The sequence below is a fragment of the Mustela putorius genome, unplaced genomic scaffold, assembly GCF_011764305.1.
Source record: "Mustela putorius furo isolate JIRA1106 unplaced genomic scaffold, ASM1176430v1.1 tig00003834_pilon_pilon_pilon, whole genome shotgun sequence".
Classification (NCBI taxonomy): Eukaryota; Metazoa; Chordata; class Mammalia; order Carnivora; family Mustelidae; genus Mustela; species Mustela putorius.
The window spans coordinates 106,775,692-106,826,550 of NW_025421987.1; the positions used below are offsets into that span (position 1 = coordinate 106,775,692).

General features: G+C 51.1%; 1 protein-coding gene across 1 annotated transcript; it reads left to right on the plus strand.

Annotated features, from left to right (window-relative positions):
* Positions 1-645: 645 nt before the first annotated feature.
* Positions 646-47,270, plus strand: KY (kyphoscoliosis peptidase). The gene is made up of 11 exons (XM_004762463.3): positions 646-1,388; positions 4,585-4,647; positions 7,827-7,889; positions 18,304-18,378; positions 20,124-20,186; positions 23,057-23,139; positions 27,158-27,266; positions 28,767-28,884; positions 37,198-37,386; positions 38,583-38,773; positions 42,808-47,270. The coding sequence occupies exons 1-11, from the start codon at positions 1,253-1,255 to the stop codon at positions 43,701-43,703; spliced, it is 1,986 nt and encodes a 661-aa protein (XP_004762520.1). The 5' UTR covers positions 646-1,252; the 3' UTR covers positions 43,704-47,270.
* The last annotated feature ends 3,589 nt before the right edge of the window (positions 47,271-50,859 follow it).

The following is a 50,859-nucleotide window of genomic DNA, read 5'->3' on the forward strand; positions in this document are numbered from 1 at the left end:
CTTGAACCACAGCTACCATTGGGAGAGCACTTACTCTGCGCCAAGCAGCATAAGTACACTTCATTCTCACAACAGTCCTATGAGAGCCTGTATTTAATGCCCACAAGAGGGGTGGGGACATGGGGGGAAATGGCTTGTCCACGGTCCCATGGGCATCCAGTGGCAGAGCTAGAGCTGCAATCTAGCACAATACAGTCTGCCTCCAAGGGGGAGGTAGGAGCCCTCAGGGACCACGCTGCCACTCAGGGTCATTAACCTCCAGTGGGATGGGCCCCAGGGCAAAGGCTTCCGTGTGCACGGCATTTATTAATGGTGGAAACTTAAGTTAGGGGACTGGCCCCGGCTGGGTGGGCTCACTGTGCCAAGGGCTACCAGGCAGATGCGGCTGTAAACACTCCTGAGACTCGGAGCCAAAGGCCCTGCTGCTGCTGGCCGGCCTGGCCAGGCCCCACTAAAAATAGATGGGCTCTCGGGTCCAGCTCCCTGAGCACAGCAGGCAGGCTGCTCCCTGCCCCAGCCTCCTCCTCGCCCCTCCCCCCTGCCCCACCAAGCGTGAGCCGGGCTTCTAGAAGGAACAGAGATGTTAAAACTTCCACCACAGGCCAGAAAGAACTGCTAAGTTGATGCCCAATGGTCACGTTCCAAGTCCTGGTGCAGCCGTAATCGCAGAGGTCCAGACCCCAACACCCTACTCATCTCCCTCCTACAGAGGAGGCCGTCGACCTCCAAAACCCACACAGGCAAGAAGGGGGACCACCCCGTGCTCTTTTTTCCTTTTCCAGAACAGACTCGCACTGTTGACAGCGTTGTGTGGTGTCAGTGTTTGCAGCCCCTTCCGCAGGCGCCCCGGGAATCCCTGGAGCCCGCGGGGGACGAGGCAGCGCGGGGCCAGCCCCGGGGAACAGCGCCGGAGGCCGGGACGAGCGCTCCAAGTGCACCGGGCGGGAGGCTCTCTGGAGCTGGCGGCTGTGGCGCCCGCGGCCCGGGTGCAAGTCAGGGCTCGGCTGGGGACTTCTTTTCAAAGGTGACTTAGAGCGGCTTCGTTAGGGTAGCGCCCTCCCGGGCGGGCCCTAATGGCGTGTTTGGCAGAGTCAGCGAAACGCGGCGCCCAGCGGCTCGGCGGCGGCGGGGGAGCGCCCTCTCCCGCGCCCTCGCCGTCTCCCGCGCCAGCTAGCGGCGCGCACGGGGCCATTTGCAGAGCAGGCAGCGTCGAGAGCGGCCGCGGCGCCACGGCGGGGAGCGAGGCGGCACCATGGAGCTGAAGAAGGACAGCAACGCCGTGTCCATCGACATGCTGCTGATCGTGCACTCGGAGAAGCGGCGCGCCGCGCAGGGCACGCACTCGGACCGGCAGGCGGACCCGGGCGCGCTTCCGCAGCGCAGAGGAGGTAACGCGCGCCGGGCCCGGGCCCCCGGCCCCCAGCACCTCGGCCTCTTCGCCCTGGGGCCCGCCCGCCGGGGGGGCGCCTCAGGCACCCCCGAATGAGGTCAGCGAGACCGACCCTCTCCCGGTCGCTGCCTGCGCCTCTGCGCCCTGGCACCGGCGTCCCGTGGCAACGCGCAGCCCCGTGATTGCTCCGAGGTTGACTCCCTGCGTGAGCTGGTCGGTGCTTCCGTCAGCCCCCTGGGGAGCCACCTTCCTCCCAGCCACTCTCTGATGGGTGCACAGCAGGGTTAGAAGATGCCTTGGAGGAAGGGGGCCAGAGCCTCGGGCCTGACCCCTGTGTGGCCGAGACCTGCTCCTCACATGGCACATTGCGGAGCACAGGGGACCCAGGGAAGTCTGTGTGCTGAATTAGACTTTTTGACACGGAGCTTGCTTGGTGTCCTTGCACAACTCCTGGCCTCAGTTTCCCCTATCTTGGCCTCCCACAGTAGAAGTCTTAAAGGGTGATGTAAAAGGCACACAGGCTTGGGTCAGGCCAGCTAAAATCTGCTTTCTTCCACTCTCACGGATCTATTAATTTTACTCTTCCTACAGACTTTCGGAGGAAAGTCTGAGGAAGGGTAGACTGGAAAAATAAAGTGACTGTTTATAGAGAAGTTGTGGAAAGCAGCACTCACTGTAATCTCCAAAGAGGACACACTGAAGAGAATACAGATGGGGAAATCACAGATGTTAGATAAGCCCCTCAGAAGTTAGGGAATCAGTTTTAGGTGTAGGAGGAAGCCCTCCCAACCCTTCTGGGGGGCTGGTGTGAGGTTTGTGCTAGGCTGACCATGGGCCAGTGCTTTGGGAGTGATGTTTAATAACCCATGGGGTAGAATGACTTCTGCCTCCTGCCTGCCCTCCAGCACCAGAGCTCCTCCGAGTCTGCCTCTGGCTCTTCTGTCTGCAAAGGCCCTGTGTGCACTGAACCCCCACCTTCTACCTGCCCCACAGAAGCAGTGGTGCTGTGATTGGTTTGCCCCCCACCAGTCACACAGGCTGGAGCTGCCCCATAGTTCCTGGTGACCTCTTGGGGAAAGAAATAGATTCTGGAGGGCTGTGCATGTTATCAGGTACTCCAGTCTCTGGAGGGATTTGGGGCCAGTTGTTTGGGTTACTTGGTTCTTTGATTCTCAGAGCTGCTCCTAGGAGAGGTGGAAATGGCCCACCCGGGTATTTGTAATGAGGAAATTGGTAAGTCCACCTGCTCCTTGATTGAAAAGAAGCTGCCTCTCCTCCAGACACTGTGGTTGAGAAGGCCTCCCCCAGTGTGTGGCAAGGCCAGAGGGCCCCCAAGAGGCCCAGCTCCTGGTCAGCCTATGAGCCCCCTCCTCCCTTCCCCCCTCTGATTGCATCTCTCCTAAAGGTTCCAACACTAGAAAGAGAGGACGAGGAACACAGAGAAGCCCCAGAAATGGCAGGGATCAGGACTGTTCCCTGAGGCCTCCCACCCCTAGCACACACCCTACAGGACGCCAGACCAATACATTTCACACTCATGGCCACAATGCAAGGCAAGAAGATCCTGCTTGCCAAGGGTCTGTTATTTCTGCTGTTTGTCTCCAAAATTTTCCTGAAGGAGGTTTCTCCCAGACACTAGACAAGCAGAGAGACTGGTGTCACTTATTTACAATCAGCCTGTACCGAAGCAGAGGGAGAGTGTCCAGCCTCCAAGTCTGCTGGGCAGTGTTGATGTCCAAGAGACCCCTGGCTAAGCCGGCCTATGGGCCCACACAGCTGAAGGCAGGGAAACACTGAATTAAATTAGCATGTTCCGAGGCCTCCTGTTGGGGCACAAGATCCAAAATGTCCCCACACTTCTTCCAGGCATCTCCTCCTATCTCCCCTCCAGCCCAGGTCCTTGGCTCTGTGAAGGAGGACCTGAGCTCCATAATTGTCACAATGCAGAGGACTAAGTAAAGATGTGATCGGGTGGCTTTCTGCTGTGTCCTTGTGGCAGAAAGAGTCAGAAGGACAAGGAGGCTAAAAGAGTGTGTGCCCGGTGGCCAACAGATGCTCTCTGCTCTTTCCTCTACGGCCCTTCCATTCTCCTTTACACAGTGTTTCTCAAAAGCATGCCTGGACACCCTCACCTCCTAACCTGTGCCCTGGAGGAGGTGGCCTAAAGCCACCTCCACCCAGTTTAAAAGTGCCCCATAGTCAGGTTTCATTCCCCCAAGTTGGTGTGATGTGTGCATTCCACTCCACACAGGTGTCAGCAAGGGTTCCGAGCTGTAAGCCCGGATCCTAGCTGCAGAGAGCACTGGAGAAAAAAATAGCATTGGGAAGGGACTGGGGGACTTGCAGGGGTTGCAAGGGCTAGAAACCCGGGCTGGAGGCCGAGCTTCCTGGAACAGCACCATCAGCTGCCCAGCTGAGCTGGTCTGTTGAGGAAACCTCAGTTGCCACCAAAGGACCCTAGGGACTCCTTCCTCATCAGGAGCTTGATCTTACCGCAGCTGCTCCCATTGCCAGAACGTACACCATTTCTGTGCCAGGAACTCGACCTCGTAGCTGCCACTTCGAGCCATGACCAGAGAGAGAGAGCGAGAGAAAGCGAGAGAGAGCGAGCGCTTCTCTCTTGCATCATCAGGTCCTAAGGTGGAAGCAGACACAGGTCCCTCAGAGTGGCTGTGCCTGGGCCACACTTGTCCATGGTGCATAGGTCCATAGCTTGTCCATAGCTGCAAGGGAGGCTGGGAGACTATCATCCAGGGAGAATTTTCACAGTTTTCCAACAATCACTTGAGTTTCCTATAAGGATAGACCCTCTTTGCCCACCCTCTACCTTACATCATAGCTCTAAAAGCGGGAGATTCCTTGCATAGGGAAATAGGTAGGCAAAATGAATGATGAACATTTTCCACAATGTGCCTCCATATTCATGCAGCAGAGATATGGAGTGAAAAATGGGCATCTGTACTGTGGAAATTCTCCCCGAATGATCCTGACAATCACCTTTGAAAACTGCTATTCTAATATTTTCCTTTAATGTTTTAAAGTGTGTCTCATTTGTGGCAGCCTCTCCCGGATGCCGACAGAGCTGGATTCCTCCAGCCCCACCTCAGCCCAGATGCATTAGCAGCTGGCCCATCACTTGCTGGCCTGGGTCTTCCCACCATGGAGACCCTCAAGCCAGACCCTATATTCCACAGGATTCCAGGGCGTCAGAAACGGAATCCGGAGATGGCAGAGATTCGAAGGAAATGACGTGCAAGGTAACTCTCTTTTCATCTTATTTTTTATGTCTCTGTAATTCAACACATTGAAAAATGATGGAAGCATTCAATTTCACTGGCTGTAGATATCTAATCAATCAGAAAGTGGCTGCTCGTGATTCAGCCATGCCTCTGGGGCCACTGTGACCCCAGAAAGTTTTCCCTGGCATTGCATCCCCCAAATTTTGAGTGCGTTCCCCCTGGAAGTGGGGTTGCTCACATCAGGTCCGGTATCTACCCTTTGAAATTTTTTTCAGAAAGGGGGTGGCCTGTTTGGGGACATTATTACTCCAGGCCTAGGGAGATGGGTGCTGTATTCCTGTCTGGCTGGGGACCCAGAATATAGTAAGATCTGAGAGAAGTCCATTTCCAAAGCCTCCTTTCTCTGGTGCCAGCTGTCTGTCACCCTGCAGGCCCAGGACAGCTCTGGGAATGCCATCCATGGACTGACCCTACTAGGTATTTTTCTGTACCCTTCAGAGATTCATAAGCCCACCTTCCAAGAACAAACATCAGCGAAACTGCACTGTGGGCACATGAGAATTCTAACAAGAGTCATATCTCCACTCCTGGGGCCCCACTAGGGGTCACATTCAGATCTGGACTCATCAAATGCTGGCGTGAAGAATCCTCTGCAGGTGGAGAATCGGGCCCCCAGCTGAATGAGACCAAACAGCTATGCTCTGCCCTCCTGACAGTAACAAAAGGGAAGGATGAAATTCTAAAAGTAAATGCGTTCATTCATTCCCTCATCAAAGGTCTGAAGTGTTTCCTTCATGCCAGGCAGGATTCTAGGTGTTGGAATAAAAACAGTCAAGACCCCCTGCCTTCGTGGGCCCATGTTAATGATTATAATCGTAATGCTTTTCACTGCCATAGAATCCCAGCTCCCTGGAGGTTAAGAGCTTTCCTGTGTTCCCCGCCCTATGCACGAAGACAGATCATACTTGAGACATGCTCCTGCCCTGGGGACCAGCCCTTGGAGTCCTGGCTCATGGGCATACATGGTGGGATGGCTTCCTGACCATTGTTTCAGGGCCATAAGACAATAGATGCACCTGCTCTACCTGGACCAAAGCAGATGCCAAAGTTAGAAAACTAGACTGCAGGCTCATTAGAATTCTGAGAATCAGACCACCAGCAACCTGTCCACAAAATGCACAGCAGGCAATGCAAATATGCACGCTTGGCCAGCGTACAAGCGGGTGAGTGGAAAAGTGGGTTGAGGTGGGAGGGAAGAAACACAGCCATCTTCATTTGTTATAGCTTTCTTACCTTGAGTTGTCGGAAATTCATCTTAAGGCTTCTCAGCCATGTTATTACATGAGGAGACGATTGAAATAAAGTGAATTTATCCTACTTTTACCATCTTTAAGGCCCCTGATTTGAGGGAAGGTTAGTGGGAAAATACAACAAAATAAAGAGGATTACGGGGCACCTGGCTGGCTTAGTAGGTGGAGTGTGCGGCTCTTGTGGGCTTGAGCCCCATGTTGGGTGCAGAGATTACTTTAAAAAAATAAAAATATTTTTTAAAAATAATTTTTTAAAAAAATGAGGAGTGTGAAAGTAGTTCTTGCCAAACCACCAGAGAAAACTGAGATTTTCAGGTAAGTGGAGGCCTGGAGAGAGGCTCTGCAGAGCCTAGAAAAGATAAGGGTTGCATCACTCCACCAGTATAGGTATTTTAAAGTAAAATTTTATGCATGTTTTCAAGTTGCACATGTGCATGCAGAAACTAGAATCACAGCTTCTCTCTCTCTGTGTTTTCTGATGGTGAGACTCTGCGTACATACTTCCTTCACTGGCGTCCAAGGCACCCAGCCCTGGAAACGGGATGGCTTTCATCTGCAAAGGAGGCAGCTGATGGCTTGTGCTGGTGGAGTGTGCACAAATGTGGCCGAACATGGGGCAGATCCAAAAAGGCACATGTTCCCCTTCTCACTGCCCTGTGTGCTCCTTGAGCCGGGGTGTTGGCAGGGTGGGGGGAGCCTGGACTGCTCCAAACTTTTCCGAGCAGCAGGTGTTCGGGCCCAGCCAACCCCACTAGTTTGCCCGGCAACGGGCTTCCCCTGCTGTGATTGGCTACTTTCCTTGGTCCTGGCCGAAGTCTGCCTAGCAGCATGGGGACCGACACCCCATAGCCACAGGGAAACCAGTTGTGCAGCCCTGACTATAAATACCCACAGCAGCTATGCCAGCCAATCGTCCTCCTTGAGGATTCCCTTCCTGGATCCTGTTTCCTTCATCTGCCAGCCCAGCAGGAGATGTAGCCAGCTGTGGCTGAAGGAGGCAGCCTCGCTGTCCTCGCTTGAGTCTGGCCTAGAGCTCCAGACAGACATCATCGTGGATTGGCACACTCAGTGCTCCTAGCCCTTGGCCAGCCCACCGACCTCAGCCCTCAGGGTGAGGGTCCTGGCTGGGCCTGCTCATAGGAGAAGACTAGAGTAGGCAGGTTCTCCAGGGCAAGACCCTGCCAGGGGGATCAAAGATCCAGCCCAGCTCAGTGACCTGCCTATCCACCTTGACCACCTTCTGCCTGGGCCCAGGTGTGGGAAGCCCTGAGTGGCAGATCTGGTTGGGTGCACAAAGGAAGATGTCTGAATGGAACCTGCTGAGACCAGCGCCCCAAAGGCAGGCTATTTCCAGACCCAGGCCCTACCCTTAGCGACCACTTCCAGTGGCAGGCTGGACACTTTTTGCAGACCAGTGGGAGGCCAGGGAGAAGGTGGCAGGCCAGGGTGGTCACTGTGGAGGAAGGCCCTGCTGCCACAACCCTGGTCCTTCCCCAGCCCCTCCCCTGATACCTGCAGCAGACTCAGCAAGACCAGGCCGCCACAGCAGCTGGTAAGGGAAAGATGTAGGAAAAGGCGTTGCTTCATAAGAGAGGCAGGTAAGCCTGTGGGTTCCCCCTTCATGGCCTGTGGTAGGAATGGGGCCTTTCTCACAGCAGCCTGATCCCACTAGGCTCTGAGGACAGCTCAATGTTCCAAAGACATAAAGATCCCTAGTGCGGGATCCCTAGAACATTTGCACAGTGGGGGCCCTGAGAATGTCCGTGAAACTGACCCATACTGCAGGTCACCCCAACTCCTAAACAGGAGTAGAAGGCAAACTGTCCCCATTCTGTTCAGAGGGAGGCATTGTCCCAGTGGTCACTGCGGATCTGTCTTGCTTCACAGGAAGCCTGGCGGAGAAGCAGCATCCACAGCAGACCCAGGTCATCACTTCCTACGACAACCAAGGTAAGGATTCACCATGCCCCGTGGCCTCTCCTCCAGCCCCCATCTGTCTGTCTCTGCTCTCCAGGCCAGAACCACGGCAAGGGAAGAGGCAAACTTTCTTCTCTGCCCTATGGATGCTGGAGCACCCTCTCCATCTCCCTCTCCTTCTCCCCGCATCCCATGGGAAGCAGTGAGAGGCTGCGGGATGACATGCAAGAGAGTGATCAAGTCCTTGGGCCACAGAACCCACAGCTGTCCTCAGGGCCCTTGCTGTCATCACCAGAGCTAACATTTATGAGTGCTAACCATGTGCCAGGCACCCTGGTGGTCCATTTACATAATTATCCTCCTGCAAATGAACTTCACACTCATGTGATCCGTACTGTCAGCTGGCCTCGATTTATAGATGAGTAGTAAACTGAGGCTTGGAAAGGTTGTCATATGTCCAAGAGCACAGAGCCAGAAAGCATCAGAGTGGGGGGCCACCTGACCCCTACCTCCCCATGGCCACCCCCAAGACCTATGCTGTTAACCCTCGCACAGCAATGCTTTGACAGAGCTTCTGGAAAGCGGCCTTCCCCCTGCCTGCTCACTGTCCAAGCCTTCCCTCCTCCTGAGTCACTGCGGTTCCCTGGCCTCTTCTTCCAAGACGCAGCCTTCCAGGGCCTTCCACCCAGGGATGAATTTAACTCAGCAAAGGGAAGTGAGAGGGCCCTTCCTTGAGAATCCTCACTTCACAGGGATGGGTTCTGGGGGACTCTGTGGGGCTCAGACAAGGGTGTCACCATGCTGACTCTGCAGTTGACTAGATCTGGGAACACAGGGTATGGGGCCACAGGTTATGGGGCCAGGGGGGAGTGGACATGGGGTGGGGGGATGAGGCGGCAGGGGTAGAGACAGGAGGACTCTACAGCTACAGCTGGAGGGGAGACCAGGTTAATTAGAGACAACCGCCCCCTCACTAACCCCACTCCGCCCCTACCCACATAATAACCTCCCACCTTGGTTTCCTGCTCCGTTTTAAAGACTGAGGGCCTGGTACCTGAGAGCTCTCTTAGACTCAGCCCTAAACTTGCACCCCTGCTGTTCTCAGTGCTGATGCCCTGACTTGTAAGGAAATGATCTGACCATGTCCAGGGGGCAGTGGTAAAGTAGGAGTCCCGGGAGGACTCAGAGTCTCTCGGGGAATTGCCCTCAGAAACAGACTAATCCAGCATCCCCATAGACAGGCCCTAGCAGGCAGTGAGGAAAGGCCTGTCAAGATGGATTAGCAGCAGGAGGCCAAGTTTCCTTGCAACCAGGGCCACTATATCTCTTGGCAGATGGCTCCAGAACAGGCACCACTCAGCGGGCCCCCTGCCTTCCCCCTGAGCACACCACCCAGACAAACCTAAGCCCCCTGCCTCTCCGAAACGGACCAGCAGCACACACCTCACCACAAATCAAAAAGAACCAACACCTCATGAACATGAAAGTGGATTTACCACTACATCACTCATCTTGCTTAGTTCTGGCTACAGTCCCCGTTGGGGTCATGGTGTTATCCCTGCTTGTGCACAGGAAAGCCGAGCCAGGGGATGCTGTGGTCCCTGAGCCTGGTGCACCTGCCAGGCCTCCACAGGGCACTGCCCCCACCGTGTCCCAGGAAGATGGGCATGGGAAGGGGCCCACAAGTCCCCAGAGCCTCACCTGGCACACCACACCCTCGCGCTCATGCTCTCAACTTGAAGGCCACTCACGTTCCCCCTACTAGCACTCGAGGCTTCCAGAGAGCAGAAAGAATGGCAGGCTTGGTGTCCTAGGTGCAGAGCAGAGCCTTGTAGGTTGGAATAAGATGGGCCCAGTGGGGTCCTGTGAGAGCCTGAGCCCCAGTGAGGGAAAGGCTGCGCCTCTCTGGGGAGGAACTGGAGTCCAGAACAAAATGGACAAGGGTTCCTGCCCCTCCCTGCTGAGGGAGACAGACAGCCTTCAGAAGTAAAGTGCAGGGTGTTGAATGAGGCTGAAGGAAGGAACAGAGGCGGGAGGAGGATGGGGGGAGAGTGAGCTCCCTGGGGTGTGTGTTGGTTTCCTATGGCTACTGTAAAATTATCACAAGCTTGGTGGCTGAACGCAGATATTCTCTTCAAGGGCTCTGGAGACCTTTTGGAGGCTCCAGAGGAAAATCCGTTCCTTGATTCCTCCAGCTTCCAGAGGCTGCTGGCCCTTCTTGACTTGTAGCTGATCACTCCATTGTCTGTGACCACTGTCACATTGCCTATTCTCCACATAAGTAGCTCAATCTCCTGACTCCGTTTTATAAGAATCCTTGGGATTACACTGAGCCCACCAGATAATCCAGAATGATCTTCCTCTCTCCAGATCCTTAACTTAGGCACATCTCACAGTCCCCTCTGGTGGGTGAGGTAACATTCACAGGTCCCCAGAATGAGGGCCTGGATGTCTTTAAGGGCTATCACACAGCCTGCCATGTGAGGACAATGTAAAACAGAGTCATTGAGGGAGGCCACCCTGAGAAGATGACATTTGCATAAGGGAGGAGATGAGGAGGCCAGTCTTATGGGCAACGGGGAAGAGCTTCTAGCAGGAGCACCAGGTATGAGAAACCTAATGCAGGGGGTGACAAACAGATCACTGGAATCTTGGAGTTTCGTGAGAGGGCTGAGAGGGCTGCCTCAGAAGATCGGTCTGTAATGGGTGGTTGGGTGGAATGACAGGAGCGTGATCCCCCGAGTCCCTGTGATTTCAGGCCCCAAAAGTGACTCCTGAGTTCCCTTTTGAGGTTTCTGTCCTGCCAGGTCCTGCACCCTTGTCCACACGCGGGCACTCTGGACCTTCATTGATGATGCAGGCACTAGGGTCACACTGCCTGCACTTCCAGACCTGGAAATTCCAGTGGGCTCTGCTCTGCAGAAGGAACGCTGAAGGGCTCTGACTTTTCAAGAGCCCAGTGAAAGCTGGAATGGGTTAGCAAGTTAGGGGCATGAGAGACGCCCTTTGTCATCCCCCCAAGCCTCACGGGTGCCCCCCCTCCCAGTGGTATCAGCACACTCTGCCGTCAGGGGGTCATCTGGTGATGAGAACTGCTGGTGGGCCTTTCCTGCTGCGTTGGCCGGAGGCTGGTGAGGAGTCTGCAGAGCTGGACTGCCCCTGCCACCCTCTGGTGTGCTGCTTCCGGGGTAGCAGGGGCACTTCTTCTTGGGTGTGGACTGCTGCTCCCTGGGCAGAAACCACAGCACGCCTCTGCCAAGCACCTACCCTGGAGCTCTTTTTCAGTGTCTCTGAATTACAGATGCTTTAGCTGAGGCTTCCTGACTCTCAACTCCTGCAGGGAAAGATTTCCAGGCAAAGAACCCGGTTATTAACTCAAGTTCCAGTTCTAAAAAGCATTATTGAGGCCCCTTCAGCCAAGGGTGGCAAGGATCTGACGTGAATCCCCCAGCCCGCGCCCCTGCCCCCAGCCACACACATACACACCCGCACATGTGTGCACACTCACACACACACTCATGTGCCCACAGTCCTCGCTAATTAATCGACACTCCAGGCAGCCACTTCCAGTCAGTCAGAGTTAATGAACAATGAGAAATCTGTTTGCCATCTCTGCATTAGATATTCTGAGCAAATTAGGCCTGGAGACAAACCCTCATTCAAACCTGCAGAGACCTGGGGAGAAGCTGCTGAGGGGGAGAATTCTCCTGACCAGGTACGAGGTAGACGCCAGGCGGTCGGCCATGGCCGTGCTGAGCCTTGCCAGCTGTGTCTCCATATCTCAGAGGAGAGGGAAAAGGAAACAAAGCTGGTGGCATCTGGGAAAGGGCCCCAGCAACCACTTGTCAAGGGGAGCAGGAGACACCTGTGAATGTACTGCTCCTAACACACCCAAGGCTGCAGCTTCGGAGATGTTGTTTGGGTGACAACTGGCAGAACCAGGGAGGGGCACCATGGGAGAGCTAGTCAGGTGACCTGGCGTCCCAGGAAGGGCCTCCTGTGGGTTTGGTAGGACCGTTAAGATTGGTGTCATGGTATCTGACTGTACTTGGGCTTTAGTCCTTACTTGAAATCTTGCTCCAAATGATGTTCCACTCTTTATCATCAGATGATTGGTCAAGTTAATTTTTGTCTTAAATTAAGAGTTTTATGTGATACAGGAATGTAGTAGTCTGCAAAATCTTACCATTTCACACCTTTAGGAAGCACAGAGCTCCTCAGTGACTCTTGCTCATGTAAGACAGCACACCCAGGCCCAGTTTCTGAGGCAGAGAAGTTCCCCCTCCAGCCACCCTGGCAAGGGTCCTCACATACCTGTGTGTGTGATAAGAGTGGGTATCACACTCCCACAGATCAGGGAGACCAGGGAACTTTGTTGTTTTCCTCAAAGAGATCTGACAAGCAATGCTGCTTTGGGGGAGAGTCAGGAAATGGGGCTCAGGAGAATAGTGGAAGTTGAGCCCCTATCCATGAGCAGGTAGAGAAGAGGAAGTGCAGGAAAGAGAGAAGGGATTGGAAATGGCTGGTTGGACCTTGCAGGCCACATCAGTGTATCAGAATATCTCAACAGCCACCCTCGGCCAGGGCTTTAACAGTCCCTTGTTTTTCAGCTCACTCCTTCTTTGACAAAGAAGCATGGCTGAATTGGGGGTGGTTAGAAGGGCCTAGATGTTAGATGTGAGATGTTTGGGGAAGGGGTTTATTATTGAGCCCTAAACCAAATTGTTCAGGTTTGCAGCTTCTTACAGCTTCTGGGTATTGTTCCAGTCCAGCATTTTCTGAATTGTGTTTCACAAAATAGTACTGGGTCATACCGACTTCTTCACTGCAGGACTTCTCAGAGCATTACATGCTGAGACCTGAGAAAAGGGGAGAGAGTGGGCAGGTTTTTTAAATCTGTTTCTTGTAAGGCATCTTGCAGCCAAGTACAGCTTGGCACTCACTTTGGAAAACACCTGAAAGTGTTTCCGATGGAAAAAGTGGAAAGGCAAAGGATGACAGGCCCATGCAGCATGAGAAGACACATGGGAAATGCTTGCTTTTGGCAATGGCACCCCGATCCTAGGACCAGAACCGAATTATGCTTTGAATTCTGAAATACTTAGAGTCTTAATTATAAAATCACACACTGATTTTCTTTCACAGTGAATGTGCTAGAAACTACACTCAAAGTGATGTTAACCTCTACAGAGTAACGCTATTTGGAAGGCCACATTGTATCTTACAAAATTATTTGAGATTTACCCTCTTTGGCATGTAGAGCAAGTTTATGAGCCACGCAAGAAAGTCAATATTGTTACTCTGTGAAAAATAATTGCAATACACTTAGCAGGGGACCTGTTAGTAAAAAGAACTCTTACAAAATTAATAAGAAAAAAATACATGAGTAGGAAAATAAGTAATTCACAAAAGAGGAATTTTAAATGGCAAATGAACATATGAAAAATACACTAAAAATTAAATACACAAAGATGAGATGTCATTATTCACTAATAAAAATTTCTGAGATTGATAAAAATCAAACACCAGTGAGTATATCAGTGACCTATTTTTCTATTACAGATCACCCCAAAACTCAGTAGCTTAAACCAGTAAGCATTTACCAGCTCACAAGGGCACAGGTTGGCCAGGCGTGCTTGCCTGAGACACACCCAGTTCACCGCAGGTCTTGGCCCGGTTTGCTCGTGTATTCGTGGTCAGCTGGTAAGTTGGCTGGAGACCAGGTAGGGTAGGGTGGCCTCACCTGAGATGCCTCTGCTCTGTTCCACGTGGCCTCTCCTCCTCCAGCAGGCCAGCCTGGGCTCATGCACATGGCATTTGTGGCTAGAATCCCAAGAATGAGGACAGAAGCTGCAAAATTTCTTGAGACCTAGGCTCAGAGCTTGCCCAGCATCACTTATATTAACATCACATGCTAACTAGCCAAACCACATCGTAAGGACAGACAGCTCACATTCAAGGGACAGAACGAAAGACCTCTCAGAAGTACAAAGTTTTGTGACCAGTTTTGCGATCAAATACAGCAAACACAGCGGGCATCCTCTCATGCTAAGGGTGTGGTCCTCAAATGATAAAATCATTCACCGGAAGTTTGCTAGTATATAACAAAAGTCTTAAAAATCTCTATAAGCTGTGATCCATATTTAAGAATTTATTCAAAGGAACTGATTTGAAAAGAGCGTAAAGAGATGTGTATCAGAATGTTCAGACATCGCTGATTATAAGAATAAAACATTGGGGAAAAGTTAACTATCCTACCAAAAGGGATGGCTTATGTGGATTATAAACCCTATGTAGAATAGAGTACTATGCAGCCCACTGAAAATGATGATGTAGGACTATATTCACTGACACGTGAAGAGCCAAGAAAAGAAAGCAAGTTATGAAGAACAAGTTTACTCTAACCCTGCTTTGGACTTTCACTCTTTATTTTATATCTTCCTGTATCATCCAGATTCTTATATCTTCCTGTATCATCTGCTCAGGCTTTTTTGTTCAGTAGGTATTTCTGTTTTTGTTGTTGTTTTAAATTACTAAATTCGAATTGTATATAGTTTAATGGGTTTTAATGCATGCATAACGCTTGCTCATGTTATCACCCCTACATTCAGAATACAGGGCACTTCTGTCACCCCAAAATTCCTTTGTGCAGAATCTCCGTAATTATATCCTCTTGCCTCTCCTAAGAGTTTCTTTGCATTATTGAGAAGTATTCCTTTATATGGACCTAGCACCGGGTGTTTACCCATTTACCCACCGAAGGACATTTAGGTTGTTTCCAGTTTGGGGTCACTGTGAATAGAGCTTCTGTAATGTTTCTGTCTAGGTTTCCATGTGAACGTAAGTGTTCATTTCTCTGGGATAAACGTTCAAGACTACAGTTGTTGGGTCATACGTTCAGTGTATGTTTTGTTTTATATGAAACTGCCAAACCATCTTCCAGAGTTGTTACTTTACAATCCCACCAGCAGTGTGTGAGATCTGATTTCTCCACAACTTTGTCAGTATGTTATCACTATTTCTTATTACTGCTCTTCTAATAGGTATGATATCTCATTGTGGTTTTAATTTGTTTTCCTAATGGCTAATCATGTTGAACATCTTTTCTTATGCTTATTTGCCATCTGTAATCCCTTCTTTGGTGAATATCTATTCTTTTACTCGTTTTCTAATTGGAATGTCTTTGCACTTCTGTGAAAAATCAATTTGCCATATTTGCATGGCTCTATTTCTTAACTGTGCTCTATTTATCTATATCTGTCCCTTTACCAATATCACACTGATGACTGTAGCTTTATAACACATCTTAAAATCAGCTGGCTGGAGTCCTCTAACTTTTTTTTTTTTTCCCAAAATCGGTTTGACAACTCAAGTTGCTCTATCTTTCCATCTATATTTTAGAATCACCTTGCCTCAATCTGAAATATATAAAATTCTTGGGGCGCCTGGGTGGCTCAGTGGGTTAAATATATATAAAATTCCTCCAGGGTGTTTGAATGAAGCTGCATTAAATTTATATAGATCAATTTAGGGAGAATTTCCAATTTAACAATATTGAGTTCTCAATTCATGAACATGGTATGTTCACCCACTTATTTATGTCTTCTTTAATTTTTTAATCATATTTTGTAGTTTTCAACATTCAGCTCCTGAACTTTTTTTTAGATTTACACTTAGGCATTTCAATTTTGGGGGGCTATAGTAAATATTAATTTTTTAACCAGTTCCCAATCATTTGTTGCAAATATAAATATATTCGATTTGGGGGTGCTGACCTTGTATCCTGTGACCATGCTAAACTTTATTAGTTCTAGGAAATTTCTTTGTAGATTACTTGATATTTCCTATGTAGATAGATGTGTCATATGTGAAAAAGGAGAGTTTTATTTTTTCCTTTCCAATCGATAAGGCTTTTATTGCTTTTTGTTTTGTTTCATTTCACTGGGTAGAACTTCCAGTGTAATATTTATTAAGAGCAGTAAGAGTGGACATCCATGCTTTGTTTCCATCTTCAGCGGAAGACATTCCATTTTTGACTATTAAATATGCTGTTAGCTATAGATTTTTCATAAATACCCTTTTTCAGTTTAAGGAAGTTCCCTCCAATTCCTAGTTTATTGAGAGATTTTACCAATATTAAATTTTGTCAAGCGCATTTTGTGCATCAATTGATATGATCACATGGTTTTTCTTCTTTGGCCTGCTAATATTATTAGGTGAATTACATTTATTGGTTCTCAAATATTGAACCAGGCTTGAATTGCCTAAATAAATCACACTTGATTGTGGTGTATTAGTCTTTTGCTATATTGCTGGATTTAATTTTCCAATATTTTTTGAGAATTTTTGTGTTCATAGGAAATACTGGTCTGAAAACACAAAGAAAAAGAAAACAAATATTGGGCTGTAGGGTTCCTTCCTTGTGCTGTCTTGGTCCGGTTTGGGCATCAGATTGATGATGGCCTCATGAAATGGGTAATGAATATTTGCTACTCTTCTGTTTTCTGAAAGATCTTATTTTAAAAATTGGTCTTATTTCTTTTTAAATATTTCTTAGAACTTGTCAGTGACTAGACCTGGCATTTGTTTGTTTCTGAAAGATTTTGAACTACAAGTAGTTTTTAAAATGGGTACAGGGATACTGAGGTTATCTACTCATTGGATGAGTTTTGGTAGTTTGTAACTTTCAAGGAATTGGTCCATTTCATCTAAGTTGTAGAGTTTATGTACATAGGGATGTTTGTAGTATTTCCTTATTATTCTTTTAATACATATGTGATCAGTAGGGGTCTCACATATTTCATTCCTGATCCTGGTGTCTTGATTCCTGATTCGTGTCTTACCTCCCTTTCTTTCTGCTCAATCTGGTTCTTATTTTGCTGATCTTTCCAAAGAACCAGCTTCTGGTTTCATTGATTATTATCTCAGTATTTCTGCATTTTTTTTCTACACCACACTATTTCTTGTCTCCTTCTGAAATTTCAATAACATGAATGTTAGACATTTAAGATTTATCCCAAGGTCCCTGAAGTTTTGTTCACTTTTTCTTGCTGTTGTTCATATTGGATAATTTCTATTGATCTTTCTTCAAATTCACTGACTCTTTCCTCTGTCATCTCCATATTACTACTTAGTATATCCAGATAATTTTTCAATCTATTATATTTTTTAGTTCTAAACTTTCTATTTGTTTCATCTTTATAATTTCTGTTATTTTGTTGATTCTTGGCGTCTTTCCATTTATTTCAAGACAATTTGCCATCACTTCTTAGAGCATGGTTACTATGGCTCTTTGAAAGTCTGTCTGATAATTCCAAAATCTATGTCATCCTGGACTTACCATCTGTTGATTATCTTTTCCTTTCAAGTACAGTTACTCCTGGTTCTACCCATGCTGGGTAATTTTGGACTGCAGCCTTTGCAATGCTATGCAGACCTGCCCTGCACATTAACTTCCCAGTGGCCACTCGAGGCATTGACCTGCCCCATCAGTTTAGTTCCCAAAGACTGTGGTATGATGCAGTATGATGCTTAGGATGAGATCCATATATCTTCAACACAGAGGTGACCAAAAGAGTTCATCCATACCTGCATAGATTTGCTTTCTTGAGCTCCCTCCCCTTCACAATTCACTTCCCAGTTCTCCAGCATGAAAGCTGGACCTTAGTTTCCCCACCCTGCCAGGTACTTCTCACAACTCTGTCTGCACCTAGAGACAATCAGTGGGGGACAGAGAGAGAGAGAGGAAAAAATTGAGTATTTGCCCTCACATTCTAGGGAATCATAACTTCTCTAGTGCCCTCCCTCAAAGACTCGGGTGCTTAAGGTTTTGTCTGACCAACAAAATCACTGCTACACTGCTACCAACAGACTTTGCTAGGGGCTGAGTGAGGAAATAACAGAAAAAAGGGTGGGGGTACAGCAAGGAATTTCCCCCACACTCTCTGACCCTTAGAGGTTTCCTTTCTTAATCCACAAGCTGAAAGAAAGGACTTCTCATGGAGCACTGCTTCTCTCTACCCTTTGTGTACTTCTGGATTTGGGGTTGCCTTTGAGTCCAGTCTAAGTAATATGACAGGGGAGGGGAATGGTGAGCTCACTGCAAATCTGGTGGTGCTTTAAATGCTAATCCTATTCCCCAGCTTGCCTTCTCCGATTTACCTTACAGAATCCGCAAATAGTCGCTCCATGCATTCTTTCCAACATTTATAGTCACATTCAGTGGAAAAGACAAGGTAGAATGTTCTTATTCCATCTTGCCTGGATCTGAAAACTGCTTGTATTTTGTTGGTTTTTTTTTTTTTTTAATTTTTAAACAAGAGTTATTTGTATATTCAGAAGAAAGTTTAAAACCAGTTGTGTTTTGTTGTTCAAACATCTGTCACGGGACATTGCACTCTTTCCTGGCAACATCCAGCTGAGAATATCACCTCCCGTTCCTTTGCAGGGACACAGCTGACTGTGGAGGTCCACCCTCGAGATGCCATGCCCCAGCTGCTCAAGAAGTTCTCCTTGGCTAAACGTACGTACGTACAGGGCTATGTGTGTGTGGAGGGCTGGCAGGGAGGAATCAAAGTCACTTAATGGGCCAGAGCCCAAACTAGGCCTCTTATGGGAGCAGGAGAAGAGTAATGTAGGTCTACACACTGGCAGGAGGCAGAGGCATGATGGGTTCATTCTGGGGCCTCTTTTCTCCATAAGTGATAGCCACTGTTCTTGAGTCTGTGCAGTTAGGTGTGGGTAACCCAAGGCATTTAGCTAAAGATGAATTTTATCACAAGAGTATTGTTTTTAGATGCCCTTTATTGTCTTCCCCAAAAGTGGCAGACCCAGTGGTAAAGATTTTATATTCATTAGCTTTTTAGTGCTTTGTTATAAACCAACATTATCCTCACCTTATAAGTCAGCAAAGTGAGGCCCAGGAAGGTAAAGTACCAGCTAGAAGTGGGTCAGAACCAGGTCTGCCTGAGACCTATACTCTTAGCCACATGCTTGGGTGCCTTTTGTGCAAGGTGCATAGACCCAGGCCCATGATGTCTATTCCAGATGTCTGGCCCTCTCCAGACATCTGTCTACCTTATGGCTAAAGAGGCCTAGGGAAATTCTGGCCAAGGAATGTCGACTCCAGAGCAGCCAGGGCTCAGGTTCTCTCTATGTCCATGCATGGGCAAGGCAGGGCCTTCTGGCTGCCTGCTCCTACAGCCATCGGAGGTCAGGGTCTCAGAAAGGCAGTCAGGTGTATAGCAGGCAGGCCCTGGAGTCAACTGGCTGGGCTCAGATCGCTGCTCTCACCTTGGACAAGTAGCTTAACTTTCCTTTTGGAATCAAATTCCTCATCTATGGAAGGAGGAAAATAATTCACCTTCCTTCATAGGACTGTTGTGAAGTTAAATGAGATAATCTAAAGCATAAGGCAGCCATGGGAAGTGCACAAGAAATGCTAGCTTCTTGTTGAACCCTCATCACTCTACCAAATAATGGAGATGGAAATAAAATATAGATGTAAGAAACACAAGGACCACTGTTTCTCTGTGCCTCTATTCATTTGCATCCTTCCGTTGTTGTATTTATAACCTTCGGTGGGTTTCAAGGGTATGTAAAACAGCCCACCTTGACACCCTACTCCCCACTTCCTCCTGGTTCCATTAGGGACCCACATCTTCCTGACCTGGTTTCAAAGCAGCAGCCCCTCTCCTGGAGGAGTCTAATAACCCTTGGCAACCATTCTGTGTGAAAGTCCAGGATTAATAGGATTTGGTTGCCTTGAGCCTTCCTTCCTGAGGAATCATTTAATGATTGCTTGACCTTTCTGGGTTTTAGCTCCATAGGAACTGCCTTTCCCTCGCCCCACATTTATTTCTTCCCGTGGTCAGCTCTTATCTGGCAATGAATGCACTGGTGATCTTAGCAACCCCAGATGCATTCCAAGATGGCAGGGGACTCTGGAGCAAGGCGGAGCTCCAGGATCCAGGCAGACTCACAAAGGAACACTAATTGTTGATGTCAGAGTAAATCCTGCCTTTGTTCACAGACCACTGTTCTCTCTCTTGTCATTCCTTCCTTGTTGCCAGTGCTTCCTCAACCACAGGAGGAAGTCCAGAGTTATTCCAGCAGTAATGGATGGTGGGTGATATGGGAGCAAGAAGGCGAGGGGAAGACAGTGAGAAGGAGGGGTCAGAAGCCAGGACCACCACCTAGACTATTGTCTGTGCTTGCATTTGGATTTCTCTTGAAGCGTCTCCACTTCTGACCTTTGGGATATTGCAGGTTTACAAAGTGATAAAAATGGAAACACAAGACCCCGGCAGCCTGGAACGAAAGATGCCCACGGTGAGTTGCAACACCTGCTCCAGGGCCATTCTGTGGGATGGTAAATTGGTTTAGCCTCGTAGGCCAATCTGTGTGAGAGTTGGGGGCCACCCCTGGGCTCAGGATGGGGATGAGAATCATGATTGATTAGCAATGTCTGCCATGGACACGGGCAGGGTAATGAGAAGCTCACACACCATGTGACCCCAAAGCTGAAGCATAAACCCCAATAACAAGGCAACCCATTACAGAAAACATATTAAAAACAGAATTCAGAACTGTGTTAACTTTAAATGGAATGCCAAGCATCTGTAAGGTAGGAGGCATGTGAATACGCAGAACAGGACAGAGGGTAAAACCCTGAATGGGATGATAGATGGCCTGCCTTCTAATTCTATTTTTGTCCCTCACTCACCTTCTGTGGGCCTCAGTTTTCCTCTCAGTAAACCAGATGACGTCTAAGGTTTGGTAGAGTTTGGCACTTCTTCCCATTGTTTTGCTTTAAAATTAGAATAATTCAGTTAATGCCACTGGTATTTTAAATGTATTTATGCAAAATCATATTTAGAGCTTATGTAATCTCTTCAGAAGGTAAATTTAATGAGGCATAAATCATTGTGGGTATTTTTAATGTTCAGATATTGTAAAATGGAACCAAGAAAGGGTAAAATTAGTAATAGGGTTTTGAGTCCTATTTTAGAAATGTCATCCTTCTTTTCAGTGGGGGCGGGGGAGACCTCATTTGCAGAGTTGTGCTGAGCAGAAATCTGTTAAATGTAAGTCCACTTCATATCCACTTAGGTCAGCCTGCTAGCCCTTGTCAGAGAGTGGCAGGACCTGGATTCTGTGGAAGGAGAAGGCACTGAGAGCCTGCCGCCGGTCCCTAACTCCTCCCTTGGAGGTGGCTGGACAAGGGCTGTGCTCACACCACACAGGATAGGGACTGACAGTGGTCTAAGTAATAAGAGACAAGAGATCCCAGCTCCAGAATCAGAGATGTGAGCCACAATGGTGCTGGGCCTCCAGGGAGCCCCAGGGTAAGAGTATACTGGGCAGAAGATTTGGGAAGGGTCCAGGAAATGTCTTGGCCCTTTTAGAAGGAATAGAAAAACACAGAAAGAAAATGCTGGACTGGTGAGTGACCACCACAGCCTCAGGGTCTGGGCAGCCTGCCACCCCCGCCAGCATGCTGTGCCCCCTCTCGGGAGAGGAACAGCCCTCAGATCCTGGTTGTGTCTGAGCCCGTGAGGTGGTGAGGACCCATTCAGAGGTTTGGGGTCAAAGAGACCAAACCCCTCTAGGGGCCACTGCAGATGTCAGCAAGAAACAAAAATGCAGTGCAAAGCAGCCTTGGGGAATGTACCAGAGCTGATGGGGTTGTAAGGAAGGAAGGCCCGTTGGGAAGTGCGGGCAGACCCACATGGCCTGCTCAGACAGCTGACTGGAGTTTGAGAGCTCCTCTGTGGCTGGAAGTTGGCCAGCACCCTAACCAGCTGCCACTGCCCCTCAGCTGATGCTGGCCCAGGAGGGTTGTGCAGGAGCTCCTTCCACTCCCTCACCCCCTGTCTTGGGCCTGTGGCACTAAGGCACGAGTCTCTCACAGACCTTGAGGGATGCACAGCCCCCTCAGCGGGCACCGAGGCTTTATACCTTCTCTCTTGTGTTTGCCCACAGGGGACTCCCAGCCCACACCCTCCCAGGGAGCAGAGTGCCACTAACCTTACAACGCAATCCACCATCTCCTTCACTCTCCCGGGGGCCCCACAGATGTGTGCTGCAGCCCAGTGGCTGAGTCCAACAGCCCCAGGGAGGGGGAGGACCTGAAGGTCAGGCCCCTGTGAGAACCAAGGCTTCATGCAGCCCCCAGAGGACGCTTTTCCCATGTTGCTCTGTGGTTTCCAAACTGGCTGCCATCCCCTGGGGGCCCAAGAGCACCCAGCCCAGAGTTGGGTTATCAGCGAGTTCTGGGATGAGTGTCCCTTTGGACCCATTGTCCTCACCTACACCCTGGCCTCCCACCCACCTTGCCTGCTTTGGTCGGCCTTTTGAATAAGGGAACCCTGAATAAGAGGGACCCTGCCAGAGCCCAGGCTCCCTGTCAGCCTGAGACAGGAGTTTGCTGCCCATCCATGGCTGGTCTGACCACTGGTCAGTTAGCCCTGCAGCAGCTGACTGGGGCTGTGCTGTGTCCTGGCTTACTATGAGAAAGGCGAGCACAGATGAGTGATTGTGGGGACCAGCCTCCCTCTGAAGCCTGCCCACAGCACTTGGGGTGCACGTCGTTAGCTCACACTTGGTTTTCCTGGGGTCCTCCAATCTCCAGCTAACTGTGGGTTTGGGAGGAAGCTTGTCTGAGTGCCAAACCCACAGAAGATTGCATGGCTTGGTGTTAGCACACCCTCCTTCGATACCCAGGGTGCCCTCCACCCTGGGCGCCGTGGCTATGGCACAGACCCTCCCTCCTTGAGCCCGCCAGGGACTGGCAGCATTCCTGGATGCTTCCCACAAAGCATACTTTCCTGAAACAGTTAGCAGGAAATCTGCAGAAAATTGTATGATGGAGAGAAGGGGTTCCATCATTAATATATCTGAACACTGCTGAGTTCATTGAGGGGAAACCAGTTTCTTTACTGCTGACTTCCCGAGGTCTGCAGATAGGCTTAGATCCCCTGTGAGTCTCCAGAAGAACTGGAGGAGTTGCCATTGTTCACAAGCCCATTTGACTAAAGAACTCTTCTAGGAGATCTAGTCCTTTGGGAGCAGTGTTTCAGGCTCTGGGAAGCATGCTGAAGGTCGGGCAATCCCAGCTCCTCAAAAAGACAGAAAGGCCTGGGCCAGGCCACCCTCGTCAGCAGGCCTCAGTAGCTGACCAAGCCTTCCTGCATTTGCAGCCTACCCCTGGGATCGGTCCAGCCTGAAATCCATGCCCCTGGACCTGCGGCAGTTTGAGAAACTGGACACCTATGCCTCACAGGTAAGGGAACAAACCCCTCTGTGTAAGGTGGCTTGGAGATTCCTGAGTCAGGATAATGAAGCCTTTCTTCGGGTCCCTTCTGAGTGCACCTGCAGTCCCTTGGTCAGATGGCCTAGAGTGCTTATTCACATCATACGGATGCGGAAAAGAAGGCCAAGGCACCAGACCCCTGCCCAGGACAGAAGCCCATTCCATCCCCCCAGTGCTGCCCACGGGGTCCTGACGTACCCCCCACCCAGGGTGCACACCCTGCAGGCATGTCTGATTGGAAGGGCCACAAAGCTGGGTCCATTGCCGAAGTTGAGTCATCGTAGGCTGGTCAGCAGGGAGGTCATCTATAGTCTAAAAAGACCACCCTGTGGTTGGCACTTAGTAGGTGCTCAGGAAGCTAGTTTGGTGAATTGATGAGTGGATGGATAGGGACCTGAATCCAGAGTCAGATTTGAGGCAGGACCATCAGCAGGGGGTGGTCCGCTGTCCCAGAAGGAGCAGGTGTGACGTGGATTAAGTGGGGAAAATGAGAGCAGAGAGGAGTGGAAAGCTCAGCCCTGAGCTGGAGGCAAAGGGAGGACTGCATCCCGGTGTGTGTGAGGGAGGTGGAAGGCAGGGGGCTCACAGGCTGCTGGACTGAGGGACGGAGGGAGGGTGGGAAAGCTCCTCACTAAGGGAGCAAGGGTCAGGGGTAACGAGTTTGTTTTGGGACAGTCGGCTTTAGTACCTGGGGAACAGCATGGGAAGTGACCACTGGGCAGCCCGTCTCCAAGCCCAGAACCCTCACCAGCCTGAAGAGATCTGGGCAGGAAACGCTGATCCAGGAACCAACAGATTGAGCTAAGAGCTGAAGCCATGGGTGGGTGTCATCCTGGGGAGGACAGGGCAGGAGGTCCAAAAGGGCCCTGAGCCACCTGAGACCAGGGCAAGACCAGGAAGGATCAATGTTCTCGAAGGTACAAGGAGAGCTCCCTGAGGTCAAGGATGGTCAATAGCATGAGCCGTTCTGTCTGGTCCAGTGAGGTCAGGATTGACTCATTTCCACTACTTCCTCATTGAAGCACTTCCCATTCCCAGAGGGAGTTGAGAGGAGCGTCAGATCCTCAGCCAGACTCAGCCAGGCTGAGGAACAAAGCAGGGGTGAAGGAGGAGGGAGTGAAGAGAAGACCCCACAGGAACCTGGCAGAGAAAGGGAGGTGAGATGTAGGTAGCCCTAAGAAGAAGATCTGGGGAGGGGGTGAAGACAGGAGGGGATAGGGCAGCCAGGACTGGAAGGGAGGAGGTAAGGACACAGGTGAGCAGGGGCACCGCCTGAGAAGAGCAAGGCCTGCAAAGACAAGAGGCCCAGACGGAAGGCTGACAGAGAGGCTGGCTGCACGGGAGGGAGGCTCACTGAGGGGAAATCCTGCCTGAGTCTTGTTGAGTCTGAGGCCAGGTTGTCTCAGAGGGAGAGAAGGGTGGTGTGTTGGGGTCTGAGGAGGCTGGGATGAGTTGTAATGGCCGCCAGAAGGGACAGGACAGGCTGCCGGCCAGGCTTGGAGAGCAGTGCTGGGAGCCCAGCTGAGGCCAGAGACCCGGCCACAAAGCAGTGGGTGTCCAGAGCCTGCCAGGCCCTGGTAGAGCCGGGAGGTAAGGACCAATGGCCCAGAAGCCAGGAGGTTAAGTCAGGAGTCACCCAGGCTGGAGAGTGGGCCCTGCGATGTGTCAGGCGCTGTCCTTGGCCCTGAGGGAGGCACAAAGACGAGAACTGTGGGGTTGGAGCTAGACATTGAACAAAAGGAGGCAGGCAGCAGCTGGGTAGGTGGGAGGCAGAAGCGGGGTCGAGTTCTCCTTATGGTCAGACAGTACATCTGGAGTGCTGAGGTGAGTGGTAGAAAGGATCCAGGAGCTCAGGGAGTACAGTAGGGTGGGGGCTGGCCGAGACGCAGGCAAGAATTAAGCACCCAGTTGCCCCAGCTTCTCTAGAAAGATTAAACGTAGTCAAGGCTGCCTTGCCTACAATCCCAGCCAATTTTCCTCCCGAGGGCCCCTGCAAGAAAACCTTATATGTTCTTTCTTTTAATTGTGGTAAAATACATATAATTTGAAATTTGCCACATTAACCATTTTTTGGTTTGAAACTCAGTGGCACCGACTGCCTTCACGTTATTGTACAACCATCACCCCAAACAAAAACTGTCACTCTCTGTTCTCCCTGGTAACCTCTGGATTACTCACTGTCTCTCTGAACATGTTTACTTACTCTAGATATTCCACCTAAGTGGAATCACCCAGTACCTGTTTTTTTGTGTCTGGTTTGTACAGCCTCACGTTTTCAAGGTTCATCCGTGTTGTAGCATGTGTGAGAACTTCATTGCTTTTCATGGATAAATAATATTTCATTGTAGAGATATACTTCATGTGTTTACCTGTCCATCTGTGACGGACACTTGCGTTGTTTCTGTCTTCTGTGTATTGTGAATGATGTTGCAATGGACATAGGTGAACAAATGTCTGTCTCGCTCTCTTCAGTTCTCTTGGGCATATACGTAGGAGTGGAATTACTGATCATATGATAATCCTGCTCAGCTGTTTGAGGAACCACCAAACTGTTTTCCACAACACCTGCACCATTTTACATTTCCACTCACAGGGCACTAGGATTCTAATTTCTCCATATCCTTACTATCTTTTTTACTATAGCCCTCCTAGTGGGTGTGAAGTGGCGTCCTGTGGTTTCGATTTACATTTCCCTAATGATGTGAGAAGCTTTTCATGGGCCGTTTATATATCTCTGGAGAAGTATATATTCAAATCCTTCATCCATTTTAAAACTGGGCTGTTTGTCTTTTTGAGTTGCGGGAGTTCTTTATATATTCTGGATATTAATCCCTTATCAGAAATGTGATTTGTGACTATTTTCTCCCATTCCATAAGTTGTCTCTTCACTTTCTCAGTCATGTTCTTTGATGCCCAGAAGTTTTTTATTGTTATGAAGCCCAATAAATATTTTTTCTTTTGTAACTTGTGCTTGTAGCATTCTTTCAAAGAATCTGTTGCCAAATCCAAGGTCATGGTTATTTATTCCTGTGTTTGCTTTAAAGAGTTTTATCATGTTTGTTCTTTTATTTAAGCCATTGATCCTTTTTGAGTTAACTTTTTAAAAAGATCTCTTTATTTATTTAGGGAGAGAAAGAAAGAATTACAAGCAGACTCCTTACTGAGCCCAGAGCCCGACACAGGGCTCAATCCCACAACCCTGAGATCATGACCTGAGCCAAAACCAAGAGTTGACTGTTTAACTGACTGAGTCACCCAGGCGCCCCAAGTTAATTTATGTATATGGTATGAGGTAGGGGTCCTACTTCATTCTTTTGTAGGTGGATATCCAGTTGTCTAGCACCATTTGTTAGAGACTGTTCTCTCCCCACTGAATAGACTTGTCATCCTTGACAAAAAAGTCAGTTAGTCATAGGGGTATAAGCTAATTTTTTGACTCTCAATTCTATTCCACTCACCTATATGATCCTTGTGTGAGTACCACATTATTTTGATTATTATAGTTTTATAGTGGGTTTTGAAATCCAGAAATGTGAGTCCTCCAACTTCATTCTTATTTTTTCAAAATTGTTTTGGCTATTCTGGGCCCCTTGCCATTTCATATGAATGGTTTTTCCATTTCTGAAAAAAAAAAAAAAAAGTTGTTGGAATTTTGTAGAGATTGTGTTAAGTCCATAGATCATTTTGGGTAGTACTGAATATGGGTAGGAGCTGCTACAGCTGCCCAATGTCCACCCACCTGGATGGCTCCAGGGTCTGCCAAGAAAGGGTGTGTGGCTCTAGGGCCAGTGACTCAGCTGGTCAGCTCTCCCTGATCTGTCCAGCCCCCCAACCAAAGGCTGCCCTCAGCCAAGCCCTTGTGCCTCTGGCCCTCTCCTCCTCCTTCTCTGCCTGGAGGAAAAGCAGCACCGGCTGCCAGTAGCAAGGCACTGGGGCTCCCACAGCCCTCATCCAGGCCCTGACATAGCCCACCCCTCCCATCCTCCAGGTGACGGTCAAGAGTGGCCTGGACGAGCTGGTGAGCGACCTGCTCCAAGAGGCCCACAGTGACCTGGAGAGGGTCCGCGTGATCTGGATCTGGATCTGCCACCACATAGGTAGGCCCACCTGTGGTGCTGCTGGCTCTAGGATTCCCTTGATGCCACTCCCTGAAGGACCCTGTTCCTAGAGGAGACCGTCTGGGATTCACTTGACTACAAGTGTGTATGGCGTGAGACGGACAGTAGAGGAGAAGAGTTCCCAGATGGCTAGGCTGAATTACCAAAGACTAACCAAGGAGGGTAAAACATGCCTTGTACTAACAGTCTCCATAAAGGGTCATGGGGTGGGGGATCCCCCGTGGCCATCTGCCCACAGCCAGTGACCAGAGTTAAGGCCTTTTACCCAGGGGCAGCATTCGCTCAGTCCTGGCTCCCTGGTAAACCTGCAGCACAGACCTGAGAACCCAGGACAGAAGGTCATTCCCAAGAAGGATAGGGAAGGTTCATTAAAACACCAGTGCCAGAAAGAGTGGGCTAGCCCCTCCCTCTCCCTGTTCCCACACCCACGACCTCAGCCCCATCTCCAGGCACTCAGAGCAACCTCAGGGGGCCTGGGCCTGGGCCTGGGCCTGTGCACCTGTCCCCAGCTCTGCACAGGACAGCCTTGAGAGTCTGGCCAGGTCAAGCCAGGCCCAACAGGGGTTGCTAGGGGGATGTTGGATGTTGGATGCTGCCCCTTGCAGTCAGTGGAAGAGCCAGGTGGTGCGGTAGACTTCTAGCATTTTCCCTATGACCTTCTAACCGGCGGAGGGGCTCTCCTGATCTGCTGCCACTGGGCTTTTCCTTTGTCCTCCCAGAGCAGCAGTGAGGGATGCAGCTTAGAGGATGAACTCACCTGACACAGGTAGAGTATCTGACCACAGAGCCTGAGAGGCCACTTCCTCCCTCCCCAAAGCCAGCAGCTCCGTTCAGCCTGGGCCTTAAAGGGGCAGAATCAGAAACAGAACATTAGTAAGACATACATTTCCTGTCTGCCACCCTCACACACACGTCCCCTTCATGCCCTCAGCGGCCACCGTGATTCCTGCCTCAGGGCCTCCTGCCAGGCCTTCACTACCCAGCAGCCCCGTTTAGCGGTAGCTCAGAGCGCCCCCTGTGGGTCAGCATGAGACCTTGGGGTAGCAGCTGCAGCAGGGTGGTGAGCAGCCTCCCAGGAACTGCTTACGGAGCTGTGTGGTGGGGAGGACAAGGGCAGAGGACAAGGGCCTCACCCCCTGGTGCTGTCTTGGCCCCCTTCCCTTCCAGCCTCTCCTCAGAGGCCTAACGAGCCAGGCAGCCTGCTCTGCCGATGCTTCGCTCTCCCGCTTGCCACCTGCACAAGGAGGTGACATTTCCCAGAGCTTGCCACCTGCACAAGGAGGTGTGACATTTCCCAGAGCTTGCCCTGGCTGGGCCTGGTTCCCTTCAGCCTGCGGTGGTTTCTCCGGGACCTGAGGGAGGCCAGTCCAAATAGTGCTGAAAAGCCAGCAGAGGGTGGGGACAGTGTCACGGGCCACAGGCAACCACCCCTGGTTGCCTCCCAAGATCTGCTTACTCACAGCCTTCTCTGCCCTCCAGAGTATGACGTCGAGGCTGCCCAAGAGAAGGACCGCCAGGCCTTCAAGCCCACAGACATCCTGCGGACCCAGAAGACCAACTGTGACGGCTACGCTGGACTCTTTGAGAAAATGTGCAGGTACAAGCGGGGTCCCACGGCCGATCCGGGCTGACCACTGCGACCCCTCCCCCACTTCTCCCTTTCCAAAGCGCCTCACGTACCTTCAAGGCCCACATGCCAGGCCTGAAAACGGAATTTGCAAACTCTGCTCTGGAATCCAAGTGAGTCCTAAAAAGGTCAATTTCTCCCTCTTTAACACCAGCATAATTGACTTTGTACCATCTGCCGGGTTTCGCGATGCATTAACATAATGGCAGATGAAAGCACAGAGATAATTTGGTTATAAAAGGCCCCTTTTCCACCTTCTCTGATCTCTGCATGGCTGAAGGTTAGAAGAATGGCAGGTCTGGGAGCAGTGGGACAGTGGCTGCTGACGCCAAGGGGACAGTGAAAGCCTGTCCTCGGGCTGGCACGGGGTTCATCTCTCGGGGGAAACAGATGATCTCCTACCTGAAAGGATTTGTCAGTTAGAGGAGCTGAATAAGTAGGAAGTTAGGCTTTTCTCTTGGAGGCTTTAGGCTCCATTTTCCTTGCTCTGGGAATGAGCTCCTGGCCAGGCCCCACAGTGGGTAACAGCAGCTAAGGAAACCACTTGTGTGCGGAGGCACCATTGGAGGTTCTAGGTGACCTCCAGAGAGACTCCAGGCTGGTGGAGCCCCGCCAACCTCACAGCTTCCCGTGCCCACGCTCCAAGGTCTGCTGGGTTCCTCAGGAGACAGGGAGCCCAGGAGGCTGCTGAAGAGCCTCTTCCCCGGGGAAATGGATAGGCTCCGCCCACCATGTCCGCAGGCCTCTGGTAGTGGGCCTTCGCAGGCACCCATGTCAGCCCACCAGGACTCAGGTGCAGATTCGTCAAACCAAGTGCAGCAACAGACACTCAGGGGTCCACAGGTGGGCAGTTGTGACGTGTCGGGGATGTGTGTACATGTTGACGCAGACAGCCCAAGACGTCCTGCTCCTGCAGTCACACAGCTCTTTCCTGGCTCAACCCTCCACCCCTCCCCACCACCCCGTTGTTGGGCTCTCCCACCTCCCCACACCACGTGCTCTTTGTGTCCCCCACCTCCATGCCCCACCCCTGACACCCCCGTCCCAGAGGCAACCAGGACAGTTCAGGCCCTTGTGGATGCTAGCCCCTCCACAGCCCATCCACTCTACCAGAGCGGGCTCTCCCTCCCACCCCTCCCATTCCTACCCCGGCTCCAGGCCCTGGGCACCCCAACGTGCCTGAGGGCCTCTCCAGGAAACGGGATCCTCACTGGCCATTTGCCCAGACTCCCTAGGCCCTGGGTTCCTGAACAGGACCCACAGGCTCACACTGCCCTGTAAAGTCCTCCAAAATCCGACTCTGGCTCCCTTCCAGCCCTGCACCCTGAGACACTGCCCGCACTTCTGTGTCCTCAAGCTTACTCCACTCCCCTCTCTCTAATGCTCCTTCCAGCCCCACTCCTGGATGGTCAAACCCCCCCATCCCCCCACATTGTCCCCTCCCTTGATGTCATCAACACACCATATACACGGGCTCCAGGCTTGCCATATGCTTTTATTTAGTAACTTTTCCAAAATAATAATAAAAAAACATCCTTATTAATTATAGATGATTTATAAAAGGCACAGAGCAAAAAGAAGAAAATTAGGTCACTCTGACCACTTCGAGATAACACTTAACATTTTGTCACATTCCTTCCCAGACTCTGTTCTATCATATACATGTTACCTGTGCTCATTTTTCCTTACCTGTCTTGTGGGGCTAATAGGTCTTTTATGTGTCTTCCGCCACCCTCTCTTTGTTTCTGCTACCCCTGTCAATACCCAGCTCAGAATCCTACACACTATAGGCCCAGGATGACCAGAAATGACAAGATATTCATAGCAAATTTGTATGAAATGGGCCTCCCTCTCATTTTAAATCATGGACTAACCCTCAGTCTGTTTTCAGCTCTATTTGTGCCTGGCACCTTTCAAAGTGTAATTTTCATCTTAGCTGGCCAACTTGATTTTTCAGGCATAAGATTTTTCAGGCATAGGATACATCCTTCTTTATCCCGTTATAAGCCTTCCAAGCATGGTGCTGAGGGGTGCCAGACTGAAAGTCAGAAAGACGTTCGCCGTCCTCAGCTCCCCCGTCCTTAATTTCCAGTCCTCAATTTACCACTTGTTAATTGCATTGCTTCCGGAAAGGCAGTAACTTCTCAGAGTCTCAGTTTTCCCTTCTGTACATGGGGACTGTAGTGCCTGCTGGCAGTGCTAGGATTAAGTGAGAACATGCAGTTCGGAGTTTGCTCACCTGACTTTGGGGTTGTTGGGTTGTTTTCATTTTTTGTTTTTAACTTTGCCTTTCTTGAGTATGGGAACACTGTCACTCAGTGGAACTGTCCCGCAGACACACATAGACTCAGAAAACTGACACTTGCCTCGAGTGAACCTGTCAATTTGGGGCCTGATCCGGATGCTTAACAATGGCCTTCCTCTGGGCTGCAGCTGATGATTAAATCACATCCCAACATTTTTGCATCATTTCAAGCCAGGTTCCAACCTGGCAGTCAGCATGTGAAAACTGTCCGCTGCTCAGACGGTTAACGGTAGCTCACGGTTCCCTGGATCCCTTTAACTTTGGCTTTAAAGATCAGTAACCTCGCCCATGCATCACTTTCCTAATTCCCCTACTTTCCGAATAATTGCCAGAGGTCTGGTAAATTCATTAGCTGAGTCCTTAATAACAGAAGACACGCAATCCTCACGTGCTGATTGATCCCGGCTCGGCTGTCAGCACGGCCTCTCAGCAAGAGTAGTACCCACACGGCCATCATTACTGCCGCCCGTCCATTCTGCTTCCTTGCAGCGGCCTCATTAAAGACTGATTGAATAGAGTCATTCAGTGGGGAACACAGATATTTTCGCAACATCCTTCATTTCCTCACCATCTTTCCCAGGTAACCGATGTGAGTTTTTTCTGTTAGTGCCGTGCTTTTAACTGCTGGTCTGGCTTCTTTCTGACTTCCCATCATCCAGCATTAGTGTCCCCTCTTCTGCCTCAGTTCCCCTCAGCCTTCATGAATTCTGCTTAACCTCCTTGCAGGGGCCAAGCTTCAGTTCCCAGATTCCTGCCCCCAAGTCAGCCTCCAGTACCACCCCTCCCTGCCGCGCGCCCCCCACCCCCGCCCGCCCCGCCTTGATCATGACTCTGGCGCCACCAGCTGGCAGAGTTTCCAGAGACTCTGGGGAAAGCCTGGAGCTTCGTGCTTGTTTGAGGCTTTGATGCTGGGGAGACTGGTTGTCACCAGTCAGGTGTCAGCCGGTTCCCCGTCCATCCTCCTGCTGTCACAAAGAGCAAGAGCAGTGGCCTGCTTCTCCTCAGCCGGATGTCCCAGACGATCCCAACACATCATTTGCTTCCAAAGGCCCCAAAGGCTTTCACAGGGCTTACCTGAAGTTATGCCCAGATCTGACTTTGTCATATAAAGTCTCTGAAAAGGACATCTGAATTCCCCCGCCCTTGTAGATACAGTGAAGGCTAGTGCCCACGGAGATGAAGGATGTCACTCCAACAAACCATCCTTTAATTTTGCTCCGCCCATTCATTTATAATTTAAAACATATCTTGGCTTACTAAAGGACATTACAAAGCTTCCTGAACTGTGTGTGTCAGGACAGCTGAGTCCTGCGGCGGCTCTGGCCGCTGGTGGGCTGTGTGTCCCCAAGCAAGTCAGCCTCCCTTTCTGTTCTTCTGACTCCTCGCTTGTCAGAGAGGAGGGCCCTGAGGTCACATGCCCAAAAGGCCCGACACAGGGCCTCAGAGTGAGAATAATTACTACGGTTGTAGTTACTGACCTCACCATTAAGGGTGGTGCGAGAAAGGGGAAAGGAGACCGTGCAGCGGAAACAGAGGCACTGTCAGATTTACAGGAAATTGGCTCTATAAACAGCAAAACATAAGCTATGGTTCTGCTTGTTCTGCTTTGGTATAAAAATCACAAAATTTGGGGGGCATCCGTGTAGCTCAGTTGGTGGAGAGGCTGACTCTTGGTTTGGGTTCAGGTCATGATCTCAGGGTCATGAGCTCGAGCCCCACATCAGGCTCTGCACTCGGCACGGAACCTGCTCATGATTCTTTCTCTCGGTCCCCCTCTGCCCCTCCCCACTACTTATGTGTTCTAGATAGATAGATAGATCGATAGATCTTTTTTAAAAAGGATAGAATACAATCAACGTTTTCATCGACGTACAAAAAAAAAGGAAGAAGAGCATGCTTCCTTGCATCTCCCATTAACTACATCCCTTCCTCCCTCTCTTATTTTCCATGTGGCTCCCATTCCCTGGAGAGCTGATGGGAGCTGGAGAGGTACACTGAGGTCAGAGCCTGACGCCTGCAGGGCACATGGCCCACCCCAGACAACACGGCCACCCAGAGGGGGCCTGGCAGTGGTGGGGCTAAATGCAGTGTTCCAGGTTCCCACGGCAGGCTGTGGACCCTGTCTGTATATAACAATAGTCACAGACAGGCTGCACCCCCTCTGCAACTGATACCACAGGTGTTGGCCATTTAAAAGCTACCACGGGTACAAACCAAGATCCTGAGGCCTGAGGTTATCAAATCGATGTCCTGGGGTGGTATTTGGGGCTCTAGAATGGCCAGCCAGATCTCATGAGGAGGTGGAAACATTTCTCATCTTCTGTCTCTTATTCCATGCTCTCCTAGATCTTTCCGGCAAATTCCTCTTCCTTTGGGTCCCCTAAAAGGGCTGTGTGCATCACTAGCAATTTAGTGATAGTTCACTTATCTAGGGCAGCCAATGAACTTTCCTTTCAGAATATTTTATTAGGCTATAATGCTTATTATATAATATGATATGATATGATATGATATGATATGACAACCCTGACCCTAACCCTGGTGCCTGGTACATACTTTGCACAAAAGTCAGTGGTCTTTCAATGGCAAGAAATGTTTGTGGGTCATCCTGACTAGCAACCAGCAGCTGGAATTACTAGTCCCACAATTTTGCATGAGAATTATGGACTATTAACAACAATGCTTTACATCATGACTTCTTTGTCCAATCCACCTTGCATATTGCTGCCACATAATAAAATATCCTCCTATCATAGTCAAGCATGGTGTAAGCTCACAGCTAAGATTCTTTTTTCTTCTTTATTCTGCCCCAGGCATTCTCCATGGCCTTCACAGCTTCCCTCCAGCCTGTCTTAGGAGAATCGCCCTGCCTATCAATCACGTAATGCCAACCTTTCTTTTTGCCCATGATGGGCCTGGCAAGGTTACCCTGGAGGCGACCATAGAGCTTAGACTGAGCCCAGATCCCCTGACTTGGCCCAGTGACTTCCCCTCCAGCCACGCACTTCTACCTCCTTCTGCCCTTCCCAGGCTTGGGGTCAGGCTTTCACTGCTGCTCCCCCACTTGGTTCTCATGGCCTACATCCACCCTCACGGGGAGGTACCCTAGGCCCACTGCCCAGGCACACGGCCAGCCACACTGCCCACAGTGACACCTGCTCTGTTTCACTGCAACCCCCAGGGCTGTGGGGATGTGCAGGGCTCCCCTTCTTTCCTGGACCATGAGGTGCTGGAGCGGAGGCGAGGCCCCCACAGGCAGCACATCCAGAGGTCCAGAGCTCCCCTCTGTCAGTCCCTTAGTGCAGAACTCTTCCTGGGACTCCACATCCCTCTGCACGCACCCGGAAATGGATGCACACAGACGTTTCTGGGCAAGAAAGGAAAATAACTCATCGAAGAATGTAATTTCAAGGAGTATTTATGGCTTTTTTCCAATTCTAAAAGTAACACATAATTATTACTGAAAATTTAGAAGATCCAGAGAAGTTTAAAGAAGAAAATTACAATTGCCCATAATGGCATTACTAGGAGACCAGGTGCAGTCTGCTCTCCTTCTCCGCCTCCGGCCCTGTACACGCACACCCCACCCCCAACCACACACACACACACACACTCACTCACTCACTCACTCAGGCCTCGTTCTGATGGCAGGATTTCGTAGGCTTCTGTTCGTTCCTCTTGTATCAGGAGCACGTCTTACCTCACACTTCTTCTCACTCACTCTGAGTAAGGGGAGCCCTGCCTCTGAGGGAAGCCCCGCAGTGGCCCCTCCCTCCCACCCTTCTAGCCTTGCCCTCGCCCCTCCCCCTCTGCTGCCTGTTTTCTCTGAGTGAACACATTCAGTTCCGACCACCAGAATCATGCCCCCACCCTCTCTGCAGTTTCTGAGGCAGGGGACTCCCCAGGCATGCACAACCCCCCAACCCTCACACCCACTCCCCACCACCCCACCCCAAGGGCTTCTGCTGGGCCTGCTTCCTCCTGTGCTTCCTGCCTCTGGGCTGCTCCAGGAGTAAGTTTTGGCCTTTATCAGCAGAAAAACCTGACATCGGGATCCCGTTCCTCGTTCCTCTTGTTCTCTGTCCCCGTTCCCCGAGTGCTCCTGAAGTCCTTCCTGGGGCGCCTGGCTGCTCTGTTCCCTTGGCATGTCTCAGAGAGCCTGGGAGGCCCAGCCCTCCTCTGTGAAGCCGCAGGCAGGCCTGCACCCCATGGAGGAGGGAAGCCCAGGCACACGTGGGAACAGGACACTGTTCAGGAGAAGCGGGGTGGAATGTGGAAACGAGCAGGCTCCCCATTTCGCTTCACAGCTTCTCTCAATGAATGATAAGTAATATTTAATCCAGTATTCCAGTGGGCAGTTAAACTTTCTGGGGGCACTTGGGCGGCTCAGCCAGTTGAGCGTCTGACTGAATTTCGGAGAGTGGTGAGGTGGAGTCCGGCCCAGTGTGGAGCTTTCTTGAGATTCTTGAAGGCTCTGCCTCTTCCTCTGCTTCTCCCCTCCCCACTCCCTTTCCCCAGCTTGCTCACATGCAGGTGTTCTCCCATTCTCTAACTCTCTTAAAAAAAAAAAAATTTAGAAACATATGTTTTTATAGGGAAAATTTCCCCTGTTCCTGTAACGAATGTGGAGCTGTTTCCTCCATCACCCTGAGAGGCCCCTGGCCTTCTTGTTGAGGGCACTGGAGTCCGCAGTGCTGGTCCACAGAAGGCCCCCGGCCACCAGAGGCCACCAAGCCTGGCTGACACAGAGAGTACAGAATTGACTCATGTGAGGCGAGCACAGAGTAGGGCAGCTGGCGATGCTTAGAGGAGCCCCACTGAGGGAGCCACTGTGAACATCCTGGGGAGCATAGACAGTGTGTTTGTTATACCAAGCTGCCAGAATTCAAAAGAAAGTCTCTTTAAGAAGGAACACCTTTTTTTTCCTTCACACAAAGACCCCCAAGAGGGCTCGCACAGGGCGTCCCCGGGTCAGAATAGCAGCCGGCCCTGGTAACTGCTGTGGCATGGGCAGGCAGCTGCAGACGAAGGCCAGCTGCTCATGGAAGGACTCTCGGCCTCTTGCTTTGATCTTGGGGTGGTGCCTCGGGGTTTCAGCTACAGACACCCACACTGTAGCTTGCCCATGATTTCTGTGGTCCCCACAGGTGACCGCCATCCATCCCTCACTCTCCCAGCCACCGAAGTGGTGCCAGAGTGCTTGCAAGCCATGGAGGAGCACAGTTGAGAGGGATGGACAACTCAGGCCGAAGGGCCAACGTTTCCAACCCTCAAAGGACATCTATGGGGGACACCGAAACTGTGGCCAGGACAGTCAGTCAGCATATGACCTGAACGCACTGTGGTAGCCCTGGCAGGTGGACCTGAGTGATCTGAGCCATGGGCCCGTCTGCTCTGAGCAGGGCTGGACATACTGGCTGGCCTACCCTGGCTGTCTTAACACAGGTGTCCTAGAGCATGATGTCATGGAGAGAGTAGGGCTCTCATACCCCATACCCTCATACCCCACCCCTCCCTGACACCCTATCCCTGTCACCCAGACCCAACTCCTCAGCCACATGTTTCGAGCTTTTCTGATCCTTCAAAAACATCATCCTTTCCCTGGTTTCCATGTTCTTGGGGGGTCCTCGCTACTGCACCCATTGTCCTCGTGAAAACCCCAGGTGGAGCACTCAGGCGGGTTCCATCTGGGGAAAGATGTTTCTGAAGTGATTTGCTCAGTCTCTAGGGAGGAGCGGGCAGTGGGGACTGAAGCCAGTCTGCACCAGCAGGACCAGCCAGCCCTGTGTCCCCTGTCTCCTAGCCCTGGAAATAACAGCCCTCAGGCTGTCTGTATGGGACTGTGTGAAAGGGAGGGCAAAGGAGAGACACAGAGGGACTGACTGCAGACTTGCCTGAGGCCTGGGGCCATAGACAGATTTGCAGGGGTCCGGCAACCCCAACAGGAGCCACCCCTCAGACCCCCGTCCCACCCCCAGGATCGCTGGAGTGCACTGCGTGACTGTGCCTGGCTACTCCAAGGGCTTTGGCTACCAGACGGGGCAGAGCTTCTCGGGGGAATTTGACCATGCTTGGAACGCTGTGTACCTGGAGGGGAGATGGCACCTGGTGGACAGCACCTGGGGCAGTGGCCTGGTGGATTCTAGCACCTCCAAATTCACCTTCCTGTAAGTAGAAATCTCAGGGCTGTTGGGAGTCCAGCTGGTGGAAAGCAGGGAGGCACGAGGTTGAAGGAAGTGGGAGGGCCGGGAGGGCCGGGGGGCCGAGGGCACCTCTCCTTGCTGCTGGCCACTCCCAGGCTTCCTCCAGCTCTGCAGTGTGCTAGGTCCAAGCCAATAGGAAGGGCTGGATCTTTCTGTCCCCTCACCGTCCACTGCCTAAAGCCCTCCTCTGGCTCCCCATCACTGCCTTGGCCCAAGGGCTGAAAGCCCCGCATCTGCCCACCGGCCATACAAGAATGGAAGGAAAGTTGAGAGCTGCTTCCCCGTCCACAGATGCAGATTCCCTTCAGGCCTTGGACCCACTGGCTGTTTACCATACAAGAAAGTCTGAATTCCCTTCCTCCACTTCTCTGGGCCCAATGCAGCCACATCGCACCACTGAGGAAGGGGTTCTGTTTGAGGGAAAGGGTGCTGTGGGTGCACAGAGTCCCTGTTAGCCACGGTGGGGCAGGGTGCTGGGCCGCAGGACGCCGCAGCACGTCTCTTCTCCAAGGCTCTGGCCAACTCCGGTTTTACCCTACAGCCATGACATCCACCCGGGATTATAACATCTCTCAGTGACTCAGATTCTTTTTTATCTAGAAAAATGAGAGCGTTGTCTCTGATTTTTGCAGTTTAAATCTCAACAGGTCGGCATACAAGCCAAACACAAGCTGCGCATGAAGCTTTAGCTCAGAGGAATCTCCCTGTTCTTCTCTTGATCTCCATCACTGACCGCTCTTGTCTCACTGGGCCCAGGGATCGCAAGAGGGCTGCTCACCCAGCACCTCCACTGCCTGCCCTCCCTCCATCATACTGGCTGACACCGGGTGCCTGGGTTATGCCTTTGCCCCCTTAAATCTCGGCTGGGCTTTGAGAGTAGGCAGAACTCATTCCCCACCTGGACACTGCTCCAGCTGGAGTAGGCCTTCTTGCCATGGCCTCTATTTCTGCAAGCAGCCATGGAGGGGCCATCTGCAGTGCCCGTGATAAGACTGGAGATAGTGCCTCTCCCCATTGGGTTGTTGGCAGGACCCCTCCTGTGGAGGTGCTAGACAAGAGAAGGCCCCAAATGTCCCCCTGCGAGCCCCCACCTCCTTCTCCACAGAGCTGAGGCCTACTTACCCCCATGGCTACTGACCAGCTTTCACCCCCACCTCTAGCTACAATGAATTCTACTTCCTCACCCACCCTGCGCTGTTCATTGAGGACCACTTCCCAGACAACAAGAACTGGCAACTGCTAAAGCCACCTCAATCCCTGAGGCAGTTTGAGAGCAACATGTATCACAAGAGTGAATTCTACAACAAGGGGATGCTGAGCGCCCACCCAGAGACTTCTGTCCTCAGAACAGGTAAGCCCAAAGCTGGTGGCTGCCACATTGGCAGCAGGGAAGGAAGCCAGCTCTGCCCCTCAGTCATCTGGGCACCCAGGGGACCCAGCCGGGGCCCGGGAGCTCCCTGTGAGCTGTGTGTATGTGCAGATGCCCACTAAGGCAGCCAAGGCCATCGGGCCCCCGGGGGAGGACACAGCCATAGGTCACATTTGCAGGGACAGACACCTCCTCACGGCAGCATAAACCAAAAAGCAGCTGCATAGGAAACACTTGGGTTTCCCTAGGCCTTAGGACCCCAATTACAGCCCAGCCTGTCAGGGATCCAGGAACAGAGGGTCCCCAGCTGGGTGAATCTCTCTCAGTTCCTGCAGCAGGTAAAGGATCGCCTCAGGCCTGGCTGTCCGCACCTCCCAGTTCGGATCCCTGACAGAAGCTCACTAGCCTGCTGTGTTCTCCCGAACTCCTGACCAAGAAGGACATGTTGGCTCAGCCAAGCTGGTCTCTGTGTGTGGGCAGTCCAAGCAGGGAGTGGGAGAGCAGCAGGGGTCTCCCGGGACAGAGGACCGGGGGAGGCTTTATCAGGGAGTAGCTGCTGAGCGGGGCCTTAGGAGCTGGAAGAGAGCAGGCGTCACCACACGCAGGGACAGACACGCTCTGGAAAGACACAGCAAGCCCCCCAACGTCTGAACTCAAGCACTCCTAGACCAGGGCTGGCTCCAGGGGTGCAGCCTGCCTTCCTCTCTGTCCTTCCCTTGACCAGCTCAGATGCCTGTCATCTCTGCCGGCTTCCCTCCTGGAGGCAGAGTCCAGCCTTTTCCTCCCAACTTCCCTGGGAGTAGGAAGGGCAGGACCCATAGCTGAGCTGTCCCCATGGCTGGCCTAGACTGATCTTTGCTCCCCACATCCCCACAGGGGCCACAGGCACCCAGCCAGGTGTGTTTGGGCACTCTGAGGTTTGGGGGGGGCAGCTGTGAGGGAGAGGGTACAGAACTGTGGTCACGAGCCTCATGACCTTTGCTTTATGTACGTCGAAGGCCCTGGTGCCTGGTCCAGGGCTGGACACATAACCTGAACACACTACAGGGCTCACCACAGCCTAGTTGGTGCACCTATCCCCCAAGCCCACCCACACACACCCCCACATTTCAGGAAAGTCCTGCCTGTTGGCATCATCTCGGAGAGTAGGGGGTCCCCATACTCCCAAAAGGGAGGACCTGAGCTGGCACTGGCTGTTAGCATGAAGAGGTCTGTGGGCGTGTCTGCTGGTGAGCCCCAGCCCCCATGTAGAGGGATAGGGGCACGGGGAGCACAGGTATCCCTGTGCTGTTTCTAGCTGATTTCCTCCTTCTGCCTCACAATGCTTTCCTTAACCAGTTTGCTGAGCTCTCGAATACTCTTCTAAAACTACAAATATCTGGAGGCTCCTGCTGTTAAAATGACAGTGTGAGATTGCTATCTTCAAGAACACGTTTTCTGGGCACAGATCAGACAGGGAGCCTGTTCTCACTGGTGTGGGCCATGGAACCACAGGGAAGAATGGACTAGGCCACACCAAAGTCAAATTAACGCCACGGAGTAGAACTTGCCTTGGCAAGAGACACAGAATGTAAACACTGGGTTTCTTAATATACAGTAATCTCAAATTTGATCCCATATTCGTGATGCATATTTAAGGACTATTTCTTTGTTGGAGCTAGTTTTGTTAAGAGTGGGGAAGAGAAGAAAGCAGGAGGAGAAACAGGTGGGTGAAAAGCAGGGAAGGAAGAGGACGGGGATGTGGGGGGCCGGGGGAGGTGGAGGGAGAAGGGATGCAGGAGAGGCCACGGGCTCCCACAGAGTCCCTAGGGCCGCCACTCCTTCTTTCAAGTCTTCCAGCCATTCAGCAATCCTTTGCAGAGAATCTGCTGGCCCAGGCACCCTGGTGAGGCCTGGGACACGCAGGAAAGGATGCAGGAAGCCAATTCCCCGCAGCGCTCACCCCTATGGAGAAGATAGACATCGCAGGAACTGATTCAGTACAACAATGCTAAGGTTCCTGAAGGGGATGTGGAGCGTCAAGAAAGGCCTCCAGGGGAGCTGGACCTTTCTGAGGACTCAGGAAAAGGCTTCTCTACAGTCAGACCAGTTGTGCCAAGGTCTTATCTGGTTTGGGGGAAAAGGGTGGAGGGAAGTACAGGTGTGAGGGCTCTGGGATGTGTACCCTGGAGGAGGCAGGAGAATGCACTGTGGTCCCAAAAAGGAGGTCCTGACTCAGGCCAGGCAGGAGGGGACAGGACTCTCACTGGTCTCCAGTTTGATAGTGACTCACACAAGTGAACACAGGAGTGACCAGGCAGCTAATTTGCCAGGGGCCCTCGGGTGGGACTCCACATCAAAGGTGAATTTTGTGCCATCTCACAGCCAACTCAGAAGCAAGATGGAACAGGGCGGGGCCATGAGCAGTTGAAGGCTGAGACAACCTCTGCGCACTGAGTTTGTCTATAAGAGGAAGCAAGGGGAGAGGAGAGATTCAACAGAGAGAGACTGGTAACAAGTCTGTTGCTTTGGGGCACGTTCCTTTGGAGGTTACCATAAGACAGATGTCCCATAGTGGCTGGAGGCAGTGGAGAAAGAAAGTGGCCAAAGAAGATAGCCCAAAGCACCCCACAAGCAGTTTGGCAGAGAGGGAAGAAATGGCAGAGGGAATGTGCAGTGGTGGCTGGACAGGGCTGGAGCGGGCCGGGGCTGCGAGAGGAGAAGAGGGCGGCCAGGAGGGTGGGCCAGCAGCCCAGAGGCTCCAAAGAAGTCACCGGTCTTTGGAGAGTGGGGACAGAAGCCAGATGAGTTATGTGGGAGGAAGGGGACTGCAGCGGGGAGGGGTTCCCTGCAAGGGAAGGCCGGGAAAAGGTTCCAGATGAAGAAGTCCGTGGAGAAACAGAAGGGAGCCAGCCAGTGAATGCCCATCCTTTCTTTCGGCTGCTTTGGGATTCTCACTGGCTAGTTGGGAATTAGCACTGAATTCAGGAGCAGAGCAGCCTGGAGTCAGGGCCTTGGGGCAGATTAGAGGGGAAGTCTTGGAGGTACTTGTTCTAGAGCCCAGGCATGGCCTCCCCAGCAAAAGCGTTAGACCTCAGACTGGGAAAAGATTCCTGGGGAGAGTGGCTCTGAGGGTAGCCTGTCCCCTTACTTTGCACTCACCTGTGAACCTGACTTGGGCTGGGGCAGTTGCTGAGACAAGGCGCAGGTGTGGGGCTTCAGGGAGGAAGAGGATTAAGGCTCTGCAAGGAGCCACAGCCCCTCCCTATGGTCCTGCAAGGCAGGGACGACCAGGTGGGGGAGTTCTCATGGTCGGTAGAGCAGAACTGACCACCTATCCCTGAAAAACAGGGACCGGGACAGAGGAAGACAAAACCAGAGGGCAAGGGGAGAGGGGGAGGGGAGGCAAAAGTCCTCCAGAGATAGGCCAAGCCACAGCCAAGTGAGAGTCCTGGGGTGGCAGCAGTGGGGGGAGCAAGGAGGCAGCCCCCCCCCCCCACCGAGCACAGCCTCTGGCAATGAAACCCTCCCAGCCAGGTTTGAAGGTCCAGTGTTCACCTGACAGACACTGCCGCTGTAATAAACAGAGGCTGGAGGGAGCGCGTGAAATAAGGCTTAAGACTGGAAGGAGACAAAGGGAGCCCCTCCACGCAGTCACAGGCCCTCCTTGCCCCCAAGCCCTCTCCCCTGCTCAAATCTGGCTAAGCCTCCAGGCCACTTTCATCTAAATGAAATCCAGAATCGCTTGGGTGAGGCAAACAAGTAGAGCTGGGGCAGATTTTCTGCCGAGGTGCTCACCCTGAGAGAACAACCCGCAGCCCGGAGGGGAGCCCCTCCCGTGGTGTGCCGCGACTGGCTTACACGGTGTTCGGGGACATGGTCTCAATCACCTAAAATCCATCATGCTGGAAACACTCACACCGTGGAAATAGGCAGATGTAGAGTCAGGGCTTCTTCCCCCAAGAGCCAGGTGTTAACCACTCAGCAGCACATCGGCACATCCCAGGCCGCCCCTGATCCTGGCTCTCTCTCCACAGTGAACGGGAAAGCCACCATCACCATTGAGAGCCGTGCCCCGACACTCTTCATGTTCATGCTCAACGGCAAGCAGGAGCACGGGCTGCTGAGCCTCCGGAAGAACGGGATGAAGCTGGACATATACCCTCCGGCGGTGGGCACCCACAAGCTGCAGATCTTTGCCAAGGGCAACTCTGACGTCTATAGCTCAGTGCTGGAGTACACGCTCAAGTGCAACTACGTGGACCTCAGCGTCCGGCTGCCGGCCGAACTGCACCAGCCCGTGGGCCCCAGCTGGTTCTCAGAGCAGATGGGCATCGTGAAGCCCTCCCACCCCGACCCCATCATCCACACCAGCGACGGGCGCTGCTCTATCAGCTTTGACGTGGAGGAGGGCATCAGCGTCCTGGCTTCCCTGCATGGGGACGAAGGCCCCATCACCGAGGAGACGCAGCGACGCTACATCTTCCAGCTACAGCGGGAGAAGCGGGCGGAGCTGAAGGTCCAGCTGCCCCAGGCGGGCAAGTTTGCCCTCAAGATCTTTGTTAAGAAGAGGCTGGAGCCAGGCAACTACGTCTTCGTCTTCAATTACCTCCTGTGCTGCACCAACACCAAGGTGAACTGGCCCATGTTCCCCGAGAGCTTTGGCAACTGGGGGCAGGACAATGAGTTGCTGGAGCCTCTGTCAGGCGTGCTTCCCGCCAACCGGGATGTCTCGTTCAAACTGAAACTCCATGGGGTTGCCAAAGCCCTGGTGAAGGGGCAGGACACGTGGCCCCTGACCCTGAATCAAGAGGGCTACTGGGAGGGCAGCTGCAGCACAGCCGGCTGCCGCGAGATCTACGTCATGGTGCTGGAGAACGCCAACCACAACTTCTACTCCTACATCCTGAAGTACAAAGTGAACGCCCAGTGAGGTCTGGTGCCCCGGCCACCCCCTCTGCCCCTTCCCAGAGGGCCGAGCCCACACTTGCCCAGGGAGGGCCCGACGGAGGTGCAGAGAGCCCCGGACACCACCGAGCCTGCATGAAACCACTTCGAGGCCTCTGCCTCAGTCTCTCCACTTGGCCACGGAGGCGGGGATGTTGCATCCCACGGCTTCACTTGGCTGTGGCCGCGGCCAAGGGGACGGAGGCATGGGCCCTTTAGAAGAAAAAGGTGCTATGTAAATCCAAGGTATTGTGAACCATACACCACTGCCCAGATGCCCCCTTCTCGTGTTAATGCTCTTGTTGTTTTTATAGGGTTGATGTGGGAAAGCAGGGAGGTTGCCCAGGCAGAAAGCTTTTCACGCGATGGTGAGAGAATTGTCCTTCGTGCCCAAGAGAGACTGGCCTGCAAGGCTGAGTCACCCTGAATGACTCACAGAGCCCCTTTCAGGTAGCCTCAGCGTCTCTCACGGATTCTTGGACCCCAGGGAGCGTCAGACTACCATTTTCCCCCCCAGACCTGACCATCTTCTGCATTCCTGCTGTCTCTTGCTCTTTAAGAGCCCTAGAGGAAGGAAGGTGGGAAGAGGAAGCTCGCCAGCCTGTGTCTGGCTGGAGGCTCCACAGTCCCAGAAACACTGAGAATGTGGCGATAGAAGAGTCAGGAGGGGGCTCCCAGGGCCCACTCTTGGGTGCCCTGGGTAGAAGGCCGGAGGGCCGGGGACACCCCAGCAGCCCCATTCCCTAAGAGTGAGAGTGCGAGGCCTCCGACTCCGCGCTCTCAGAAGCGCCCACAGTCCCGCTCAGTCTAGTGAGTCGGTGGCCCTCCAGGCTCTCTCAGAGGCTGGGCTTCCTTCAGGCCCTGGCCTGCACTTGCACGGGTTGCTTCAAGAGGCTGCTAGGCCCTTGGGGGGTCGGGGGGTCTTGTTGATAACCCTAAATCAAGACCTGGGCAGGGAGGCCAGGCAGGGAGTAGAGCAAATACCACAGTGCGAGGAGACTCATGAGCTAACAGGGCTCTGCTGACCCCCAAGGGTCCCCACCAGCAAAGCCCACACAGGGACCTCCACCTGCTCTGGGAGCTGTTTTGGGGCTTGTCTGCATCCCATCTCCCTTCTGGCCTTTTTCTGCCATGAGGGACCCCTGGGGTCCTGCCTTCCACGCCGCCTTCTCTAGCCCTAGGAACCTCAGCTGCCCAGCGGCCCTCAGCAGCACCTCAGGCCCGTGTTGCCGTGGCAACGGCGGCAAGGCTGGCTCCTTCTTGCAAGGGCAGGGGAGAAGGAAGGAGGGAGAGGCCCTGTGTGGCCATGGTCGCACCCTCCCAGCACGAGGAGCCCCTGCCGGGGCTCCCTACCTCCTGGCTTGTCAGCTTGGCAGCCCCCCTCCAGTGTCAGTGCCCTCACCCTGAGAACTGGCACTGCCCAGCGCCCTGCCTCTCAACTACTCTTCTGCATGTCCTCAGGATCAGCGACAGCCAAGCCAGCCGGATGCCCATGCCTCCCCTCCCTGCCATCATCCTCACATTCGTGTATTCAGCAAAGGTTCACGGGGCACTTCATAAGCACCGGGCTCCGTGTGAGATGCTGTGGTAACAGAGGGAACCAAGGGGGTCCTGCCCCTGCCATCTCAGAGCTCAAGGTGGGCGGCAGCAGCCTGGCAGCACGCCAAAGAGGACTGCCTAAATTTCCAGGCTCCCAAAACTTCATCACCTCCCCAAAGGTCCTCGCTGCCACCCAACTTGGACCTGACCTTGAGCCATGTGACAGGGATACCCAGCCCTCACCAGGTGGGGGGCCCTAGAATACAAGGGCAGCACACCATGGGGGTCTGCGCTCTCTCCTGGCCTATGTCCAGTACCCTCTGGCAGGCTCTGCCACCCAAGCCTTTGGCACTGTTGTCACTCACACCTGGAAAATGCACAAAGGCCCCCAAGGCAGAACCGCTGTGCAGTAACCACGACGGGAAAACAAGGGGAGTTCTTACACCCTGAAAACAGCCTTTTTTCACACCTTTGATTTTATGGGCTGAAAGAAATGTGCTGTTTTATCCAAATAACAAGTGCCTTCTATGACTCATGTGACTCCCTGGACCCAGAACCATAGCTAGTCCTGATGAGGACAACATGTACCTTTTTATAAAAATAATATAACTAATCAGTACATTCTGGAGCGGGCAGAGGATGTCACTCGGCACAACGGGAGCTGCCCCAGAAAGACCAGGCCCAACCTCTCCAAAGGTCTGCAGAGCAACCGGGAACCCCTCCTTCTGTGTCAACCTCCCCCCAACCCTTGTAAAGACAGCTGTAGGCACTGTCAGAAATCACCTGAATTTCTTTCCACCGAAGTAAAAATACATGGAATGAAATCCAATCTTCATGAATTTTTACACGCATGCTGCTCAGGATAGAATTCAGGGTTGCATTTTGAAGCCTTTTATTCAAATCCCCATCTTTGTTTCCTGGTACCCGAGTCCCGGCGTCTGGTGGAATGGCACGGGCGCCCCCTGGTGCCCATAGCGTGGAGCTGCCGGCGAGCGGAACTGCGAGGGCGAGCGGATCCCCCGGGGTTTTTAGGCAGAATCTGAAATTCGCTACTGAGACGTTTTTGTTCAGTTCACTGGGTGTTTCCTCATGTACACACGGAGCACATCTTTGGCACGCGCAAGCCGTGAGGCGAGCTCGGGGCCTGCCTGGCAGGGTGAGAAGACAAGGCATGTAATACTCGGGGGTGTTTTCCGGAGAAATCACGTCTTGAAATGGAAACAACGCTGGATATGGGACCGGAAGGGACGGCTCTGACCGCGCTCGTTACTACGCTGGTGAAGGACCGAGACTGATCACACTCAGGGCTTTGGCCACAGGCAGAAGGGTGCAGAAGGTCGGGGAGGGTGTGGGAGTGGGGGGCAAATGGGCTACAACCACAACGGCAATTAACTCCTTTCAGTGTGCCAGCAGCACAGCTGGACGCCGTTTCAATCTGATTATGGTCATTGTGAGTTCCCCATATGCTGCACCGCCCCACCCAGACAGACTCCTCATGGCCTGCGGAGATTAAAAGGAAATAAATAGATTAACTGAAGCATGAAGGATTTAGGCTAGACATAAAGAACTATTTCCTGTTTTCAAGCAGGAGGGGCAAGGTGCCAAGAAAGTTTGTGAAAATCCTCTTCTCAAAGGACTCTGAAAACTGGAAAAGTTTTCCCAGTGGTCTGGGTTTTAGATGCTAGGCTAACTGGAAGGACTAAATTCTCTCTAAACCAGTTAATCCTTCAAGTACACTAGATCGTCCCCAACAAACACAAAGTGAACAGTACTGATTGCCACATCGTTCGCTGTTAGTAGTGTGTTCAGGGGTGATGTGCGTCTGTGTCCCACATCAGTTTCTCTGGGGTCTATCATTTCTTTTCATTGGAAAGAAGTAGCCAGAAATCTTAAGAGCTGATTACTTTTCATAACGTGTGTGTTGAGTTGTGTGGGCCAGTGGCTGTTGAGTAGGCTTTCCCCACATTGTTGCTGGTGTTGTTTTTCAATAAAATTTATATTCATTTTTATCCAACAATGTAATTATCGATCCGTACTTATCACTGCTCTCACCAGGGGGGGAAAATAGGAAAAAACACTTTCATGTTCAAAGGGAGTCCGCGGGAAAAAAAAAAAAAATCAATGTCCCAGCCATTTGAATGTGATGGGGAGATGCAAATGGAATGTCAGGCAAATAGCTATTTCACATTAAAGAAAACATAATTAGGTTAGCTCAGCCCCTCTCTGCCTCACATGCCTTTGAAGAACATGAAGGCAGTGTTTCTTTCATTGAATCTTGTTTAACTTGAAATTTTTCAAGTCAATCCTAATTTCTGTTATTAGTAAAAGAAAAAAATGTACCCAAAATGCCTATCAGCCTTCTTTTTTTGTTGTTTTGAGTATATATCTATGTCTTGATTCTCAGATACATACAGAAACTTCCCAGCAGGTTACCTAAACAGGTTATTCACAAATTAGACATTTAGGGAAATAGACAACACACGAACAGCCAGGTACCCCTGAGAAGCTGCCGTAACCATGGAGACCATCGTCGTAGCTGTAGTGTGAAGGACAGAAAGAACTGTGTTCTCAAATCTGGCCTTGTAGCACCTCTCCCCGCTGGACCCACCAACGTGAGGCCCCCACGCACGTCTCCTGAGGAAGGAAACGCACGGATGGACCGTGTCTTTAACAGCATATTTAAGGAGAAGTCATAAGAGAGTCTCTTGCATTCAGAAAAGGAACTCTTAAATAATTCGGACAATCTGAGAGTGCCAACCAGGAGGCTGGAACAGATGACCTCTAACGTCCCTTCCAGTCCGGAGAGTTTGTGATGCTGCATCTCTGTGAACATATGCTGGCAGGTGGTAGCCCTGGGATTGTGTTTGGGAATGTCTGAAGGGCCCTGCTGTGTTAAGAGCCTGCCCTGCAGCCTCCAGCAGATTGAGCTGCCTGCTCCTCTCTTGCCTGAGGGCAAGGGGCTGGAGCAAACCCAGCAGAGGGACCAAAGGGAAAGCAACAGCCCCTGACAGGATGCTGCTTCTCTCTGATTTTGCAAGCAGGACAAAAGAAATGAAAAGTCAGGCAGCGATTGGGATGCCTTCCCTTAGATATCCCACAGGCATCCCCAAATCAAAAGATACTGAACTGAAGTCACTTTTCTCCTCTACATTCCCTCCAACTCCTCCTGGGCCCCCAGTGCAGTAAATGCATCCCCATCTCCCAGGTAGCTGAATCAGAGCCGTGATGGTCACTAGAGACTCCCTCATTTCCCTCAGTGATGAAATCTGGGCCATTCTGACCCACTCTCCCAGCCTCACATCCAACCCCACTCACACAGCCTTTGCCATAATTGAAGCCTTCATCATCTCACAGCTCCGCTGTGGTGACTGCTTTCCACGATGATATGAGCCCCACCACCACCAGTTGCCCCATGACTCCCCGTGTATCTTCTTATAAGAATATAGAACTATTGGTTGTGTTAAGACAAGGTTTCCATGAAAGCCTTTCAGAAGAAGTCTGCTGTCTTTGGAGAAAGGATAATTTGTGTCAGGTGCTGATGGAAAAGGTAGGTCTTCAAACAAAAACTGGTTTTGACACAGAGGCAGAAACTCCTCCTTTACCTGGATTCTGAAGAGGCCAGGTTCTAACTAAGGTCTTCACTCCGGGCAGCACTATGTGGGGTGGCTCATAGAACCACACCTAAAGAGGGACCTGTGACAGGGTGAGTGGTGGAGACTAGCCTGAAGGTTAGCAAGCTACACCTTGTAAATCAGATTATCCACATCCGTGGTTCACAGGTTTCCCTGCTTTCCTCCTGGAACCAAAACAGTATTGATCATATATATGTTCAAATGTGCCAGGTGGGCTCCCTGGCAAGCAGATGCTGAGACAGAGTTAGGAATGCAAACAAGGTACTAGAGTGTAATGCCCATGAAAGATAAAGTGGGAGGAAGCAGAGAGAACTTCAGACAGCCGTCCAAGTCTAAACAGCCAAGCCCTATAGACCCCAGTCTGCTCAGTCATTGGCTATGAGCTGACCAGGAAAAGCTTGGACCCAGTTCAAAAGCTAAGACGCGTGTTCGGTTTCTGATCCAGTGTGTAAGAAGTCTAGAAGCCAACATTCCCTCCAACAGATAAAAGGCTGACAAATGGAAAAATCAAACTTATGTCTGTAGGAGAAGTGAAGTCACAAGGTAAACCATTGTCCCCTCCCCAAACTGGAGAGAATGACAGCTGATACCAAGAATCACAGTCCACCAGAATAGGAGCCTCCCAGGGAATTATTGCCTGGGTGGGAAAACCTGAATTGTAATTGACAAATTGCTGGGGCTTAGTGTGGACAGTCTTGAGAGCTGAAAACTCTCCAGGGTGACCCAGTCATCAGAACCCCTACATTTTTGTGAGTTTTATCTCCTGGATCTCTACCAGGTCTCACAGTGAATATCAGAGAAAAATCCCCTCATGCTTCTGGGATAGGGGGAATGGATCCATCTACAAGCAGAAAATTAGTAAGGAAATAGTTGAACTCAACACCACCCCCAAATACTAGATACATCTATAGACTACTTCATCCAACGATAGCAGATTACATATTCTTTCCAATTGCACATAGAATAGTCACCAAGAAAGACCACGTTTTGGACCATAAAGCATACCCCAATGGACTGAAATGAATGGAAATTACATAATGTCTGCTCTCAGACCAGAGTGGAATTAAACTAGACATCAGTAACAGAAAGGTAACTGGAAAATCCCAAAATATTTGTAGATTAAACAACACACTTCCAAATAGCTAATGGGTCAAAGAAGAAATCTCAAGAGAAATTTTGAAATATTTTGAACTACAGGAAAATGAAAACACAACTTATCAAACTTTGAAAGATGCAGCAAAAGCTCTCTTTAGAAGGAAATTAAGAGCATTGAAAGCAAATATTGAAAAAGTAGAAAGCTCTGAGATCAATAATCTAAGCTTCCACTATAGGGAACTAGAAAAAGAAGAGCAAAGTAAGCAAAAGAAAATAAATGATTCAAAAAGAACAGAAATCAATAAATTGAAAATAAAAAATCAATAGAGAAAATCAGCAAAATCAAAAGCTTTGTTCTTAGAAAAGATCAATAACATCTATAAGCCTCTAGCCAAGCTAGTTAAGAAAAAAAGAAAGGACACAATTACCAATACCAGAAGTGAAAGAGGAGGTATCACTATAGATCCCATGCACATTAAAAGGATAATAAAGGAAATTAAAAATAAAAAATTAAAAAATTAAAGGATAATAAAGGAATACTATAGATAACTCTATGCCCCCAAATTTGATAACCTACCATTATCAAATGGTCTCATTCTTTGAAAGACACAATCTGTCAAAATTCACACAAGAAGAAATAGGTGATCTGAATAGGCCTATAAACTTTTAAAGAAATTGGGTCAATAATCAATAACCTTCTACAAAAAAAGCACCAGGCCCAGAGAGGTTCGCTGGTGAAGTCCACCAAACACTTAAAGAAGAAATTATACCAATTTTCAATTTTCTACAACCTCTTCCAGAAGATAGAAGCAGAGGGCTTCCTAACTCATCTGAGGCCAGCATCATCCTAATACCAAAACAAAATACATTATAAGA

Coding starts and splice junctions, on each gene's coding strand:
- KY (XM_004762463.3), top strand. CDS start 1,253: ATGGAGCTGAAGAAGGACAGCAACGCCGTGTCCATCGACATGCTGCTG. Junction 28,885..37,197: donor CTCTTTGAGAAAATGTGCAG/GTACAAGCGGGG, acceptor TCCCACCCCCAG/GATCGCTGGAGTGCACTGCG. Junction 38,774..42,807: donor GACTTCTGTCCTCAGAACAG/GTAAGCCCAAAG, acceptor CTCTCTCCACAG/TGAACGGGAAAGCCACCATC.